Source organism: Callorhinchus milii, unplaced genomic scaffold, assembly GCF_018977255.1.
Source record: "Callorhinchus milii isolate IMCB2004 unplaced genomic scaffold, IMCB_Cmil_1.0 Scaffold7, whole genome shotgun sequence".
Classification (NCBI taxonomy): Eukaryota; Metazoa; Chordata; class Chondrichthyes; order Chimaeriformes; family Callorhinchidae; genus Callorhinchus; species Callorhinchus milii.
In genome coordinates, this window is record NW_024704748.1 from 4,772,195 (window position 1) to 4,840,662 (window position 68,468).

At 47.3% G+C, this 68,468-nt stretch overlaps 1 protein-coding gene and 1 non-coding gene across 2 annotated transcripts; both read right to left on the reverse strand.

The window, feature by feature from the left end:
- Positions 1–549: 549 nt before the first annotated feature.
- Positions 550–47,512, reverse strand: cfap58 (cilia and flagella associated protein 58). The gene is made up of 17 exons (XM_007903630.2): positions 47,225–47,512; positions 46,539–46,687; positions 45,062–45,218; positions 43,063–43,257; positions 42,108–42,245; positions 41,238–41,397; positions 40,493–40,575; positions 39,635–39,826; positions 38,969–39,130; positions 37,563–37,709; positions 34,778–34,918; positions 32,076–32,299; positions 28,482–28,593; positions 27,676–27,780; positions 25,981–26,100; positions 21,244–21,377; positions 550–946 (listed from the first exon to the last, which is right to left on the reverse strand). Exons 1-17 carry the CDS (start codon positions 47,510–47,512, stop codon positions 826–828), a joined length of 2,628 nt encoding a protein of 875 aa, XP_007901821.1. The 3' UTR covers positions 550–825.
- On the reverse strand, positions 38,833–38,906 carry trnar-ccu. The gene has a single exon. It is a non-coding gene; the product is annotated as a tRNA-Arg (tRNA).
- Positions 47,513–68,468: the final 20,956 nt, after the last annotated feature.

The following is a 68,468-nucleotide window of genomic DNA, read 5'->3' on the forward strand; positions in this document are numbered from 1 at the left end:
CTCAATGTGGAGCTCAGTGTTGTTGACAGCAGTCTCACACAATTACTGTTTGAGTCTCGCGTTTCTCAAGGGCTAATTTGGAACTAGCTAACATGGGTGTTGGGGGTGGGGGGGAAGAGTGGGAGAGGAAGGAGGGTTGGGAGAAAGACTTGGGGTGATGTGGATAGAGAGACGTTTCAATGCCAGTCTGTCTGCCAATCTAAGCCTTGGGTTGCTTGCTCATTGCTCAAATTTACTGCAAACAGCCGAGGTGAAGGGAAGGGAATGATAAGATAATTTCCCTCAAAGCGAACCCGCGCCTTATCATTTCGAAAACGTTTCAAAGCGTTTCGCCAACAATATACAAGTCAATTCATTTTACAGTATATCCTGCAAAATGCTTTGAGACATCTCGACGACATGATAAAGGGGCTGTATCAATTACAAGCATTGTTATTATTATTATTATTGCTGAGATCTCACATGGGACACAGTTTCGCCCAGAATCTTTTCTCCCAGGATTACTATTTTGACGCATGGTTAACAAGAAAGGTGAAGACCAAGAGAGTATTTCCCCACTGCAAATCAGCCTCTTTATTGCGAGTGGTTGCAAAGTGCCGCTAAAGTGCGAGAATCAATGTCTCTTAAAGTACAACTTCTCCATTAGAGTTAAGAGTCCGTTACTTTTTTGTGAGCAGGGCGTTTGAGCCGTCGATATAAAATTTTGAAATAGATTCTAGCAAAATCATCGCACACTGTCATTAAGCGACGGCTCTCAGCCCTTGCTAAAATGATAAGAGTTTCTTGCGTGATGTTGGAGAGTGTAGGGGTGTCACTGACATGGGCTTAAGCTGTGACCTGGGTCGGCTGCTTAAAGTTGAAGCCTCCTCCTGTGATCTGGGGATGGTTTGTCTTCTGTGGTTGGATGGATGTTGTCCCCCTGTCGATCGCCTGCTTTTCCTTCTCCCTGCAAAGGGGAAAACAGAACCGTATTAACCACTTCAATAATCATAATCCTTGCATTCGATAGAGCGCCTTATCACGCCGTTGAGATGTCTCAAAGCGCTATACCGAAATATATTTTCGAATGCTTTGACTGTGTATTTTGTGGGCGAAATGTAGCAATCCACTTCGCTTTTTGAAAGTGCTGCAGGATTCCTAATGCCCGCCTGAACAGGCACAGATAGGACCTCGGCTTAACCTGATCTGGGGGAATGCTCCCGCCATCAATGTGTTGGGAGTTTCAGCTCAGACTCCAAGGCTCAAAGTCCCCACGTGGGGCATCTGCTGACCATCATCTGCTTACCCAGTGGATGAGAGTGCTACCAACTAAGCCAATCACTTGCCTTATGAATATTAATGTAGTGTCATCACCATCCCGCTGTCCCTAAGCTGATTAACCACAAACAGCTATATCCATCACTATAGCCAAGTGAATTGTACTTGCTATGTAACAGTACATGTCTGCTGTACCATAGCTAGTTTGACCTGTGAAGGTCACCTCCAAGGGTGCCCCAGAGATGTGTGTGTACTACGTACGAAGGAGGCTTTATTAGCATTGCGTGATCTACTTTTGCCTTTCCCTCTGTTCCCAATTAAATTCCAAATACCGACCAGCTTTACATTTCACCTCCTTCCAGCCCACAGTGAAATCTGTCAACACACACCGCCTTTGGGACACAGTTCAGGAAGTCTTCACAAATAGATAGTCTGTCAGTACGGATGTCAGTGTGAATTCCAATTCAATTGTTGGGCCTGGCGTTAAGGGCCAGTGCAAAATCCCGTCGCAATTGTCAAACTTGAGTTTATGCACTAACGATGCTCCTTGTTTGGTGCACAACAGTGTTGTGTTACTGCGAAGTAAATTCACCATGTTACTATTTATCCTAAACTGTAGTCCTAACCAGGCTCCACTGGCTCCCCGTCTCTGAATCGATCGACTTCAAGGTCCTCACTCTCACCCACAATTACTTCACTTCCTAGCACCTCCCTATCTCTCTCATACCCTTCTATCCAACTCCTCTGCTTGTCCCCTCCCCTTGAGCTTTCTGTGACGTGCCAACCGCCTCCAAACACTACTCCCCTAACCTTTAAAACTCCCTGCCTCTGCTACTCCACCTCCCTCCCCCTCTGTCTCTGTACCTCCATCCCTCCATCTATCTTTAAATTCCACCTTAAAACATACAAGTTACTGTAAAGTTTAGTGACTGTGCATTTTGTAGCTGAACGCAGCAGCCAATTTGCCTGCAGCAATGTTTTAGAAACAGCCTTGAAGTGAGTGACTGATCTTTATCTGAGGGATTGTTGGCCACAACAGTAAAACAGTGCATCAGACACGTGCGCTCTTCACTGCACAGCCCAGAAAGTGCTTTGCTTCTCTTTTCAAGCAATTGTCATGCACCACTGGACAGCCCAGTAAGGGGGGTGGGGGGGGTGTTGGAAATGGGCAAAGCTTGTTCAGATTGATTGGAGCAGAACTTCAGAAGCTGTGTGAATGGCATACAGGCTTTGTGGAGCTTTATGATTCCTCCTGCCCAGTTAATGAGAGCTTCCCTAAAGAACAAACCATCATTGCACCCAATGCCTGCCTCCCTGCCCGGAGTAATACACTGAGCTCAGTGAGAAATTAAATAAAACGAAGCGCTGCTCGCTTCTCAGGGGCTTGGTTTGGTTCCCTGCTGCTGGCCTGGCTCTTTATTTCAGGTGTTTTCATTATCTCCGTCCATTCCTGAGACCAGGAAAGTCGCACTTACAACACTGCTTGTCTATGTAATGGCAAGGCTGCAGGTAGCTGAAGATCAAATGGATCTCTTCATCTGAGCCTCGCTGCTGTCGTCAGCTCTCTAGCGAGCCTGCAACAGCACTAAACACATCGCTCGCTGATCCAGAGTTTCCCGTCTGCGTCTGGAGCTTTGGCTGCACGCAAGCTGGTTGCTGCTTTCGCCTACATAACACACTTTCCAGTAAATCTTGTGAAATCCTTGGAGATGCTTCGCTGACATGACAAACGGCTGCATCAAATGCAAGAATTCTTATTACATTATAAGTGTCTTTTCATCAAGTAAGTTTTTTTTTGCTCAGCCGTGTGTCCGACACATGCAGAAACCCATCACCATGCTCGAGAGTATCCAAACCAAGCTGAGATTTCCATACATCCCACCTTACCAAGGAAATCCCAGAGATATTTGTTGGGATGGAATGCGCACTCTCTCACTGGAAGTATTAGCTGCAGGTTGGCAAGAGCCAAGGCTTGGGCACCCAGAATGTGCGTTGGGGGAACTGCTGGAGACTAACCAGCTAAAACCACATAGCTTACAAAGTTTGTTGGGATATCAGTTGATGAAATGGCACAGCCCTGTCAAAAAATCCTCTGCAAGCTTTAACTACTCACGCATATCCCCCTTTAACTAACATACCACAAACTAGTCCTGCGCCTGGTAGAGCAAGGGCATGGGATATGCAGCAAAGATGACCTGAAGTAGCTGTTAGAAGCCTTCTGCTCGGTCTCTCAAACTGAAATGCTTTCAAGCGATCAAGGAACAGTGTGAACTTTCATTTCTCCATCTCCGATGATCAGAAGGCAGTGGACACGCATCATGTCACAAGATCACGCACAATAGAGTGTCGGTTGAAGCAGACATTGATCTCATATTTCCAGAACAATCTTCAGTGACTCACACGCACCTCCACCCACCCACTCCCTCTCCCCTTCCTCATCTGAATCCCGGGGGCTCGCAGGAAGCATTTGATCAATGTTACTCCTCATCTTTGAAAAAATACAGTCTCACGACCACCAGTGTTTTGCAAGCAGAGTATTAACAACCCTCTTTAAAGAACTTCAGTGAAGGAGAAACATGCTGTGAAGCTCACCTGGGGTTCCAGAAGTCTTAAAAACTTCAAAAATATATTTTTTAAATTAAGTAAATTTTTTAAATTAAGTAAATTTAAAAAAAACACACACGCATTAACACAATTCAGCAAAGTCTAATCGATGTCTGGCTGGCTGGCTGTCAGTACCGGCAAGTGAAAGAGGTGATGTTTTGATTTATAACGAACATCTACTTTCTAATTAATTTACCGTGCAAGACTCAATTATCATAATTAACATGTTATTCCTAATAGCGCACGGTGTTGCTGGGCGAGAACTTGCAGTTACACTGCATGCAGTTATCTGCTCTGGAAGCTGTTTAATTTACATATTACTCTGTCATTTACATAAATCATTAATATTATCCATAATGGCATCCTATCAGATTTGCTAAAAATAGCAGGGTGCAAGTTTTTTGGGGGGATTTATATTTTCTAATTAATGTAATCTGCATTCATCAATTAGTTCTAATTAGAGGCGTTCATTAAAGGATTAGCAATAATCAGATTGGAAAAACTGAGGTGGGACAGGCTGGCATCAACTGGGAAGTGAAGGATTGTCATGTTTTTTATTATTATTACTAATAATAAACTCCAATTCGATGTAATGCTGCAATAAAGTGTTAAAACGGGGGAGTGACTATGTATTTTCATAGAATCGTACAGCACACAAGGAGGCCCATCGTGCCTGTGCTGGTTCTTGAAAGAGCTACCAACTAGTCCCACTCCCCCGCTCTTACCCCAAAACCCTACATATTTTTCCTTTTCAAGTACCTATCCAATTCCCTTTTAAAAGCCACTATTGCGTCTGCTTCCACCACCGTTTCAGGCAGTGCGTTCCAGATCGTAACAACTCTGTGGGTATTCTGTCGGTAAACATTTCACAGGTACCACCTCAGCACACCACCTGCCTGTTCCCTCTGTGTTGTGTTTGGCAGATGTCTGATACCTGGCTGTGAACAACAGGATGGCTGATCGGGGACCTTTGCCATGCACAAATCAAACAAATGGTGTATGTTGGGCATTGGCTGCTGATGCTTCCTCTCTCCCCTTCCCTTGAATCTCCTCACGCAAAGAGTTCACTTTAGGAGTTATTTTATGACAATAATAATCCTTTGCAATTGACAGAGCAAGCTGCTGATCGCGTCATTGAGATGTTTCAAAGCACTTCACAAAATATATTGTAAAGTGGATTGACTATGTATTTTGTGGACAAAACACGGCAGCCAATTGTGCACAGCAGTGTCACACAAACAGGCATGGAGTGGGATTTTTTTAATGGAGGGATTATTACGCCCGGAAAGTGATCCACTAATCAATTAACAATCGGGTTCCAACTTACTGCTAGGTAAACAGAGGAATGTGGAGTAAGGAAACTTGCCCAAGGTTTTGCTCTGCCTAGGAATCAAACCCAGGTCCGCTCGCTCACGAGGCAAGCAGGCTAACCACTACCCTAAGGGACTCCACGTCTCCTTCTTCATCCACCCACCCATTTCAATTGGCATCTGTTTTTCTGGGCACTTTCTTACGCAAAGTGATGTTCATTCATGAGCGAACCTGGACAGTGTTAGCTGTAACTTTAATGTGATGGATAAGAGGAAGAGCATGGAGAAGATGAAGGTCATCAGAGCCCAGTGATAATGATGCCTCTCTGTCCCAGAGCCCCTTCGACTCACTCCTTGCACGCTCCCCACTGCATGCCTTCCTATCTCTCCCTTCAACTGTACTTTCAGACATCTTCCCACCTCCCCTCAATCCCTCCTCAGCTTCTTTTGACATTGTGCCCATTACCACTGGTGATAATCAACACAGCGCACCATGTGGTCTTCACCCCGGAGGTTTAATCACCCGTCTTTCTGTGGGGCCTCATAGGAACTTATATGCGCAAATATTGGCTGCTACGTTCACCTACAAAACACACAGTCACTCCATTATACCGTGTATCCTGTGAATCGCTTTGAGACATCCTCCCATTGCAAAAGGTGCTGTATCAAATTCAAAAATTATTATTATTACTTCCATTTACCACCTCCCCACAATGTCCATTTTGTCACTTTTACACTATCTAAGAGGCTCTATACCAAATGCAAGGATTGAATAACAATGGGAGGGAGAGTCTTCTGTGCTGTCGAACACAATCTGTACATGTTCATTGCTGCCTCCAACTGAAACAGCAGCAAAGCTGAGACCCTAATGGTGAATTTGCAGAATCCTATTTCCAAATCTCCCCTGAGACTGCTCAAGATGTTAAAAGATAAAGGGAATGAGGAAGGGAGCAGAAAGTGGGGTCAGAGCCTATCAACCACACTGAAGTCCTGAGCCAAGCAGTACTTGAGATTGTTTACAGTGAATTTCCTCGTTTTGACACATAGACCTACAAAGACTATATTTCAATAGCAACCCTCCGAGTCCAAATAGTTCCCCACCACTGAATCGTTTCCAATACTATGGCCCTTATTCTCTGCCCTCTGACTTACTTCCTCTCTTCCTCCCCTCGTTCAAGATCCATCTCAAGACCTATCTCTTTGACTACACTTTTGGCCATCCTTCCCCTCCTCATAATCCCCTTACCCCCAGCTCCCCACCTCGCCTACTCATTGGCGAAACCAGGATTGTTAAGTGTCTTGGGATGTCCTCCTGATGGAAAAGGCACTGTATAAATGTAAATTTAATAAAAATAATAATCCTTGCTTTTGATATAGTATTACGTAGTTGAGATGTCTCAAAGTGCTTCACAGGATATACTGTAAAGTGAAGTGACTGTGCATTTTCTGGGTGAAACTTTGTATCGTATCGTCATAAAGCAACAACTTGAGAAGTACTGACAAAAAACAAAATTGGAAAAAGGATGCAACGGTTATAAGAACATAACAATTTGTTAGACAAAAGAAGACCAAGGTCCATCCAGTTCGCCTTCCATCATCCTGGCAGTCGCATGCACATGTCATGTGCCAGACTATATACTGTTTGCCAAGATATTATTTCCTAACAGAAAGAATCGACATTTTCTGCTTCCATCATCTCCCTAGAAAGCCTGTTCTATTCGTTTACTACTCGCTTGCTGAAATAGTGTTTCCGCAATGTAAAAGTGCACAGTCACTGTGAAGTAGTTGTCACTGGGTCACTTATCAGAAATAGATTGTCCATAGTTACTTGTGGTAGGGAAGAGGTACCCAATTAATACAGAATGCTGTAATGCTGTACACATCAGACATGCTCACACGATGAAGCCTGCCTAATCTATCACTAGTAAACCTTGGCCTGACTTCAAATGTTTCCTGCTGCGGGCATACATACATTCTGTATTACTTACCCAATTTACGTTAGACAGGCAAGACTCAAAGCCACGTGGTTTCTACAGGTAAACCACACTGATAAATCAGTGATTTCACTAGCAAAGATCAGACTCCTCCGACCTCACTGTAGTCAAACAAAGGAACTTCATGGCCGACTTCCAGGTTGTCGGGCCACTGCTGATATCACTTGCTGTACGCAGGGAGACTGTCTCAAAGCTCTTCACAGGGTTACACTGTAAAGTGGAGTGACTGGATAGTTTGAAGGCAAATGCGGCAGTCACTTTGGACACAGCAATGTCCCACAAATGGCTATGAAGTGAGGGAACATTTTTATCTGGGAGATTAATAATAATAATAATCCTTGCATTTGATATAGCGCTTTTCACGTCGGGAGGACGTCCCAAAGCACTTCACAGAATATACTGTAAAGTGAATTGACTGTATATTTGTGGGCGAACGCGGCAGCCAATTGCGCACAGTTGTAGATTGAAAATGATCAAGTTATTATTGGTTTTCGTTTTGGAGGGATTATTATTAGGCTCTGTGTGGAGTAAGGAAACTTGCCCAAAGTTTCGCCCTCTGCCTGGAATTGAACTCAGGTCTCTCACTTGCAAAGCGAGTGCTCTAACCACTGAGCTACAGGACTCCACAAGATTGTTGGCCAGGACACCGGGAGAGAGAAAAACTCACTTCCTTTTGAAAACAGCGTTGTGGGATTTTTAACATCCACCTGAACAGGCAGAGGGGAAGTCAGTTTAACATCTCACCAATGCAGCACTCCCTCAGCCCTGCATTGGAGTGTCAGCCTAGGCTGCGAGCTCAAACCTTTCTGACTTGGGCGTGAGCGACGCTGACATCTGTGTAAATGCAAACCAAACAGAAGAGCTCGCTGAGGTTGGACAATCTATCAAAGCTAGAATGAACAAACCATGGCTCATAGCACAGTGAAGCTGGAACCACAGTCATTAGTACTACATGTTTGCTGCTCAGCCTAACTATTACACATCCCGAGAGGCTGACACGTACTTATTTTACAGAGAATGGGGTCTATTATGCATGTTGTATAATGCAGGCGTACAAAGAGAATTATAGGTGCCTTAATTAAACACACAATCAAGGGGAGAGTTGGCAATTAAATTAATGAATTAAACCATTCCTTTTCATCTCACTTGACTTAGGTGTCAGCCTGGCTCAGTTGGTAGCACTCTCGCCTCCGAATTGGAAGATTATGGGTTCAAGCCCCTTCGGATAAGATGTTAAAACGAGGACCTACCTGCCTGTTCAGGTGGATGTTAAAGATTCCGTGGTGCTATTTGAAAGGAGAAGGCAGTTTCTCTCCGGTACCTTAGCCAACAATCCCCCAGATACATTGGTCACTTCATGGCTGTTTGTGGGACATTGCTGGGAGTGGATTGGCACTACACTGTGTAGAAAAATGCCTTGAAGCGCTTTGCGACATTACAGTGCACTCAAGTGCTGCATCAAACACAACAAATATTATTACTTGCAAAAAGCAACCCAGTTCTCTTTACATTCATATTAAAAGCACAGATGTGTTTATATTAGCTTCACTGCTACTCCTGTAATGAGGTGTCACAGAACCAAAGGGAGCCTCCAATAAACACTCATGAGTGGGTTGCTGTGTTTTGGCTCAGATCTTTCCAGTAGTTTCATTAAGCCTATAATAGCCTATAACACTGGCTTGGGACATTTAGTGACAATAACAAGCTACTTAATGAAAGTTGTCTTCACTTCTACTAAACTGTGTGCAATTGGCTGCCATGTTTAGCCCACAAAATACCACACAACCTTCTGACTCACAGGCGAGAGTGCTACTGACTAACCCGGGCTGACACTGTGGTTTGAAACTCTGATGTTGTTCCTCTTCCCCTCTCCAGGCCAGGAAGTTCTGTAGAAACTTTGTGTGAGAGAGCCCAGGATCTCCACATGGCTCATAAACCTCCGTCTGTCAAATCTTACTTGAAACGTGTTTCAATGGGATCAGTTACAAAACAAACTGCAAATAGTAATCAGTTATACTCAGGACTTAAGACTCAGTAACTTGGTTCAGTATAACACATTTATATTATTCATAAAGAATTACTGCCAAGAACCACTTTATTTGCTCAAAAAAATGCCCAACTCACTGAGGAACATCCCAATGCAATTAGATTCTATACAGTATACAATACTGATGTATGCTAATCTCTGTTTTGTGCAATCTTTCCTCTATACTCCTGCCTATTGATTCCCTCTGAAGCATATCTCTGAGTGTTGTAGATGATTAATAGGCGGCAATAAGGCTGTAATCTAATCAAGGGAATTGGATCACCTCATAAAACAGGAGATTAAATTACTTATTGCTACCCATTTCCAAAATAATACACATAATAAAAATGAAAAGAAAAGTAATGACACTTAATTATTTCAAAGGCATTAGAGTGAGTGAAGAAGGCAAGAGATTCCTTTGGTGTCTTCACCACAGAATAACAGGGTCTGCCCACGCAAAGGAGGGTGTAGTAATGGAACCAAACGTCATATTCAAACAGCTTTAGGTCCCAGTTGATATCAGAGAAATGAAATGTAGTTGGCATCCGCTCAGCTAAGGGAGTCTATTGGGACTTTGAACTCACATCACCATTATTGTAGCATGCGACTGCGAAGATGGTAGAAGGTGGACTAGATGGACCTTTTTCATCCAGCAATTCCTATGTTACCATGTTCCAGGCTGATGCTCGAGCGCAGTGCTGGGGTGTGGGGAGCGCTGCAATATCTGAGATACATTCCAGCAATATTGTAGCAGCACGTAACCAAGTTCACAAGATCGGTTGGATGAAGAAGGCCCTTTGATCCATTTGATCTCAGTTTCGCCCACAAACTCCCACGTGGAGTCCTGTAGCTCAGTGGTTAGAGCACTCGCTTTGCAAGCGAGAGACCTGAGTTCAATTCCAGGCAGAGGGCGAAACCTTGGGCAAGTTTCCTTACTCCACACAGAGCCTAATAATAATCCTCCAAAACCAAAAACAATAATAAATTGGTCATTTTCAATCTACGACTGTTTGTGGGACATTGCTGTGCGCAATTGGCTGCCGCGTTCGCCCACAAATATACAGTCAATTCACTTTACAGTGTGTTCTGTGAAGCGCTTTGTGATGTCCTCCCGACGTGAAAAGCGCTATATCAAATGCAAGGATTATTATTATTATTATTATTAAATATACAATCAATTCACTTTACAGTCTATTCTGTGAAGCGCTTTGAGATGCCGAGAAGACGTGAAAAGCGCTATATTAAACGCAAGGATTATTATTATCCTTTTATCTCATCCCTACCCAGTAACTTGGTTCAGTATAAATCATCCTTCGATATTCACCCCACTGTTCCCCAGCCCCCATCGGAGCCTCAAGCTGTTTCCTGAAAGAGTCCCAGCATCCTGACCTCAACCAGCCATCCTGATAATCTCCATTCCAGTTTTTAATTCACCTGTATGTAAAGAAATACTTCCTGGCAATCTACTGAAAGTCTACTGACTGCCAGGAAGTATTTCTTTACACAGAAATATTCTGTTTTTTGGGTCAGAAGGTTATGCATTCAAGCCCCACATGAGGATTTGAAATTCACAGGTGAGATGATAATAATAATCCTTGCATTTGATAAGGCGCCTTATCACATCCTCAAGACATCTCAGAATATACTGCAAAGTGAACTGACTGTGTATTTTGTGAGCGAGATGTTAAACCGAGGTGCTATCTGCACCTGTTCAGGTGAAGATTAATGATCCCTTCGCTCTATTCGAAAAGAAAAATTAATTTCTCTTTCCCGGTGTCCTGGTCAACAGTCCAACAAATAAAATTTGTAGTTTACCTCATGGCTGTTTGTGGGACACGGCTGTGTGCAACTGGCTGCCGCATTTTGCCCACAAAATACTCAGTCAATCCACTTTATTACAGTATAGCATGTGAAGCACTTTGAGACGTCTTGGTACAGTCATAAGGCGTTGTATCAAATGCAGATATTATTAATACTATTATTAATAATGATTATTAATAAGATTAATAACTATTATCTCACATCACTGGAAACTATCACACTCTAGGGCCTGATAAGCGCTGAAGTCAGCGAGTATCAGCTAAAAACAGGCCCAGCACACTGGGAGATGTACTCACACTGTATCACAGCAGAAGAATGGGGAAGACTTTTTTTTCCCTATTTATTCAGAGAACAGCGTTACTAAAGGGTGAATTGTGTTCCCTCTTGATGCATAGGGTGGCATTCGTTTTACACTTAGTGTAGTAATAATGCTGAGAAATGGAATACGATTGAGAACGTGATAACCATTTTGTCACACACACACTCTGACCGTTACTACCTAATAGGTAACATTATCTTTAAAAAGGTCGGAATGACTTGCAGCACACTTGAATGCTATTTCTGCGGAGATAGCCAGCCAGCCAACGGCAATTTGCTTACAGATAATCATAAAAACAAACACATGCACAGGTGACTGCAGAGGAAATTGTTAGGGAAGAAAGAAATGAGAATAAATTGGGTTTGTGCTGCGGGAAGTTCATTTCCACGGTGCTTCAGACTCTAGCAATGCACGTCAAACAATTGTGAAGAAAGATAACAACGCAACAGGTGATCAGAGCACTTAGGACCATTTGCAATGCAATTTCTGCCACCGTGCTGTGACTGTGGAAGTGAGCGGGGAGAGGGGATGGGCGTGCAGTAAAGAGAGAGAGAGAGAGAGAGGGGGGGGAGAGGGAGAAAGTGAACATAAAGGGCTCGGCCCTGGAAGCTACATGCTAATGCAAAATTTCAGAGCCCAGCCTCTTCATTATCCTTCTCATTTCGCTTTGGAATCAAACCACGGCGAAGTGCATATCTAATCCCAGCCCCTCTCTCTGGTGGGACATTCATCCTTGGTTTAGTCCTGGATGTACAATCAGCAATAAGAACAACCACTTACATTTGTACAGCACCTTTCACACAGGACAGCACTGTACAGTGACGGGAAGCGTGCTAGTATTCACAAGTATATCTATATATCTACGTATAAGAAGCTACATATCCACAATGAATTTAGTCCTTTTGTGGCCAAGCGTCCACTAAAGTAATTCAAACCTTTGTATGTTTCTGTCACGGAATTTTCCGGAACAACTACCGCCCTCCCCCGATAAAACTGGTGGTTTGCCATACGCCTGTTTGCGAGACGCTGCTGTGCACAAACTGGCTGTGGCGTTCATCAACAAAATACACAGTCACTACACATAACAATATATCTTGTGAAGTGCTTTGAAACATCCTCCCGCTGTGACAAGGATTATTATTGTCGGATTCAGGCACACTCAGATGATCTGCTTCTATTCCTATTGCAGTATTTATGACCTCCTGTGTGTGAGTGGATTGAGGCTGAAAAGCAACACAGCAGCAAAATGGATTTAGTGGCAAAGAACACAACGGACTAAGTGAATTCATTCAGAGAGACAATCGTGCGTTCCTTAGGTTTTTATACGAGAACAATTAAGTCCTTGTGAAATTCCCCAGCAACTGATCCAATGGACAACTTCCTCATGTCTGAAAAGGCATCAACTCACTAGTTTGGGGTCCTACTCCCTCCTGACCAACAGCCACCATTTTGTTTTCTCAAACGGTTTCTCCTCTCGCAGTGTCCTGTGGCGTGATCCAAGGTCTATTCTCTCATGTATGTGCTCCTTCTTGGTGATGGTCATCCACAAACATGTAGTCAACTTCCGTGTGTAATTAGGTAACAACAACAACTTGCATTTATATAGTGCCCTTCCCACAGAGTAGATTCCAGAGTGCTCGACAGTGGCGGAGACTGAACGCGAACCAGGGGGTGGGAGAGGGGGGAGGTGACCATGAGATTGATCAAAAAGGATGGTCTTTAGGTGGGATTTGAAAGTGGGGAGGGAGGGGGCAAGGTGGAGGGATTAAGGGAGAGAGTTCCTGATAACACCCAAATCTATCTGGTCTCCTCCAGTCGCAATCTCAGACCTACTGATGCTCTGATTGCCTGCTTGTCTGACATCAAGGCCAGGATGAGCGCCAACTTTCTGCAGCTGAAGATGGACAAGACGCAAGCCATCCTCCTTGGTTTCCGTCAACATCTTCTCACTGTGGTTCTTAACCTTCCCTGCCTCTGAATCACCGTATTAGTACACAACCTTGGTGTCAGTTCGATCCTACACTACATCCGTGCACAAAATATACAGTCAATTTGCTTTACAGTATATTCTGTGAAGCGCTTTGAGATGTCAAGAAGATGTGAAAAGGTGCTATATCAAATGCAAGGATTATTGTTATTATTACATCCAGACCCTGATCAGGACTGCCTTTCTTCACCTCTGCCACATCACCAGCACCTAACTCACTTCAAACGGTGCTAAAGCCCTCCATATTAGGTTCCATATCCCCATCACCCTAGTTCTTGCCAGACTCCACTGGCTCCCTGTTGCAAAATGGATCAATTTCAAGATCCTCACTCTCACTTTCAAATCACTTCAGACCCAGTCATCCCCTAATCTCTGTGATCTGCTCACACCCCATTTCATTACACGTCACCTTCGCTCAGCTAGCTCAGGTCTTCTGTACATCCTTCATCGTCTCTGCTCCACCATTGGCAGCTATGCTTTGAGCTACGATACACCAAATCTCCAGAACTCCCTGCCTAAATCCCTCCATCTTGTTCCTTCTTTGCCAGTTTTCAAATCACACCTGAGGACCTCCCTCCTCAGTGCTTTTGGTCACCTCCCCTCTCTTTCCAGCTTGGTGACAGATCACACAGCTGTGAAGCATTCTGAGACACCATCCACATGAAGAGTGCTACATAAATGTGAGTTGTTGTTCCTCCACATTGGCCACACTACTTTGTGTGTGTGTGTGTGTAGGGGGGGGGGGGGGGGGGGGGGAGTGGGGCAGGGCATCAGAGGAAGGCATGAGTCAAGGTGCTTCAACTGGATAAGGTCAGCTTATCTGGTCACTAAGAGATGATTCATTTCTGCGAAGAACTGGATCTCTGGTGGTGCTGACCATGATAAGCACCTATACTCATTGATATTGGCAGGTTGGAGTGACAGGTAGCCTAGCAATGCAACCCATTGACCTCTGGAAACAAAGAAAATACTCTACTGCTGGTGCAAGCAGTCTGGACGCCCATCCCATGGTTCTAATTCAGCGCAATCCATTTATAGTGAACTGATTTGTTGGACAAAATTTCATTTTATCCAGGGAGCCATCTGACTCCCGTCCGCTAACGTTTGAAATTGCTGTGTCCTTGGCATTGATCTGCAGACTTGCCTCACAGCAAAAATATAATAAAATAATAATCCTTGCATTTGATGTAGCGCCTTATCACGTCTTCGAGACATCTCAAAAGCGCTTCACAGAATATACTGTAAAGCGAATTGACTCAATATTTTTGTGGCGGAATGCGGCAGCCAATTGCACGCTGAAGCTTCTCATAAACAGTCGTAGATTGAGTGACAAAATGATAGGTAAACAGAGGCGTGAGGGGTAAGCAAACCTGCCCAATGTTTTGCTTTGCCCAGGAATCGAACCCAGGTCCTCTCGCTTGCAGAGCGAGTGCTCTAACCACTGAGCTACAATACTCCGTATTGGATGCTTCAGCCTTGCCTGAAACTGACCCCAAATCACATCTACACCCCAGACATTGACCAGCTGCCCGCAGGCAAACTAGAACAAAGGCTGGTAAAGTAAAGCAAGGAGCCCTGAGGCACTCACAGAAATGTACATACAGCACTAAGCGGGCTGTTCGGTCCATCACGTCAAGTGTCACTGAGCTCTTACATAATAGATACAATCGCTATCATCCTTGCATTTCACGACATCGAGGTGTCCCAAAGCACTTCATATACAGTATGATATACCGTAACCTGATGTGATTGTGATTATTTTGTGGGCAAAAACGACAGCCAATTTGTGCATAGTAATGTCCCACAAGCAGACTTGGAGTGAGTGACCAATTTTATCAAGAGAATTGTCAGCCAGGGCACCAGGAGAGAGAAACTCCCTTCTCTTTTCAAATATGACCATGAGATCTTTAACGTCCACCTGAACAGGCTGACAGGGACCTCAGTTTAATGCCTCATCTGACGGATGGCATCTCCGACAATACAACACCCCCCAGCGATTCATTGGTGCGTCCGCTTAGACCATGTGATTCCGAGTCCGGACGTGGGGCTTGAACTCACAACCTTCTGACTCAGGTGAGAGTGCTGCCGCTGAGCCAGACAGACACTTTGATCTATGAGGCACAACCCACTGCTATTTACAGGTCAAACGTCGAAAGAATAGCTCTCAGAAACGGCACAGCCGGCAGCATTGCCCTTTCGCTGTAGATATTCCGTGGAGTTACACAGTAGGTGAACTGGGCCAAGGCAATGTTTTTTTCCAACAGCATAAAATGCAATTTCGTTGCGCCGCAGTTCATTATTAAGTGAGTTTCACTGCACAAGAAAACCAAAGTGGTTCCATTCAATTAGACTAGCTTTGAAAGAGAGCAGAGCGAACATCACGAAGGAAACTGGGAATTTAAAAATAAAATCATGGTTGGTTGAGATTAGCTGCATTGCAGCCTCAATTCAGTCATTCAAGCGCTCCGTCTGTCTCAAACTCGGACCGATGCATGCCCCTCTTCCTGTCTTTTAAAAAGCATCAACGAACAGATGGGGTCTCGGTTTAACTTGTGATCCAAAGAACAGTGTCTCCAACAATGCAGCGCTTTCCCCTTTCATCCCGCCACCTCTCCCCCCACCCCACCCCCATCATCACAACACCTACACCGAACACTGTGCCATTATCACACACATGACAACACATCCGCAACGATCAGTCAGAAAATAAATCTCGCACCTTACAGTATATAATAATGTAGAATAATAATATTGAAAGGTAGGTTAATCCATGGTTCTCTTTCAATGTTGACCGGTTGTGCATTTGAAGCATCTCTTTTGCATCAGATTTTCGGCATTTTACTTTCCCTGTTTTTGCTATCGCTGCGATCTGTTAATTTGTGACTGATTGTTGTTGACATGCTGCCAGATGACTTCTCAATCCCTATTTGTGGGAAAGAGAAATGCAGCAAAAGAGCCTCCCAGCATGTGGCTGACAGGATCAATGAGACCTGCGAGACTCAGAGCCAAGATCAGGGAGACATCTCTTCACTCAGTGGCTCATGGAACAACAACAGCAACAGCTTGCATTTAGACAGCACCCCTTCACGAACACACTGCCCCCCAAAAAAGTTCCAGACATAGAATTGATCGCAGCGGTTAAACGGGCGATAGATCGTTGGGAAGTAATAATAATGATAATAATAATCCTTGCATTTGATATAGCACCTTATCACATGGTTGAACGTCTTAACGCATTTCACGGAATATACTGTAAAGTAGATTGACTGTGTATTTTGTGGGCAAAACGCAGCCAATTGCTCCATCGCAAAGAGGTTATTTATGCTTTTATTTATAACGACTGCTGGCCTGAGTCAAACAGCAATGCCTGGTCTGGTCATTTACTCCCAACACTGGCTTGACTCTCCACCCCTCCCCACCCCACCTAAACTCACAGGCAAACCACCAGCCACTCTATCAGGCTGCTTAGTGCCGCGGGAAATCAACAGCAAATTTAACTTCACAGAATTGACTGTAAAATGCAACGACTGTGTACTTGTTGCTGATCGAGGCAGCCAATTTGTGCACGTCAATGTCCGACAAAAACAGCCAGGGGTGACTGACTATTTTTATCTGGGGGATTGTTGGCTAGAACTCCTTTTCAATAGTGCCATCTGATCTTTAATGTCCACCCGAAGAGGCAGACGGGACCTTGGTTTTACGTCTGAACAACAACAACAAAATTACATTTGTATAGCGGTTATCAGTTGGGAGGACGTCCCAAGGCGCTGGACTGTCCGTGTTTTGGACCTGAGCTCGGGGTCGGGATTGGGGAGGGCGGGGGGAAAAGCAGGGTAATGGAAAGCACGGTCTTGAAGGAGGCAAGGGAGGGGGCGAGGTGGAGGGACTGCGGGATGGAGATCCAGAGGACGTCAATTCCAACAATGAAACGCACCCCCCAGCACTGCACTGGAGCGTCAGACTCAACTAGGTGAGTTCAAAGCCCAAACGTGAGGGTATGAACCCACAATCTTCTGACTCAGGGTGCTAGCGACCGAGCCAGGCAGACACCTAAACACTAATACAATGAAAGTCCGTCAGAATCCCTTTAACTCCAAGAAAGAAAGCCAATAGCTGTTGAACTTCTCCCCTTCCGTGTCGTCCCTACATGGTTGCCATAGCAACTCAGCAGCACAACAAGCTCCTTCACACTCGTTCCTGAAATGGCAAAGCTTCAAAGTTTCCTCCTGTCCAAAGTCAAACCTTGGACCTCCTCACGAGGGTTTCAACCAATAACAACAATCCTTGCATTTGATATAACGCCTTATCACGTCTTCGAGATGTCTCAAAGTGCTTCACAGAATATATTTTAAAGTGAATTAACTGTGTATTTTGTGAGACGAAACTCGGCAACCAATTGTGCCACAGCAGTGTCCCACGAATAGTCGTGGATTGTGTGAACAATTTTTTTTATTTTTGAAAAGGATTATTACCCTGGAAAGCGATCTGTCAATCAACCAGGTTCACAGCTATTACTAGGTAAACAGAAGCATGTGGAATAAGGAAACTTGCCTAAGGTTTCGCCCCTTAGAGGCATTTATCGAACCAGGGTCTTCTCGCTCGCGAGCCGAGTGTGCTAACCACTATGCTGCAGGACTCCAAATAGATGTTTTTGAGCAACATCTGTTACTTTTAATCTCCGGAAGATATTTTGTCCGGAAACTCACGCTTTAACTGGGGAAATTCCATAGATAGCGGGAAGGGGGACTGGCGGTGGTCTGATTTAGCTGTACAAACAACAAAGGAAACATAGGGAGCACACAGGCGTGATTTGCAGGCATCATAGATAAAAGAGTGGTTTTGCAATTATAAACGGGTAAGAAAAGGAATTGTACCTTCAAATTGAGCAATCCATCTGATATGCTTAACAAGCCCATAGTCAGCTTCTGTCTGACATGGAACGGAATAACTTAGCAACTAATTTTTAGAACAAATAAAATGTAAAAAAAGGCAGCAGCCAGCCAGTTACTCTCACCCCCAATCCGTCTGTCCAGATGCTCTGATTAATTCATCCAGTGCAAAGATCAGTGTTTTCTGGCGGTGTTTATTTAACATTATTGTGTTGTAGTATAATGGATATCATGGATCAAAGTGTTTTTCCAATGATCAGACAAAGCCTTTGGCTTTAAGCTGTAGTTTTCATTAAGGCTTAATAATAATAATACATAATAATAAAAAATAATCCATGGCTTGGTATAGCACCTATAATGTCCAGAATATATCAAAGCATTTCACACATCACAGCCAATTTGCACACATCAATGCCCAATAAACAACAGTGAAGTGGGCGACTGAGTTTACCTATGGGATAGCGGGCCAGCTTTCTTCATTAAAAATTACTGGTTTATGGTTTTATAGTTCTAGTCGGTAGCGCTCTCGCCTCTAAGTCAGCAGATTGTGTGTTCAAGCCCCACATCGGGATTTTGAGCTCACAGTCTAGGCTGACACTCCAGGGCAGCGCTGGGGGAGCGCTGTATTGTTGGAGGTCCCATCCTTCAGTGAGATACTCTATCGAGGTCTTCATCTGCCTGTTCAGCTGGACATTAAAGATCCTGTGACACTATTTGAAAAGAGAAAGGAGTTTCCCCCAGCGTCCTGGCAGACTATCTCCCCAGTAAAATTGACTGTTGACTTCACGGCTGTTTCGGGGACATTGCTCTGCCTCAAATTGGCTGCTACCACCTCCTGCAAAATACACATTCGTGACAAATGCAAGGCTTATTATTACCATTATTGGTGACTCAACAGGTTTCCGCCTCCAGATCAGCTGGAACAACAGACGTTGTGCATCGGTCGCTGTCCCACGTGCTGTCAGAAGGCACGCGTGTAGGAGCACACGCACACAAAGCACGTCTGAAATGCCAGGTCCCACTAGGGGTGGCAGGAAAGCTACGGGACAGGTTGGCATCTGTCTGTCTTGGAGCGCACCTCATCATCCTTTCAGCTCTGCGTTGGCTGAGAAGACTGCTGGCATCTGCCTTAGCAATGAGTTCCATGGGTACAATCGTGAGCCAGCATGATCACTACAGGCAATTTCAGTGAAGAACTACCAGCAAGAAGCCAAAATGTGCTCCCGTAGGTTGGTGGCAACAGCCGTTTGCAGTTGGAATGGAGAAGCAGTGATCTCAGGATTACACAGCAGAGGAAAACGATTGAATTAAAAAGAATTATAGCACAGAGGGTTCAAGAGCTTCCAAGACGCCAGTGCAATATTATAAGCTCCACAGCTGGTGGGCGGAGGCGTCAGACAGGGCAGCAATACGCCATGTAACCAGCGTGATGAGGACCTCACTGCACATACTCCATCCACTTAGCTCTAAAGACACAGGATTGGGATTAATTTAGTGACATTGCCCCTTGGCCTAAAACTGACAAGACTTGTGACCTCTCATACCTAGCTGTCTTTACGTTGTGTATTTTATAATAATACTAATGATCCTTGCATTTGATATAGCACCTTATCACGTTGAGACATCTCTAAGTGCTTCACAGGATATACTATCAAGTGGAGTGACTGTGTATTTTGTGGGCAAAACACGGCAGTCAATTGCACTAAGCGTAGTTGATCTTCATTTCCAGCTACAAAAGATGAAGTCACTACACTTAAAATTAACACACAGTGAAGCACTTTGAGACGTCTTCCTGACTTGAAAAGCACAGTACCAAATGTAAGGACGATCACTGTGCTTTTGATGTAAGACAGACACTGTAAGTGAATATACCACACTGCCCTATCCCTTTCACTCAGCGGACTCTGGCTTTCTCTGCGTCTCCCGCTCGGCCCAGCCCACCATAGGTGGTTAAGCCTTCAGCCTCTCTGCCCCCACCCTTTGGAGCTCCATCCCACAGTCCCTATGCCTCGCTACCTCTCTTGCCTCCTTCAAGGTACGTCTCAAGACCCTCCTCTTCGACCGGGCCTTCAGTCACCCTCCTACGCCTACTCTCCCTTACTCCACCCCTCCTGATCCCAACACCCAGCTCAGGTCCAAATCCTTGACTGTCCAGAGCCTTTGGACATCCTCCCCATGTGTGTAAATGTAATTTGTTGTTGGTGTTGTAAATATCCCCTAAAGTCAGTATGGAAGCCTTTAGTGTTGTGCAGCTAAACACAGTTGTTCCAGTCTGTTTCGGAGACTCTTAAGCACGGCTGACTGAAACAATACAGATAATGAGCATGTACTAGTCTTGGCTCTTAATTTCCCACGCGATAGAACATATACACATTAATAATACACATAGCGTGAGGTCAGACAGGAGGTTCCTGGTGCTCGCTGTCACATACAATGAAAAACGAGTCTGCGCGATGTAACTGCATGTTCACTCACTGTAAGCGAGAATCCAGCTCAGCAAGTTTGCAATAGTGAGAATTATGACAGGGATAAGAATACAGAGGAACCCACATAGAATCTATCATAGTCACCACATTCTTTAAAAAAAATTCCATGTTCGCCTACAAAACATGCAGTCACTACACTTAACAGTAAAACACGGTGAAATGCTTCGAGATTACATCCTTACTTGAAAGGCACAGTACCAGGTATAAGGGGATTGTCATTGTGCTTCTGATGCAAGACAGACACTGTAAATATATACACCATACTGACCTATCCGCTCCCTCCGCTCAGAATACTATTGGGCTGCTCCATGTCCCCCACCCCACCCGCCACACCATCGGCGATCAGGCCTTCAGCATTTCTGTCTCGACCCTCTGGAATTCCATCTCACAGTCCCTTTGCCTCCCCCCACTCCCCTCCATGGTAATCGTGTAAGACTTTGGCTGTGATGTAGATCATACCATAAATACTCTTGAGGAGCTACGATTTGAAAAGACTGTAACCCTGTAACCCTGGAGCTAGCCTGCCACGGCGCTAGTTGACACTGCATACTTAGTCTGCTGTTCCTTGCGTTTCTGCAGGTGGTATTTCTTCTGTATGTTCTGCAGCTCCAGGCTCAGGCGATCGATCTCGTACTTGTACTCCTGGCTCTGAGACTCAAACATGTTCAGCTCCGAAGTCAGGGCCTGAATAACACAAACCAGGGAAAAGGTCATCTACGTGTGTTGCCTAAAGAATTCAACTGCCTTCTACTTCTCAAACACACTACAACAATAACAATCTTTATATTTGGAATTCACGTCATGAGGATGTCCCAAAGCACTTCGCAGGATTCACTATCAAGTGAAGTGACTGTGTGTTTTATGGGCGAAACGCAGCAGCTAAGTTGCAGACAGTAACATCTCCACAAACATCCGTGAAGTGAATGACCAATTTAGTCTGGGGGATTGTTGGCCAGGACATTGGGAGAGAGAAACTCCTTTCTCTTTTCAAATAGTGCCATGGGATCTTGAACATCCACCTGAACAGGCAGACGGGACCTCGGTTTAACGTCTCAACTGAATGATAGCATCTCCAAGATCAAGACAGTGGAGGGTCAGCCTGGACTATATGAGTTCCAAGACCCGATGTGGAGCTTGAACCCACAACCTTCTGATTTAGAGGCGAGAGTTTTACCGACTGAGCTAGCAAGATTTCACAGAACCTCTATCACTTACTGCTCAAGGCTTCGTTGAGAACTCCCAGCAGATATGAAACATTGACAATAAGCTGCCTGAAATTAGTTAACTGGGAAGTGAAGTTTCATATGACACAGGGATTAACTTGTAGCAAAAGATCAGCAGTCAGAAAGCTGTACACATCCCCGATTGTGTTCAGTGCTGCAAAATGTATCAGAGCTCAGATGTGACCAAGTCATCATTGCAGAGTTCCTCTTAACTGAACAATATAAATGGGAGTAAGGAGGGCTGGGGGACAGGAACAGGGGAATTTCTTTTGGGGGTGGGGGAACAGCCCACGATGCTGTAACCAGATTGGTTGACGTGTTTGCCCACAAAAAATATATAGTCACTGCACTTCACAGTAAAATTCTGTGAAGCGCTTTGGGTCATCCCTCCCGATGTGAAAGGCGCTGTACCAAATGCAAGTATTATTATTATCTAGCCAATATTTGCTTGCGTAACAGTCACTACATTTCAACTCATCGTGTGAAGTGCTTTAAAGACGTTTGAACGTGACAAGGCAAGAATTATTTATCACCGATTAAGGTGTCCACTGACATAATATCGGTCTGTAGCACACACTGCATACGTAGACCCTTATGGATACACCGAGACAACAGGATAAGAAGACACAGGTTTAGAATTGCAAAGAACAATTTCAGGGCAGATATCAGGAAGTATTTATTTACCCACAGGGTAATAAATGGAATAAAGATATCAAGAAAGGTGGTTGGGGCCAAGACACTTGGATTCATTTTTTAAAAAAAGAACAGCTCAATACGAGAATGGCAGGGTAGGTGTTCTGGAAGAATGAGACATAATGAGCTGAAGGTTTTTTTTATCTGAACCTCTCAGAGTGCGCATTGCATTCCAACAATCTATGTCTGGGATTTCCATGTGTAGGTGGGATGCATGGAATTTTCAGTTTGGTTTGGAGACTCTTAAGCAGTGTCAGATACCCGGCTGACCCCCAAAAAAACTCTAGTTGTGATCTGGTGCAGCTGGAAGACAAAACGAGGACTTGTAACCTTTGGTGTTTTAGTTTGAGTTGTAGTCAGATTCCTGACATATGCAGAATCCCATCAACAAGCTAAACAATTATAATAATAATAATCCTTGCATTTGATATAGCGCTTTTCACGTCAGGAGGACGGCCCAAAGCGCTTCACAGAACACACTGTAAAGTGAATTGATTGTATATTTGTGGACGAACGCGGCAGCCAATTGCGCACAGCAATGTCCCACAAACAGTCGTAGATTGAAAATGACCAATTTATTATTGTTTTTTTTTCTGGAGGGATTATTATTAGGCTCTGTGTGGAGTAAGGAAACTTGCCCAAGGTTTCGCCCTGTCTGGGATTGAACTCAGGTCTCTCGCTTGCAAAGCGAGTGCTCTAACCACTGAGCTACAGGACTCCACAATTGAGTTCCACACTCAGTTTATGGTCAGTCGGGTAGCGATTGCAAGCTGCTGATCCTTTCTCCGATAATATTATGCTTTATGCTTGATAATACAAATTGAACTAAGTCAAACCAGCTTTGTGCTCCAAAATGCAAACTTTCCCCATCACTCTGCAGGGTTGCTAATGCTGCTGGTCAGCCTACGTTTGCTTAATTGCAACCTCTGGCATTGGAAAGACGGGTCAAATTGCACCTGCAACTAACATCCTGTTAGATTCCTTCTTCAATTGATTTTTCCATCATTGTGTTCAATGGTAGTGGTATCGAGGGAGGAAGGAGTAGGGAGGAGTTACCTACCTCGGCCATACAAAGGAGCTGCATTAACATGTGTGCACGGTTCAGCTGACAGAAATCACTGAAGCACCACGGGTTAATAACTATATCTATCCATGTTAAAGCAGCTCCTTCACTTGGTTGGATTCGGGCTCTGTTTGCCAGGCAATTGTGTCAGCGGTTAATCTAATCTACACCACACCATTGTTTCTTTTTGTTGCTAAATCGTGTAAAAAAAAAGAACGGAGATGAAAAGGAAACGATTGCAATTCTCTTCAATTGTCTGCATTTAAATAGAACTCCTGCCCGAAATGCTCCTTTTTTAGTGATCGCATTGTGAACCCCTTCACGCCCCAGCACCTCCCTCCCCCTGATCTGCTTGTACCCCACTCCTTTGCCCGTCCCCATCCGCTCAGCTAACACAAGCCTGATACACATCCCATCCACATCATTTCCTTCAGTCACTATGCATTCAAAGACCTCCACAGCCTTGCTTCTCCCGACCTCTATGACCCGCTAATTCCATATAGACCTGTCCACTCCCTCCGCTCAGCAGGCTCTGGTCAGCTCCATGTCCCCAGCCCTGCCCGCCTCATCATCGGCAGTCGGCCCTTCAGCCTCTCTGCCCCTACCCTTTGGATCACCATCCCACAGTCCTTTCACCTTGCTCCCTCGCTTGCCTCCTTCAAGGCATGACTCAAGACCCTCCTCTTCGATCGCGCCTTCAGTCACCCTTCTATCCCCACACTTCCTGCCCTCCACCGCACCTGATCCCAACTCCCAGCTTGGGTCCAAATCCTTGACTGTCAGGGCCTTGAAACGCTGCATAAATGTAATTTGCTGTTAAACTCAATCCTTCCGATTCACGCCTCCTCATCCATCTTTAAATCCCACTTTAAAACCCAGGTGCTTTCGACTGTACCTATGGTAACCTCGTCCTCTTCCCTTGCCAAACCCTACCACTGTGCAACGCTCCAAGACACTATCCTAGGGCACTGTATAAATAAATAAGTGCAAATTGCTGTTATTTCACATCCCACAGAAGATGCATAAGCCAAGTGCATGGTAAACTCACCAGCCTGCCACACCACATGTGCATTCAAGTCACAACAGCAACAAGTTACATTTGTACAGCGCCTTTCACATCGGGAGCAAGTCCCACAGAAGTCACATGTGGGTCAAGGATCGATCAATGGGTCTTTTTTTATGGTTCAGTAGTGTGTCTGGCACACATGGAAACTCATCACAGTGGGCAGCTGTTATCTGGCACACACAGACACTCGTCACGGTGACCTGACGTTATCTGGCACACGAGGAAACCCATCACCCTGATCAGCCAGCTTCTGCCGTGCTTCAGAAGCTCAGAATTAATTAAGGCCGGACGCTTTGCAATGGGAGGTTGATGGGTAGAATTCCTGTCCTCAACCCACAAGAGTTAACTGGAGCAGACCATGAAGTGACTCTGTCTCTCTCTTTCCCTCTCTCTATACACATAAACAAGCAACTTATTTTATATATATATATAAAATTAGTTGCTCTTTTTTTGATGACTGTGACCTCAGATCGCTATCGCACAGCAATCCTCTGTCACTGTCGCCCAACAAATGATGAGCAGCCACCGTGAGCCCTCACAGCGTATCTGTCCTGAGCATGGTGTTCCATCATGTTTGGAGAGACATCCTGTACAGCTCAAAGATCAAGCGCGAGCTACTTAGTCATCCCTGCAAACTTAACCCTCCTGCAGACAAAAAGGAAAACCTACTGAAAACGCGTTACATTTTACTGTGACCCAGGTTCTGTTCCGGTTTTTGGAAAGAAGACAATTATTTAACATCATTTAATTAGCATAGGAATGTTAATAACCTTGACCTCCCAATAATAATAGCACTATTCCCTGGCAATCCACGGGTTCTAGCCCATGTCATCAATGTGGACAAGGGGAAAGGAAAGGGGCTGCGGGGAGTGTCACAGCTGAATGGATTAGTGTAAATCGGGGGGGGGGTCCAACTGTTTGGCTGCTGAGGGCCGGATGTGGGATTTGAGAAACATCCATGGGCCGCATAAGCAATATTTTACCCTGATTGACCAGTCCCATTGTCAGGCAGGGCCTGAGCCCCCAGGGACGATCTCCTCATTGGCTCAGGGCCTGCATGTCATCTGAATTTGCTCATTGGGTAATGAACTTGGAAATGATTCACAAGGCCAGATTAAATCAACCCCCAGGCCGGATGCGGCCCATGGGCCGCCAGTTGGATCACTCTGATGTAAAGGACTAGATGACAGATTAAAGAGAGATTGTGTAGTGGGTTGGTTGTTCCAGTGGAGGTGCTCTCACCTTCAATTGCCTGGTCTTCTCTCGCAGGGCCTTCTGGTAGATCTGCAGCTGTTCAGCCGTCTCAGGCCCAGGCTGTCGAGCCAGGATGTGCTTCAGCTCCACATAAAGCTTCTCCTTCTCCTGAACAAGCAACATAAGAACTGGGTTACGCTTCCTGCCAAGTGAAACACTAGCTAAATCTAAGTCAAAATTGGGACCTTTACATCTCTAATCTCTGGAGCTCTGTGCCTCAATGCCTCTGCTTCTCCTTCCCCCACCACTACATTTAATCTATCTTTAAATCCCACCTGAAGCTCCCCCCCTCCCCCATCACATTCCCTCCTTTTCCCTTTGCTCAGGATCCAACCCTGCCAGTGAGCGGTGTTCTGAGATGCCACGCTGCATGAAGTGCTCAGTTTAAATAATAGTAATCCTTGCATTTAGTATCATGCCTTATCATGTCGTCGAGACGTTTCAAAGCGCTTCACAGGATATACTGCAAAGTGTAGTGACTGTGTATTTTTGTGGCCGAAACAGACCAATTTCAATGCAAGTAGTAGTAGTAGTAGTAGTAGTAGTTGTTGTTGTTACAGGAGCACAGAATGAGTATGATTCGACCACTCTCACCCTTCCCCACCCAACCATTCCCCTGTCCAGACATGACCAGGTTACCAAGATTACATTCATCTATGATTTCAAACTCACCAACCTTTAGCTAGTCGCAACCAAACAACCCATCGAGTGCCTAGTTTATTCAAACTAAATTTCCTGCTTTTATGCTGTCTTGAATAATTTGTCAGCGCGGACGTGCTCCCTGTTTGGAATTACAAGGCTCCGAGCCCTTTAGCTCCACTCAAGTGCTGTAATGATACACCCTGTGGGGATGTAACTAGCTTCGACACATTTGTTCTCACTCAAACGCTTCTCTCTCTCTCTCTCTTTGTTTTTCTCAGAGAATAAAAAAGGTTTATCGTCTCGTCACAGGTAAATTAATGTTTACAGCAATTTCCAGTGCGGAACGATCAAGAGGACAAAACAATTCCTAGTTTAATCGTCGCTCGTGTGAACTGAGTGGGCCTTAACGCTGGGTGTCTGCCACCCCCTGCTGGCACCACCAGTCATTTCACCCACACAAGGAGGTGCAGTTGGAGACAACAGGGTCTAAAATTCCATGTAGTCTTTGCAGAATTGTGGCAAATTCTCAAACTCAGTCTTAGTTTGGAAGCCATTTTTTTCTGCAGTTCTCAAAAAGAAGCAGCTTGTAAGTAACTGTCGCTCCTGGATTTTAGGCTAACAATCCCATTCAGAACCTTGGTGTTGGTTACAGGTAGGCTCGTCAGTTTGCCGATTTTATAACCAGTAAAATGTGGGGGGAGGGGGAATTGTATTTGTTGGGTTTTCCAATTTTCTCCAAATCAAGGTAGACGAATCCCATCATTAAACACCTTACGTATTTATTGCTTGGAACTAGCCCACCATGTCCTCGCAGGGGTGTGTGAATTAACTCTCCACTGTGCCAGGGTGAGCGAGTGGGTTGGTGGGTAGGTATTGTGATGGTTGGGAGAGGGGCAGGTTGAGTGTGGGTGGGGGAGTTAGGTTGGTGGTGAGGGGTTAGATTGGTGGTGGGGAGTGGTTGGTTAGGTTGGTGGTGGGAGAGGGGCAGGTTGATGATGTGGAGGGGTGGGGTGGGGGAGGTTAGGTTAGTAACTTTGGTACCTGTAAGAGAAGCTCTTTCTCCACCACTTCCTCGGTTTTTGCGATCAGTCTCTTCTGCAGCGTGTGAATCTTCATAATGAGTTCGTACGTGCTGGGATCGCTGGCCTGTAGCAGATACAACACAATCGACATTCACACACTGCCTTTGGTTCGAATCGGAAGGACATCCCAAAGCGCATTCAAGGTGCTGGCTGGCAACTTGAGCAGTGGGGTGGGGGGGGGAAAGGTGGCTGAAAGCACCGTCAAACAGGTAGGTTTTGAGTCCTCCAGTCAGTGAGGGAGCAGGGCAATGAGATGCTGGTGATTGTGGTGAAATAAATTGTTAACAGTTTGTTACTTTACACTGGGAGCAATGTGGCAGGCCGTTCGATGGCTGTAAGGAACCGAAGTTGTATATCGCAGTGAACTCCCCCACTACAACTCCCCGCCCCTCCATCCCAACGATGACAGTCGCCATTCTCAATGGCAACAAATGGGATTCATGGCTCAGGAGTTTGCCCTGTTGGATACCGGTTAGCGAGAGTTCAGTCAAATCGCCCAGTGCACCAGGCGAGAGTCATACCTGATGCTTCACACAGCAGAGTCCCCTTATAAGGACATCATTAGCGGTGGGTGTCTATAAAACCCCAAAGTGCCTTATAACAGGGTGTCATCACAGTTCAGCGCTCCTACAAACCTCTTGACCCCTAATGTCACTGCACATGTATCCCACAAAGGAATACACTTTATGTTTACACAGCATCTTTCATGGCGCACGGATGTGTCAAAGCACTAAGAGGGAACAAGGGGCGAGTTCTGCCCGTTACCTCCAGTTTGCGCCACCTGTGCACATTCATGGGGTTCTCCAGCTCCTCCTCCAGGGCCCTGCACCGTGTTCGCTCCTTCAGCAGCTCCCTCTGTACGTGATACAGCTCCCGCCTGTACAGCAAACACACAGCATCTCACACTATGTAACACACACACTGTCTCACTGTGTAACACACACAAACACACACACAGTGTCTCACACAGTGTAACACACACACATGCACACACACACACAGCATCTCACTGTACTTGCTGTGCAATTCACACATGCATACACAATTTCACTGCACTTATTGTGTAACTCATACACACAGCAGCTTCCTCTGTACGTGATGCAGCTCCCGTCTGTACAGCAAATGCACTGCTGCATAATACTCTCAGTGTGTAACACACAGCGTATCATACTGTATTGTTGTGTAGTGCACACACACAGCATATCACACACAGAGCGTTACACACAGTGTGTGTAACACAGAGTGTATCACGCTACTCACTGTGTAACACACACATACACAATATATATTACACTGTACTCGAGTGTAAGACAATAGTCCCCAATGAGGGGGCTTTAACCCACAACCTTCTGACTCAGAGGCGAGACTGCTACCAACCAAGCCATGCTGACACTTATACATATATAATCCTATTATTGACAAAACAGAGAATCACATACACTCCTTCAGATGATCTTGAATGAGCCAAGAGACAGTCTAGGAGCCTTCAAGGGACCATGTTTCAAAGTGTTCCTGTTAAGAACCAACACCCAGCTTCACTCTAAACATTGAAGAACAAGAAATCATGCAGGACCTGCCCAAACCAAACCCTTTCCCCCCTCAAACCCCAGCCAAAGCGAATCAGACCAGGAAATATAACTCAGCCTCCTCTCGCTCACTCCACATCACTATAAGTTTGAAGTGATACTGAATTGTTTCCAGCAGTGTAAACAACTGGAGTCTTATTGCAAGAGCCTCAATTCTTAATGTCTCCAGAACATGCAGTGCCATTGCTTTAGCCTTCGTTTCCCCTTCTCTGATGTACGTTCCCAAGCCTGACTGGCCGTGTAATCTCAGGCTATTACACACAATTGCCACGAGCTGTTATCTCTCCGCAGGGGGCAGGGTTTTTCCTGAATAGCCATATGGGGAGGTCAGTTAGTTCATGTGGTGGCTGGGCTCTTTGTCTATGTTTGGTTCAGTTTGCAGCAAGGCTACTGCGGAGCTAAGGTCTGGTGATTTTTTCAGCACAGATGGCTTCTTCGTGGAAGTGAGGCTTCAGTGTCACAGCAGCTACTGAGAGATGGCTCGCTTTCCAGACAGCTCCCAAGCTGAGCCATGTTTGGTCCGAAGGCTGAGGGCATCTGGAAGCGGTGGTCTCTTGAACTCCTTCCATTAGTGATTTGGATTTTGAATGGAATGGTGTGCGAGGCAACCCAATTGTTACCAAATACTTTTGGTAACGGACGAAGACTGTGGAGTCCCATAGTGCTGTGATTAGAGTGCTCGCATCGCAAGCGAGAGGACTCGGGTTCCGTTTCCTAGCGGGGCAAAACCTTAGGCCAGTTTCCTTACACCACATGCCTCAGTTTATCTAGCAGTAAGTAGGAACCCAGTTGTTAGTCGCTTGGCGGATCGCTTTCCGGGGGTAATAATCCCTCAGTTAATCCACTTTAGAGTATAACATGTGAAGTGTTTTGAGATGTCTCAAAGATATGATAAGGCGCTATACCAAAAATGCAAGGATTATTATTATTAGTAGTAGTAGTAATAGTAGTAGAAGTAGTTACATAGAGCCTTTCCCATCAGGAGTACATCCCAAGTAGCAGTGGTATTATTATTATGTTGCTCGGTTTGATTGATCCATTGGAACGCCTGGGGTTCGCTGGTTTGGAACACACAGAAGCCATATGGACGAGCAGACTCGTCACAGCAAGATCTTTAGCAGTAAAAGAACGAGAAAGGCACAATTTTTTTTAGCAATAAGCAGACAGTGCCAGGGCCAATTACTGGTGGCATACATGTGTGTGTTGCTGCATTTGTTGTGCCAGCAGCCTGCGGTTTGGGCTAATCTGATATGGGGGGGAATTCACAACAGATGCTGCAGGAATGAGCACCACAGCAGCTCCCCATTTGTTACTGTGGAGTGTTCACCGGGAAGCTTGGAATACGGGATCGCTGCCATAGGTTTGCCTGTGACGTGACCCCACTGCAGGTGTCAGCCTGGTACAGTAGCACTCTCGCCTCCGAGTCAGAGGATTCATAATCTTTGCATTTCATAATCTTTGCGTTTCGCCCACAAAATATACCATCAATTCACTTTACAGTATATCCCTTGAAGCGCTTTGAGATGTCTCGAAGATGCGATAAGGCGCTATATGAAATGCAAGGTTTATTATTGTTATTATTTGACATTGCGCCTTATCACATCTCCGAGATGTGTCAGACTGATGTATTGTAAATTACTGTGCATTCTGCAGGCAAACACGGCACCAATTTGCACACAGCAACAAGAAGAAATTACATTTATACAGGGTCTTTCACGTCGGGAGGACGTCCCAAGGCACCGGACAGTCAAGGATTTGGACCCGAGCTGGGGGTGAATGTTCTACAATATCCCACAAAACAGCCATGGAGTGAATGACCAGTTTTATCTGGGGTACTTGTTGGCCATATTTTTTTGATTCGTGCCAGGGTACCTGAGCAGGCAGACAGGACTTCGGTTTAACATCTCAGGAACAGGTGCTAATGGGGACATCTGTAAGGCACTGACATTTGTCTTTATCAGAGTTTTGTTTTGTGTTCAATGGAACATCGTTTCACTCTATCAAGGACACAGTCCGCAGGAAGCCTGGCAGATTCACCTTGTCGGTGTAGAGAAGAGTATTCCTATCTCCAACCATCCATTACCTTGCCGCCTTATGGCAGCTCACTACCCAGCAAGAAACGCAACCGCTTAGAAAGTTGCTACTCGGATCATTGCAAGCTACAGACAAGCCCTGCTTCCACACATCCAATCTCTGATGCAGTGACTCACAATCTCCTCTACTCTCTATTCATCTTACACAGCGACTGACAGAAGGACCATTTATGACATCTAACCCACGGTGTTCAGCCAGAACAACAATAACACCAAAGAATTACATTCACACAGCGACCTTCAGGTAGAATAATGTATTGGAGAGCTTTGAGTGGCGGAGACGGACGACGAGTGTGGGTGACTATCAGCCCGGTCGAAGAAGTAGGATTTGAGGTGGGATTTGAAGACAGAATTAGAGTGGAGGGAGTCGGCGAGCAGAGGGGAGGAGGGATGACATTCCAGAGGTTAGGAGTGTAGAATCAGAAAGCCAAGCCACGATGGTGGGCCAGGGGGCACTCCACAAGCCTTACATGTGTCTCAGTTGGCACCTATTCCTGAGATGTTAAACCGAGATCCCGTCTCCCTGCTCAGGTGGACGTTAAAGATCCCGTGCACTAATTAAAAAGAGAAGGGAGTTTCCCCCAAGCCTCCGAGCAGAGGTGGGGGGTGGGGAGTGGGGGAGTGGTGAGGAGAAGGAGAAGAAAAAGGAAACAATTGATGGGCAATTTCACCGGGTTTACCTGAGGTCATCCACGTTGGCCACTGTCTTGGTGAGGATGGCCTTCTCTCGTCGCAGCTTCTTGATCTCCAACTTGAGGAGCCGGATGTCCTCCACTCGCTGCCTATACTGCATCTCACCTTTGTTCAACATGGACTGCTGGATCTTGATCTTCTCGTACAGCAGGGCCAACTCGTCATTGCGTCTCACCAGCTGGGTGCCCAGAATGTCTCTCTCGGTGATAACCTGGGGGAGAATCCGCAACAAACAAGTTAATTAAAATACACGAGGCGAGGACAATGCAACTGGAGTTTCTTTCAGCAATGAATAATGCTTTTGGCAGTAATCACTTCCCCGAGGCCCGTAAGCGAACACAAGTCTTTTTTTTCAACTTAAGAAAACAAGAAAGGGTTCACTTGACATTGAAGGCACATAATATACTGCTTAGTGCGCTTGGTGATCCTGAGCTTTCGCTAATGGAATTTTTTTTCTCTCCCTCCCTTATTTGTGCCAATTTTCTCCCATCGTCTCCTGGCTCAGTCAGGGTTCTCTCTCATGGGCATTGGCTGTTCTCCAGTACTTTGCCCAATTAGCCACTCTTCATATTGGAGAGTTGGTGAGTGACAGCGGCCTCTGGAATGCATCACGACTGAGCACAGTCCCCTTTTCAGCGAAACAAGTAGCTACAAACCAGTCCTGTTTTCACACAACTGATCTCAGGTGCAATGGGTAGCGATCTTCCCCCACTGGGCACATACAGCTTACATGTTGAGTGCCACTGGGCAGCTACTTTTAAGAACAGTAACCCGTTCGGCTTGTTAACCCTGCAAGTCAACGCCCTAACGAGTAGGCTGGTGCTAGCTGGACAAGCAGCAGGAAAGTTCGCAAGACAGTGCTATCAATGGCAAGTTATGTGGTTTTAGTTGGTTAGCAGTTAACCCAACACACATTCTGGGGTTCCCAAGCCTTGGCTCTTGCCAACCTGCACCTAATATTTTCTGAAATTAAGTAAACAGGATAATAATAATAATACTTGCATTTGATATAGCGCTTTTCACGTCGGGAGGACGGCCCAAAGCGCTTCACAGAACACACTGTAAAGTGAATTGACTGTATATTTGTGGGCGAACACGGCAGCCAATTGCGCACAGCAATGTCCCACAAACAGTCGTAGATTGAAAATGACCAATTTATTATTGTTTTTGGTTTCGAAGGGATCTCTCCCTGGAGGATGTGTCCCTCCAGGGAGAGAGTGTGAATTCTGTTTGGTTTGGATAGTTTTAAGCGTGTTGATGGGTTTCTGCATGTGTCACATACTCGGCACAAGCTGGGCATCCAACCCAAGACGTCTGAAATTGGCTGGAGATGATAAATGTGTTAAGCACACAAACAGAACAGGAGGAGACACTGATATCTGCAACGTGGAGGTTGTTTGAAGTGAACCTTTGCAAAGTAAATGATTTTACTGTAAAGACTGTTGTTTGTGGGTGAACGTTGCAGCTGATTTCCCCACAGCATAGCCATGAAGTAAGTGCCAATGTTATCTTTGATGAGGGATGAGGAGGGCAATCATTGGGCAAGGACAAGCCGGGAAAGAGAAACTCCTTTATCTTTTTGAATAGTGCCAGGGGATCTTTTATGTCCACCTGAACAGGCACAGATGAGACCTCGGTTTAATGTCTCATCCGAAGGACATCCCAATTATCTTTGGTCTTAACAGTCATTAAGAAAGGGCTTAATTCTACTTGAGAGCTATGCGCAAACTCCATCATGTGGGGAGTATTCACTTGCAAGCTCAACAGTGCAATAGGATTGAATTAACAGGCGCGCAGTTGAAGCTGTAAGACTGCTGGGTTAAATGACTGGAACGCCACTGATGTTAATTCAGCTGCCTCGCACTGTCGGGCTCAGTAACTTCACCATCCCAGCTTCCACCCAGAGCACTTATTAGCATGATCAAAAATATACATAAAAAAACATACGCACATGCACATATGCGCACACACACATGCATACACACAGATGCACAGAAATATAAAAAGGGTGTAACAGAGTCACATATAGAATGTTTCATAAATCTCCATAAAAAAATTTATTTCTGGTGTTTTCTGTACGGAAATTGCCCAGATAGCAGCTTTTCCCAGGGATACTGACTCCCAGGCTCCCTAGAGAGACAGTGGAAGCAGAAAGTGTTTGTTTCAAGAACAAATTAGATAGATTTCTGCTAGAAAATAACATCTCGGGATGCAGTTTGGGACATGACAATGTCAAACGACTGTCAGAATGGTGGAAGGCGAACTAGATGGACCTTGGTCTTCTTTCATCTTGCAAATTCTTATGTTCTTATGTGGCTGGAAAGGAGCTGGTTTCTCAGAGTTCCTCATCCTCTAAACAATGAGGGCTCTGGGTTATCACGAACAGCCTTGCACAGGTAACAGATTAAGGGACTTACACTGGACTGTGCTAGACTGCAATGGATGGTAACAGACTCCACTGAACCGGGATGCACTGGGCAGCAGTGGGTGGCACTGGGCTGCTTTGTTTTTCCCCCAAGCAAAAATCAAGCGTGAGTGTCAAAGGAATCCCAGCAGATCACGGTTGCTGGTAGAGTGGTAGGAATAGCCTGGAAATGAACATTAGCACGCAGCGAGGCTGACTGGGGCAGTACACACGGTTACCGCACCCATATTGGCAGGTGCTGATGGTTCAGCTGATGGGACCCACCTGGTCCAACTCCTTCTTCTGCCGGAGTCTCTCTGTGTCCGCCTCGGAGATGATCCTGAGCAGCTTCTTCTCCTCCGTCTCCTGACTTTCAATGAACATCTTGGTCTCCTGAGCCTGTCGCTTCATCTTCTGCAGTTCAGCCTAGGTTTGTTAATAGTAATAATAATAATATAATAATCCACCTCTATGGAATGATCTAAACTGTAATAACATAATAATAATAATTTAAAAAGTAGCTATTTTAGGAAGCTCAAATATATTAAGAAAAGTGACAGCCGTGTTACTGCCGTGCAAGGCGGGGTTATTGTCTGGCTGACCATCACTGAAAACCATTTAGAAATTAACTCAACATAGTAATCTAAACTGCAATAACAATAATAATAATAATCCTTGCTTTTGGTCCAGCGCCTTTCGCATCAAGAGAATGTCCGTCCCATAACGCTCCACAGGATTTACTATGAAGTGTGATGACTGTATATTTTGCAAGTGAATTTGGCAGCCCATTCGCATAGCAACGTCCCACCAACAGCCATGAAACGAACGGAGAAACTTCCTACTCTTTTTGAACAGTGCCATGGGATCTTTATCGACCACCTGAACAGGCAGATGGGCCTCAGTTTTATGTCTCATCCGAAGGATGGCACATGCGATAATGCAGTGCTCCCCTAGAGTGTCAGCCTAGACTGTGAGCTCAAAGTCCCAACGTGGGGGGCTTGAACACACAACCCCTCTGACTTGGAGGCGAGAGCATCACCGACTGAGCCAGATTGCAAAGCAGGCAGGTGGGGGTGTCAGCAAGCAGCGAGTGAGCGAGCACAGCCGTCAATCTGGGCACAGGAACGGCAAAACTCTGGGAAAGCCAGAGGAAAACTGATGGTTGGGATATGGCCAAAAGAGGCAAATTGACACAGACCTCTCTTTCCTGGCCAGCTGCCAAGTGCAGAGAGTGAAACGGGGCCGGGATGCTAACGGTGGAGATGGTCAGTGGTGATGGACAGCGGGGTCATGCGGCTATGGTGGCCTGAATGCAGGATTATTGTCACACAAGCAGGTATTGACATTCTGTCACGCTTGTAGCAAAAAATCTGTAATGGTTTAAGACCCAAAGGAGGAGAGGGAATCAGAGAGAGTGCGCATTCCTTTCCAACAATCTATCTCTGGGATTTTCATGTGTAGATGGGATGCATGGAATTCTCAGTTTGGTTTGGATACTCTAAAGCATAGTGATGGGATGTACAATGTGATTATTTCTCCATATTCTAGTGTAGCCCCAGTATTGCAGTGCAGTAAACCCTTTGTGGAGTAGCATCTCTCTCTTTTTATTTGAAAGTATCACGCTTGCCCCTTCATGCCGACACCCTACTGGGACAGCAGCGCTGGAGCGTAAAGGATTATGCGTACGTTCCATCCACTCCCTGTCCAGCAACAGACAGTGTAAGAGATGATGAACAACTTCACAAGCAAGGCTCACATGGGAGCTTACAAGTGAGTTACGATCAGCCTCATTAAGCTCACAGTCCTGGCCAGATATAAAACTATTTATATCATTTACTTAAACAGGGGTTTTATGAAACAATATTATTTTTAAGGACATTGTGCCTGGATTCCTGTCTGCTCCCTCTCCACACCCTCCTCTCCCCTCCATCCTCTATGATAATAAAAATCCTTGCATTTGATATAGCGTCTTATCACATCACTGAGATGTATCAAAGTGCTTCATAGGATATACTGTAAAATGAATTGACTGTATATTTTGTGGGCTCCGATGTGAGCCTTGCAGCCAATTGTACACAGCAGTGTCCCACAAACAGTCGTGGATTGAGTGACCAAATTATTATTTTTTTATTAACTTATTTTGTTTTTGAATAGATTATTACCCCCGGAAAGTCGACTATATTATATATATATTACATAATAATGAACAGGAGAAAGATTGCACAGTTAATGCCCCCAGAACCTCACTAGGCATGTAATTCAGTTCATGGCGAAGTCATTTCTTTCAATTTAAAATGCATCCTGGTTGCTCTTTCTCTTTCTTGTCTAATTACCTTTCACATCAATCACTTCCTGTGCGGTGTGACAGAGACAGCATGAGGCAGGAATCAGACCAACTGAAGCACAGGAAAGAGAGGCACTCTTGCCAGTGCTATGACAGCCTATCCTGTCCTAGGCTGCCACTCCGCAGGTGGCCATCACATCATTGCCTGTGTGGCCGACAAAGCACTTGGTGGAAGTGATTCGAACGCTGACGCTACATTAACCGCATCAGGCGCAGAGACTGTGCCACGTGTTGACCCAACTGCTAAAATGAGAAAAAACCCACGCAAACAACAACCGTAAGCATAAGAGAGGAGTGTTGTGCTTTCGGTGATGTCTTGCTTGTTTGTGTATACGAGAGAAAGCGAGAGGGAGAAAGGGAAGGAGAGATTCGTCTCCATTAGGCACATAGCAACCAAACCGTTGAGGCTTTGCTGGTCCCTACTGACACCACAGAATAGCCAGGAGGGTGAGAGGATAAGACATGGTGACAATATAGCAGCAAGAGGTTGCGTTTGCAGTTGTTCATCATAATTCACTCCTCTTATACTGGCAATCATCTCTCCTCTGCCCTGCCTCACCATCTGAACTCAACCGATTTGGCACACCACCCAGCCAGCATTCTGTATGGCTTCCTTTATTGCTGCCTCCTGCCAGTTAGTGCAGAATGGGCCTCAGCTGAGACTTTTGTTACACATTGGCCATGTTTGATTAGTTAGGAATATCTGATCAGTTGCTAATATGGTACCTTAAGCGCTTCCTTCTCCTTATCCATGCGCTGGTGCTCCAGCTGTTGCCTCACCAACGCCGCCTCCTTCGAGGAGATCTCCTCCTTCAGCTGATCGATGTGGTGGTTAGTGACTTTCAGCTTCCGTTTCATTTCAGTGATTTCGTCCTTTCAAAAGAACAAGTTGGGAAACAATCAGTGGCCCTTCCTCTTGCGAATACCTACCCGACCATTCTTCCATCACTACTTCGTCTCGGGTCACACCCTGCACCGTCCGGTGCCTTGGGACGTCCTCTCAATTTGAAAAATGCTGTATAAATGCATTTTTTTCAATAAATGAATCCACCATCCTGACCTAAACCACCCTTCCTGACAACCTTTTCCAATCGTTAATTACAGTAATAATAATTCTTCCATTTTATACAGCGTCCTATAATGCTGCCACATCACAGGATTTTACTATGACGTGGGTATTTTGTTGTTGGATGCAGTAGCCAGTTTGTGCACAGCAGTGTCCCACAAACAGCCATGGAGTGAGTGATAAATTTTAATTAGGAGATTATTGGCTACGACACTGGGAGATTATTATTATTATTGGGTTTTTTCTTGAGGGACTATTATCAGGCGTGTGGAGTAAGGAAACTTGCCCAAAGTTTCGCCCTGCCAGGAATTGAACCCAGGTCTCTCGTTTGTGAGGCGAGTGCTCCAACCACTGAGCTACAGGACTCCACTATCAAGAACAAAAGAACTTGAACCCACATCAAGAACAAAAGATCAGGGGCCCAAAAATTCCACCTAGTCTTTGCCTGTAAGACTATTTTGCCTTAAGATTTTAAGGGAATTCTACAGAATGAGAAAGAATTCTTCTATTCAGCTTTAATTTGGAAGCTTTTTTTGAACACACCCCCACGCCCTCACGCACACATACACACGCACACACATTGGTTCTTTAAAGAAAAAGGACAAGCTTACAATACAGATGCAGAATTTCAGAATCTTTCACAATTATAATAATACTTTTATTTGATACTGTGCTTTATAACGTCATTGAGAGGTCTCGAAGTGCTTCACAGAATATACTGTAAAGTGAATTGCCTATATTTTGTGAGCAAAACACAGTGGTTAATTGCACATAGTAGTGTCCCACAAACAGTCGTGGATTGAGTGACCAAATATATATTTTTTTGAGCGATTGTTTACCCTGGAAAGTGATTTGCCAATCAACTAATAACCGGGTTCCTATTTACTGCTCAGTAAACAGAGGCGTGTGGAGTAAGACGTGCCTAAGATTTTGCCCTGCCCAGGAATTGAATCCAGGTCCTCTCGCTTAGGAGGCGAGTGCTCTAACCACTGAGCTACAGGACCGGTTTCTTTCACTCGCTGGAGTCTGGGGTCTAGATGTCGAACTGCGCAGGCAGGTTTCATACCTTGGCTTCGATCAGGTTCTTGCTTTGAAGGTTCCTGTCGTTCCTCACTGTCTCGAACATGGTTTGCTGATGTCTCAGCTTGCTCATGGCATCTGCGATCTTCTTCTTGTATTCAAAGTTCTGCAAGTCGCGGGCATTGATGTCCTCCATGTTCTGATAGACCTGCAGGAGGAACATTTCCAAACCATTAGCATTCACTCCGCGCCTCAGTCACAGTGCTCAATGAGAGACACGCCTTTCCTTTCTCCTGTTCTTTATCCAAATCCGTCTTTCACCCATCTTTACGTTCAATGTGATTTCAGATAATCAATTTCACTAATAACCAGAACAATTAATTGCATTGATATCATGCCTTTCACGTCGGGAGAGTGTCCCAAGGCGCTAGACAGTCAAACACCCAAGCTGCGGGCTGGAGTCGACAGGGGTGTTGGGCAAGGGGCGTGGGGGTGAAAGGATGATCGAAAGCGCAGTCAAAGAGGAAGGTCTTGAGATGGGTCTTAAAGAAGGCAAGGGAGGGAGTGCGGCAGAAGGGCTGCGGGACGGAGTTCAATAGGGCGGGGGCACAAAGGCTGAAGGCAACTGAGTTGTGGGAGCATTGTTAATGTGGATGGGAATATTTGATGGGCCTGGCCTGGGCTGCCTGGACAGCTATCCTGTGGCACTGACCCTGTGTGAGAGGGCACTGGTCTCGTTGATATATCGGTCCCGCTCCTTCTCCAGGTGCAGGATGATCTTCCGCTGTTTGTGAGCCTCATTCTTATAGTTTTGGATCTCGTTCTCCAGGACCTTCTTTGACTGTTCGTGGAGCTTGACCAGGTTGAGCTGCTTGTCGGTGGCACTGATCGCCTTCAATACGTTCTGAGGAAAGACCAGCAAAACCGGGTTCAACCTTAGCAACTGTGTTTCACCCTCCTGACCCCAAGCTTGGCTCAGGCACTGGCCAGCACTCCAAGGTCACTATAGCCCTGTGTAGATCACACCAGAGCCCGGGATAGACACATGGCAGGCTCAAGGGCAGGGTTTATGCCAAGACTGAGGTGGATAGATATTTGTTAGGTCAGAGTATCAAGGAATATGGGACAAAGGCAGGTAATTGGAGCTGAGATACATATCAGCCATAATCTAATAGAATGTCGGAACAGGCTCGAGGGGCTGAATGTTCCTATGTTCCTAAGTGAGTTGAAGACCCTCAACCTAAGGAAAAGTGTTCAAAACAAAGCTGCAAAACCACTAACTGGTACTGTGTGTGTATCTGTGTGTGTGTCTGTGTTTGTGTGTGAGATGTGTGTATGTGAGGTGTGTGTGTGTGTGAGAGAGGGGGGGGAACACTGTGTCCAGCCTCATTCTGTTTGTTGAACAACAATTTATAATTATCGTCATGGGGGGTGTTGAGTTACTATAAAGTGTATGACTGTGTATTTTGTGGGCTAGCCGGGCAGCCAATTTGAACACAGCGACGTCCTACAAACCGCCACTGAACAAGGGATTTAAGCAGTTTGTAACACCTGGGCCCCAGGCACTCACCTTATTCAGAATGTCTCGCTCTCGCACTAGCTCATCAATGGCCTTCTTGTCAATGTCAGCCTGCTTCTTCACAGCCTCCAGCTCTGACAAAGAAGAGAACAGGCACTTTAGTGAATATGGTTCATTCCCACTCCCTCCATCCCTCCTTCCCTCCCTCCCTCCATCCCTCCCTCATCACTCCCTCATCACTCAGGTGTAAAGGTTGTGAACGGATATTGCGTCCCCCACACCAATCCTGGCAGCTGGCTGATGTGTATTGTCTTACTGGGCTAAACTCCAGGTGTTTGGAAACGTTCATTTAATGTGAAAGGATCTGTGTATGTCCACATTATTGTTGTTTTGTTGTTGTCCATGTGATCAATGAGGCATGTTTCACTGTGAAATAGGTACAAGGGGAAGGCAGGGGAGGAGGCAAGGGTTAAACAGCACAGAAGAGGGGATGGATTTATATTCTGGAGATTTCTTTTCCCTTAATTACATGCAGGCATCTAGCAGTCAACTACACAAGAAGAGAAAACCAAAAACTGTTAACAATTTTAGATATAGGCAGACGGACCTCGATTTAACATTTTATTTGAAGGACAGCAACTCTGTCAATGCGGCACTCCGGACAAGGAGTGCAACTCTGTTCGTGGGACGGCTGAAATCATCCCTGGAGCCGGTTGTGGCCCATGAGCCACCAGTAGGACTGCCCTGCCCGAGGGTATCGGAAGAGCACAGCTTGCCTTATACCCCGAGTCCTCACCTCTATCCAGCCCGCTGGTGAGGTTCTTGAGTGTCTCTCGCTGATTTTCCAAGTCCGTCTTGTGATCCTCCAGGACGTGCATCTTCCTGTGCATGACCTCCTTCACCTTGTTCAGTTTGGTGATCTCCTGGCGCATGTGGCTTACCTCGTCCTCTCGGGTCTGTGTGCAACAACACATCAGAGGCCAAGTCGCTCCCGAGCAGCACGCACAACAGGGCAGCCCCCATTATAAAGCGGAGGGTCAGGGCAGCCAAATTCCGGCAGGAGCTGCTGCCGGTCAGGAACAGTGGTACATCAGCGCTGGCACGGAACAACTTATCGATCAGCCAGATCATCTCGTCACCGGTCATGCCACCGCAAACGTGGGCAGAAAGCCAGCCCCGGCTGGCTCCATCAGCCCCCAACGCGCTTCCAAGCCCTTTGTTGTTGGCGTCGTCGTTGGGCTGATGTGATTGGGAGCCCGACACCGCGTTCAGACAACGTAATACCATTACATTAAATAATATTTTATTAAATTAAATAATATTTGGGATTGTCGGAGAGGAGTTAACGACGACTTGCATTTATATAGCGCCCTTCGCATGGGGCTGCTCTGCAGCATGATAAGCGAACCGGATGCGTCGGATTGAACCTGACTTCTCACACTTCACAATATCAGTAACAAAGCTCATTATATCAGGCTGCACTGCAGACAGCAGACATCTGTTCCCCTGTATTATTTACAGCCTGGTATTTACACACCATCTATGGAGTAACAGAGAGCTGGACAGCGGTACGGGGTGGGGGGGTGGGGAGAGGAGGAGATGGGGTCTTGAAGAAGACAAGGGAGTCATAGCCAGTCATGTGACGTGAAACACAGAGGATACCCACCTTCAGCTCAATCATCTTCTGAGTGTTATCGTGCATCAGCTGGTCAGTGATCATGACCTGCTGCTCGTTCTCCACCTGTAACTTGGTGAATCGATGGTGAAGCACCTCCAGGTCCTTGGACAGCCTCTCATTCAAGATCTGATCGAGGGAGAAAAGGCATAACCATAAAATAAGCCGTGCATTTGACACAGCGCCTAGTCACATCAAAACATCTCAACGAGTTTTGTGTAAAGAGCAGTCCCCAGTATTTTGCAGGCAAAGGCAGTAGCCAATTTGTACAAAGCAACTTCCCACAAAAGAACCATAAGGACAGTGACAGTAGGACACAAGGAGAAACTCCCTTCTCTTTTTCCAATGGGATCTTTAACACTCACTTAGACAGAGATGGGAATCTCAGTTTAATATTTCATCCAAAGTAGGCGCCTCTGAAAATGCAATGCTACCCACCACCACTGCCTAGTGTCTGCCTAGATTCATGTGAGCTCAAATTCCCTGACGTGGGGGCTTGGATGCACAATTTTCTGATGCAGAGATGAGCATGCATAGGCTGAGTCAGGCTGATGATGGAGGGGTGTGAGTAGGAAGCCTCTTGCTCTCAGGCCATCAGCTAATAATAATAATCCTTCCATTTGATATAGCACCTTACCACATCTTCGAGACATTTCAAAGCGCTTCACAGAATATACGTTAAGTGAATTGATTGTATATTTTGTGAACAAAACGCAGTAGCCAATTGTGCACACAGTGTCCCACAAACAGTCGTGGATTTTTTTTATTACCTCCGGAAAGCGATCCAAAATCGACTAACAAGCAGGTTCCTACCTCCTGCGAGGTAAACAGAGGCATGTGGAGTAAGGAAAATTGTCTCAGGTTTCGCCCTGCCCAGGAATTGAACCCAGGTTCTTTCACTTGCGGGGCTAGTGCACTAACCACTACGCTATGGGACTCCACTTACCTTCTGTTCCTTGAGCTGATGCTCCACCTTGTGGTGCTCCTCCTTGTTCTTGAACTGCTGGACCTGTAGCTGTTTGATCTCGGCTTGCTTGGCCTCCAGCTCTCCCTGGAGACGCTTCACCTCCTTCTCCAGCCTCTCCTTGCGTCGCATCTCCCTGGCCACCTCGTTTTCCCTCATCTGGATGTCTCGCTGAAGCTACTCAACAACAACAAATTATACTTTCACAGCGCCTTTCATGTCGGGAGGATGTCCCAAGGTGCTGAACTGTCAAGGATTTGCACCCGAGCTGGGGGTTGGGATCAGGGTGGATGGAGGGCAGGGATGGTAGGGGTTAGGAGGATGACCAAAGACGCAGTTGAAGAGGGTCTTGAGACAGGCCTTGAAGGAAGTAAGGGAGGGGGCAAGGCAAAGGGGCAGTGGGATGGAATTCCGAAGGGTGGAGGCAGAGAGGCTCAAGGCTCGATGGTAGAGCAGGCATGGTGGGGGACATGGAGCAGTCTGGAGCCCACTGAGCGAAGGGAACAGATAGGTTGGTATAGGGTTAGCAGGTCACAGAGGAAGGAGGGCAAGAGGAAGGGTGAGAGAGAAGAAATAAGGTTGTTGGAAATTGCACAGGTAAGGTGTGGCGAGGCCGTGGAGTGATTTGACCGTACCTTTGGCCGACATCTGCCTACTCACGTCTCCCCCACCCCACCCACTTTCATACCCAGCTCTCATCCCAACTCCACCTCAGTTTCAGCCACTCTCTGACATGAAGTGTACTGAATAAGTGCAAATTTTAGTTATCGTACTTTATCAATTGACAGTGGTGTCAATGGCAAGCTATGTGGTTTTAGCTGGTTAGACTCCAGCAGTTACCCCAACGCACACCCTGGGGTCCCCAAGCCCTGGCTCTTGCCAACCTGAGCCTAATACTTCCCAGAATTAGGTAAGCGGGATACTTCCCTCCAGGGAGAGAGGGAGTGTGTATTCCATTCCAACAAATATCTCTGGGATTTCCATGTGTAGGTGGGATGCTTGGAATTATCAAGTTTGGTTTGGAGACTCTTAAGCACATTGGGAGGTTTCCCCATGTGTCAGACACTTGGCTGACCCCAAAAAAATCCCGCGAGTGAGTCGGGCTATAAATCCCATATCTCAGAATTATTAAACCATGTGAGTCAGCACATACCCCATTGCCAGCGGCAACATGGATTTATCCAGAGCCTTTCACATGGAAAGATACCTCAAAGCGTTGGCTAAACGGGATTAATGGGAAATGAAGCAAGTGCTGCTGTTGCCAACAAAGCAACACGGAGCATAATTCCCACTGAAATTTATGGACATCTCCCACGCAAGCTAATTTCGACAGTGTCAGAGCTTGCGATGTTCCCCGGGGCAAGGCTGGAGTTAATTAAAGCATTAGGCAGTCTGAGCGCCCATTCTGCTGCCTGTCCAACAGTGAAGCCTCATTAAGTGACTGAATCATCTCACTTGCCAGTGTGTCTGAAGCCAGAGGAAAATGCAGCAAAGCGACAACACAAGGATTTACATTTACACAGTACCATCCTGGACAGCTTCACACAATGGAGTCGGACTCTGAGCAACGGGAGAAGGGGGGAAGGTGGGGGCTTGGCACAATCACAAAGGTTGTTTTTTTTGGTGGGATATAAAGATGGACAGGGGAGGTGGTGGGCGTGAGATGCAGAAGGCTGGGGGTGTAGAAGCTACAGATGTGTGTGTCGGAGTTTGCTCCTCCAACAGACCATCCATCCCAATCCCCTGCTCTTTCCCACATATTCTCTAGAACACTGTACTCCCTGCTACATACACACACCTTCCCGGAATGGGGAAAATAACACTGTGTCCTGGGATCTTACCGCAATCCCAAATGCCCAGCCCTGTCCTCATCCCAAACACAAACCCATTTCTAATGTTCTTAGTTTCACCCGAAACTCGATCCCGAACCTGATCCCAAATCCAAACCCACTCTCGACCCCACTCCCAGGCGCCCCTTTACCTGGGATATGCTCTGGTCAGCCTCCTCCTTGGCGTGCTCAGCTTCATGCTGTTGTGTGGTCAGGTCTGCCAGCTGGTTACGCAGGACCGTGATCTCCAAGTATAGCTCATCCCTCTCCTTCACCAGTTCGTCTTTGGCTTGTAGCATTCCGTCCACTCTGTCACCGGACACAGGCCCAGCGCATTGCAGGGGGAAACAATTCACCATTTTAAATCAACTTCCCACATTCTCCTTGCTTCCCAGCCACAGCTCTCTACACCAGAGACAGGCCAGCTCCTGACACCTTCTCCCAATTCAGAACCCCCCCCACCTGCCTGCCTATCTGTCTGTCTGTCCTCTTGCCCATCAATCAGGCAGAGGGTAGCTCTAATCAGAAGTGATTAATGTGAGAGGCTGTCCGTCAGAGTGATATTGATTGCTGCTGAACGAGTGAGGAGAGGGGAGGAACCTGACCTAATCGCAGCCATTAAACCACAAGGCTCTCTCCAGCCCCTCCCTCATTCACACTGTAATTGCAAGTTAATACTACAGCTTTCAGAGAGCAAAGGTTCCCGCAACCTTCTCACTCAATGTCGCTCTTATTCCTTGAGTTCTACCTGATTTCATTTCTTCTTTCTCCCTCTTTGCCTCCTAACACTCTTCCTATCTCCCTCCTCACACTCTCTCCTCCCTCCTCACACAATCTCTCGCTCTCTCCGCTTATTATCTCTCTCCTCTCTTCTTCCCTCCATCACTTACTCTCTTTCTCCTCTCATCACTTATTCCACCCTCTCCTCTCTCCCTCTCCTCCTTCCCTCTCTCTTCATTCACTCTCTCTCTCCTGATTCACTTTCTCTATTTCTCCTCACACTCACTCTCTCTCTCTCCTCACTCACTCCCTCTCTCCTCACTCACTCCTCCCTCCCTTCCTATCTCCTCACTCACTCTCTCCTCGTTTACTCTCTCTTCTCATTTGCTCTGCACTCACTCCCTCTCTCCCTCCCTCTCTCTCTTCACTCCCTCCCTCTCCTCACTCACTCCCTCCGTCACATACTTTCTGTTTCTCTCCCACTTTTCTTCTTAACTCTGGGAAGCCAGAGCACAATTAAGCCTCCCCAAACACAGCCCAGCTTGAGACCAACAAACTCAGCACAGACCAGAATTTGAACCAACAATGTCCTTATTCTGCATCTCTGTCCACTGCTTGAGGGCAGAAGGAGAGGAGGCTGTGGGCAGGTCACAGAGGATAGGGGGTTTTCAGGAAACGTTTACGGACAGACTGGAGAAGGAAGGTTGCAAATTGGAGGGACAGAGAGTGCCAGAGGGTAAGGGCAGTGTGGCTGTAAGGGGTGTTTGTCGATAGTGGGGTGAGGGGGGAAGAGGAGCCATTAGCAGGCCAGCCTGGGCGGGGGGTGGGGGCTGGGTGGGGAGGAACAAGCCGGAGATTGAGGCTGGAGATGATTACAGGTAGGAAGAAACTGATGAGGCATGAACCAACCCGCTTTCCTGACCCAAGGACAGGCCAGCTCCTTGCTCCACCAGCCTGGTGAGCTTGGCGATCTCCTCCTTCAGACTGTGAATGGTCTCCTTCCCTCGCTTCTCCTGGTCATGAGCCGCGTCCACCATCTTCCAAGCCTTCTCAATCTCCTGGTTGTGAAAGAAATACTTCCCATCAGGGGAGCAGCCCCACGCATGTTCATTCCTACTCGTTTCGCTCATTTTTATTCTCTCCCTTCACATCCTGGCACCTCCCTGCCTCTCCATCCTGCTTTTTCCCCCCCCCCACTCCATTACCCGTTGCCTCAGCTCGGCTGGCTCTGGCCTCCCTCGTCCCCTCCGCTCCACCATCAGCGGATGTGCTTTCAGCCACTACACCCCAAAGCTTTGGAACCCTCTCCCTCAATCCCTTTGCTTTGCCCCCTCACTTCCCCTCTTTTAAATCATGACTGAAGATCTTTCTCTTCGATTGTGCTTACAGTCACCTCCTCCCTCCACCCACAGCTCGGCGTCAGGCTCCACCACTGTTAAGTGCTCTGAGACACGTGAAGGATGCTGTATAAATGCAAGTTGTTGTTGTTATGCCCCCACCATTCTTCCTCTCCTAGTCTCTCTCTCCCTCCGTCACTCACTTTCTCAGCCTCTCTTCTCCTTAACCCTCCCCTGTAGCCCAGGCCCCAGGCTGACCTGCTTTAAGGTGGTGATCGTTGACTGGTCATCTTGAGAGAGCTTCAAAGCGGTGGACACTTTGACTGAATTGGTGACAATCTCAGCATTTAGCTCTCGGCACCTCGTCATCAAGCGCTTCTCATTATCATGCGATTTCTTAAGGGCGCGGTGCAGCTTTTCATACTCAATACGGAATCTCTCCAGACTCTTGTCGCCCATGAGCTCATTGAGAACCTCCTGGAAGTCCTTCTCCAAGGCCTCAAAGGCATTTTCTTCCACATTTCCTTTCTCCTTTTCCTGTAACATAACTTGTCAGTGGCTTAAAACATAAATATAATCCTTGCAATTTATATAGCGCTTATCATGTTGTTGAGACGACCCAAAGCACTTCACAGAATATATTGTAAAGTAGATTTACTGTATTTTGTGGGAGAAATGTGGCATCCAATTGCACGCAGCAGTGACCATAAACATCTTGGATTGAGTGACCAATTTTTTTTAAAAAAATTCGAGGGGTTATTAATCCCCGGAAAGCGATCCACCAACCGGGTTCCTACTTACCGCTAGGTAAACAGAGGTGTGTGGAATAAGGAAACATGCCTACGGGAAACAAACCTGGGTCCTCTCGCTTGTGAGGTGAACGCGCGAACATGAGTGGGTACTTTGGAAACGTAGCCCCCGGTTGGGCTCGTTTGTAGAAGCAGCGTGAAGAATAATCTTTGCATTTGATGTTGGTCTTTATCTCATTGTCGAGACATCCTTAAGGGCTTCACAGGATTTACTATAATAGAGCAGCGACTGTGTATTTTGTAGGCAAACGTGGCAGCCAATTTGTGCACAGCCACGTCCCCAATGGTGGCAACGGAAAGTCGGAACCGAGCCAGCCGTCTGTGACAGTTTCTCGTCTGGGTGGGTGGGGAGAGTACGTGGGGGGTTGGGGGGAGGGCGTGAGAGGGTGAGGTGTGAGTATTAGGTGATGTGTATGAGTGGGGTGAGTGTGTGAGAGTGCGCGAGTGTGTGTGAGGGGAGTGGGGAGAGTGTGTGTGTGTGAGGGGGGTAGGGAGGGTATGTGGGGAGGTGGGGTGGAGAGAGTGAGTGAGTGAGTGTGTGAGGGTGAGTGTGAGGGGGGTGGGGAGGGTATGTGGGGAGGGGGTGAGTGAGGGGAGTGGGGAGAGTGTGTGAGGGTGAGTGTGAGGGGGGTGGGGAGGGTATGTGGGGAGGGGGTAGGTGGAGAGAGAGAGTGAGTGAGTGAGGGAGGGAGGGGAGTGGGGAGAGTGTGTGAGGGTGTGTGTGAGGGGGTGTGGGGAGGGTATGTGGGGAGGGGGGTGGGGTGGAGAGAGTGAGTGAGTGAGGGGAGTGGGGAGAGTGTGTGAGGGTGTGTGTGAGGGGTGTGGGGAGGGTATGTGGGGAGGGTGGGGGTGGAGAGAGTGAGTGAGTGAGTGTGTGAGGGGAGTGGGGAGAGTGTGTGAGGGTGGGTGTGAGGGTGGGGGTGGGAGGGTGTGAGTGAGGGGGTGTGGGGGGGGTGGGGGAGGGTGTGAGTGAGGGGATGTGTGGGGGGTGGAGAGGGTGTGAGTGAGGGGGTGTGGGGGGGTGGAGAGGGTGTGAGTGAGGGGGTGTGGGGGGGGTGGAGAGGGTGTGAGTGAGGGTGGTGTGAGGGTGGGGAGGGTGTGAGTGAGGGGGTGTGGGGGGGGGTGGAGAGGGTGTGAGTGAGGGGGTGTGGGGGGGGTGGAGAGGGTGTGAGTGAGGGGGTGTGGGGGGGGTGGAGAGGGTGTGAGTGAGGGGGTGTGGGGGGGGTGGAGAGGGTGTGAGTGAGGGGGTGTGGGGGGGGGGTGTGAGTGAGGGGGTGTGGGGGGGGGGTGGGAGGGTGTGAGTGAGGGGGTGTGGGGGGGGTGGAGAGGGTGTGAGTGAGGGGTGTGGGGGGGGTGGAGAGGGTGTGAGTGAGGGGTGTGGGGGGGGGTGGAGAGGGTGTGAGTGAGGGGGTGTGGGGGGGGGTGTGAGTGAGGGGTGTGGGGGGGGTGTGAGTAGGGGGTGTGGGGGGGGGTGGGGAGGGTGTGGGGGGGGGTGTGAGGGATGGGGGGGGGGTGTGAGTGAGGGGGTGTGGGGGGGGTGGGAGGGTGTGGGGGGGGGTGTGAGGGATGGGGGGAGGGGTGTGAGTGAGGGGTGTGGGGGGGGGGAGGGGGGGAGGGTGTGAGTGAGGGGGTGTGGGGGGGAGGGGGGGAGGGGGGGTGTGGGGGGGGTGTGAGTGAGGGGGTGTGGGGGGGGGGGTGGGAGGGTGTGGGGGGGTGTGAGGGATGGGGGAGGGTGTGAGTGAGGGGGTGTGGGGGGGGTGTGAGTGAGGGGGTGTGGGGGGGGTGTGAGTTAGGGGGTGTGGGGGGGGGGGGGGGGGGGTGGGGAGGGTGTGGGGGGGGTGTGAGGGATGGGGGGGGTGTGAGTGAGGGGGTGTGGGGGGGGGGGTGGGGAGGGGTGTGGGGGGGGTGTGAGGGATGGGGGGGGGTGTGAGTGAGGGGGTGTGGGGGGAGGGGGGGGGTGTGAGTGAGGGGGTGTGGGGGGGAGGGGGGGAGGGGGTGTGGGGGGGGGTGTGAGTGAGGGGTGTGGGGGGGGGTGGGGGGGGGGTGGGGAGGGTGTGGGGTGTGGGAGGGTGTGGGGAGGTGTGGGGGTGTGGGGGGGGGTGGGTGAGGTGTAAACATTACCCAGTTTTGTTTTGTTTTTTTTTTTGGGGGGGGGAGGCCTGAGGGGGCGCTTCCCCTCCTCTGCAGGAGCCTCTCTTACCTCAGCCATGTCTGTGCGGATGTCAGGGCCGCCCTGGGGGGCGCTCGGTCTCTGCGGAGGGCTTCACCGCAAGAGCAGCGCGTCCCCTCCGTCTCCTAGCAACGCCGCTCCCTGCGTGCGTTCCGCCGCCACGGCGTGCGTCGTGCGTCAACCAAGGCCCCGCCCCCAGGCCCCGCAGCCCCGCCCCCTCGCCGCAGCCCCGCCCCCCCCCCCCCCCCCCCACACACCTCACTCCCACCAATTCCAAGTCTATTTATTTATGCTTCGTAGTTTATTCAGAGTGGATTATTTCCGTGTGTAAAAAAACCACCACAGCCCTACGTTTGACACAGCGCCTGTCGACGTATCAAAGCGCTTCACGGGATTCGCCGTGAAGTGTGGTGACTGTGTGTTCTGCGAGCGAACAACAACAACAACAACGGGTTTCATTTACGCGGCGCCTTTCACGCAGGGAGGACGCCCCAATGCACTGGACAGTCAAGGATTTGGTCCTGGCAACCAGCCAACTTGTGCACATTGACGTGCCCACAGACACGAGTGAAGCGAATGACGCAAGTTTATTTCGGTTAAAGTGTTGAATTCGGTTATAGCTCTGGACGGGAAATAGAGAGGTTTGCTTTCTTTTCTCAGAATCGCCTGCCTTGGCTTCCTGCTCTCTCCCTCCTCGGAGGAAACGTCTGGAAACACTCCACTGCAAGGCAGCCTGACAATGGCATTGAGCAATTCAATGTTAAAATAATAACAATCCTTGCATTTGATATAGCGCCTCATCACGTCGTTGAGACGTCTCAAAGTGCTTCACAGGATATACTGTAAACTGGAGTGACTGTTTATTTTGTGGGCCAAATGCGGCAGCCAATTGTGGATAGCAGTGTCCCACAAATAATTTGGATTGAGTGACCAAATTGTTATTATTAGTTTTTGAGAATCAGAGGCTCACAGCGCTGCTGTCATAGTTTAAAACCCATTGAACGATCAGAAAAAGTTAGTCATAGCCGGGAATACTCAGCAAAGCTTACCCATTCATCTTGTGGCAAATAGACCAAAACGTATTGATATGTCCCTAATGGTTCTCCTTAGTTAGTGATGGTTGCTATCAATAAATAGTGCAACGGGGAAATGTTTGATTTTCTCATGATTCCCTTCATTGTGCAGCTTATAGTTGCAGTCATTAAGTAAGAGAGGTACTTCAATTCAACATAAAATTATGTAAATTGTTCTTAAGTTTCCTGCTCGTTGGCTGCTTCACCCTCTTCCATTTCTGTTTCCTGAGTCAGGCAGGTCTGCAGGACTCCAGAGCACTGCTGATGACAGATTTGCTTTGGCTCTTAAGCATGGTGATGGATTTCCACATGTGTCAGACACCCGGCTGTCCAAATAAAAATGAGAGCACAAGGACCTGGAAGAGCAGAGCATTCACTAGGGACAGGGATTCTTACCACTCAGCTTCTGTGAACCGTGCAAGCAAAAGCCCTAATGGGTTGGGTGGTCCAAGCTGGACAAACAGCAAGAAGCTTGTCAGGCAGATCTCTGAGTGACAAACAGTACAGGTTTACAATACAATACAGAATTACATTTACACATTTACTTTCACGTCTGGAGTACGTCCAAAGGCACTGGACTGTCAGGGATTTGGACCCGAGCATGGGGCTTGGGATCTGGGAGGGTGGAGGGCAGGGAGGGTGACCGAAGGTACGGTCAAAAAAGAGGGTCTGGAGATGTATCTGGAAGGAGACAAGTGAGGTAGGGAGGTGAAGGGACTGTGGGACGGAGCTCCAAAGGGTGAGGACAGAGAGGTTGAAGGCCCAACCCTCGATAGCGGGGCCGGGCCGGGTGGGAGATGTGGAGTAGGCCACAGCCTGCTGAGCGGAGGAAGCGGACAGGTTGATATGGGGTAAAGACACAGTTACTACACTTTGGATAAAATCCTGCGAGACATCTCGATAACACGATAAGGTGCTATGACATATCAAAATACAGCGCCTGCATTTGATACAGCGCCTTATCCTACCCCCTCCTCGCTCCCTCCCTTCCCTCCCCTCACCCTGACCATTCCCCCCCTGCTCGGGTCCTGACCCAACTGTACAGCGCCTTGGGACGTCCTCCCGACGTGAAAGGCGCTCTATAAATCAAATCTTGTTGTTGTTGAAAGTGTTTCATGGGATTTACTGCAAGGTGTGGTGACTGTGTATTTGGTGGGTGAGCCAATGCATTCACAAGGCGAGCAGAAGCACCAGAGTCAAATCAACAACAACAACTTGCATTTGTATAGCAGCCTTCACGCGGGGCAGGTTCTCAGAGCGCTTGAATCACATCAGCGCTGAGCAAATGTGAACATAAAAGGAGAGAAAGGGTTACAGAAAGCAAGGAGTAATGGATGGGACCCTTCAGTCAATGGGTAGAACCTCTAGAGAGCATCTGTTTCCTGTAGCGGCTGATTTCTCCCCCCCCCACCCCCTCCTCCCCACAGACAATACTGTCTCCCCCCAACCCCAACACCCACTCGCTCCAATACTTTGACATTAACTAAAGAGACCGTGTCAGTCGTGAGCGCCTAAGTTGGTAAATCAATTTCACTTGGCTTGCAAGGGAAAATAAACATTAAGGAACAAGACTTAAACCATCACTTTGACAGCCGTCCCCGGATCATTAAGTAAACATAACAGAAGAAATGGGCCTTTTGATTTTCTCATTATTCCTGCTCCTCGCAAGACTGGGTGAGTTGAGACAAGCTGTTATTCCGGGAGGAGCCCTGCCCCACCGACCCACTCGCTACCCGCTACCGTCCTGCGCCCGAGCCCCAGAGCCCGCTCGTGAGATGCTCACAGCCCTGTAGCCGCCGCCTGCCCCCCACCCCCCACACACCTTGCCACACAACTACCGCGGTTTTGCCGTCGTTCACCATGTTGCAAATTTGGCAAATCTACCAGAGTTTACCATCATTCCACCCACAAAATACAAAGTCACTCTACTTCACAGTATATTCTGTAAAGCGCTTCGAGACATCTCAACCATGTGATATGGGTCTCTATCAAATATAAGGATTATTATTATTATTATTATAATAGTAGGATCGTAAATGGTATTCACTGGGAACGAATGGGTAGGAGATTAGTCAATTGGAATTCTATCCAATGCTAATCCCAATGGCAAAATCACTTCACACCTCCCTGCTTCTCTGACCCGCTTACACCCCACTCCACTACTCGCCTACTCCGCTCAGCTAGCAGCCGTGTTTTCAACCACTACCCTCCAAAACCATGGAACTCTCCCCTTCAATCCCTCTGCTTTGCCCCTTCCTCCCCATTTCTGATCACGTCTGAAGACCTTCTTCTTTGACCGTGCTTACGGTCACCTCTCCCCCAGCTCGGAGTCAGACTCCCACGACTGTCGAGCGCTCCGAGGCTCTACCCCAGGTGAAGGAGCACTATATAAATGCAAATTGTTGTTATCGTAATATGTAAAGCAGTGTTGCCCTTTGAAAGAGTTAAGAGGGAAGATCAGATGTCTTTTTGTTTATGAGGACAGATATTAGAACTTGGACTAATAGTAATAATGACAGTATTTTTATAATACTTCTAATATATCACCTTTCATATTGGAAGGACGTCTGCAATGGTTTTACAACAACAACTTGCATTTATATAGCGTTGTTCATCCAGGATAGCGACTCAGAGCTGGTTAGACTCCAGCAGTTACCCCTAACGCAACACTCTTGCCGACCTGCGCGCCTAATACTCTCCGGAATTAGACAGCTAGGGTGATAGCGTGACAATAATTGATAGCAGTGAATATCAGTGTCATTGTGATCAGTGGGCCGTGTCCCCCCTCCCCCATTCCCTAGATAACGTAATTATGATTTCAAATGAGAACGAAATAAGCAATGCATATTTTCAAACACATTTCAGGCTTGGTCTCTGTACCCAGTCAAGCAAGTCCTGATCTGGATGAAATCACTGAAGGCAATGCAATTTCCTCCAAAAATTATCCTCCTAAAAATGCCCGTTTTGAAGCTCAGCTCAAGCTATTACATTGAGGAGAGAAAGGAGAATGTTTGACAATACTGATTCTTCTTTATGCAGATTTACGGACTCAATGTCCTAAGTATCTAACGTTAAAAAAAGTAATAATAATAATTTGGTCACTCAATCCACGACTGTGGGACACTGCTGTGCTTAATTGGCTGCCGTGTTTTGCCCACAAAATACACAGTCGATTCACTTCACAGTACATCCTGTGAAGTGCTTTGAGACATCTCAACGATGCGTTAAGACGTTATACTATAATAACGTTAGACGTTATTATTTGCATTCGTTTTGCTTTCCTTTCAGGCAGCTGCGTATTGAAGCTGGACACCACGGTGGAGCTGAGTGGTGTGAGAGGCCATTCTGTCCTGCTGCCCTGTCAGCTGTCCGGATACAACGAGCACTTGGTGCAGATAAAAAACGTGACCTGGTACAAATACTTTCCGTGGGAGACTCTGGTCTATAGTGATGGCTACAACCTCAACGTGACAGCCGAGCAATTCAGCGATCGTTTGTGGATGAACCCGCGCTTTCAGGCCAACCTGTCCCTGCTGATCAGTGAGCTGGTGGGTAACGACAGTGCCTATTACCGCTGCGACGTCACCTGGAGTTACACAGGGATGCCCAAGAAGAGGAGCCTGCAGAAGGATATTTTCCTGGAGGTTGAAGCAGGTGAGTTCGCTCTCAAGCTCGCTCGGTCGCTCGCTCGTACGTGCTGCCATTATCGGCCGCTCGGCAACGATGCAAGTTGTTGTTAAAAGAAATTGAAACGTCCTTTTCTTATGAAATGTGATATCTCAAATGTAAGTAATAATACTGTTATTATTACCACTATTATTCCATGTGAAAGGTTTGAAACAAGGGTGATAGGGAGCAGAGCGAAGAGCATGTGCAGACCCTCTGCTCCGAAGCCGTGTTAACACACCCTTCCATTCCCTTCTCGGAAGTTATTTTCTGGAAAAACAACAACTTGCATTTATACAGTGTCCCTCATGCAGAATAGCGTCTCAGAGGGTTTGACAGTGGCAGAACTCGACTTCGAGCCGCGGGGAGGAGTGAGCTGACCATAAGCCCAGTCGACGAGGAAGGTTTTAAAGCATGATCTGAAAATAGGGGAAAGGGGGACGAGGGACATGGAGGAGGCCGGAGCCAGCGGAGTAGAGGTAGTGGATAGTGGGTTGGGGAGTAAGAAGGTCGGAGAGGTAAAGAGGTGCCAGGGCATGAAGTGATTTGTAGACCAGTGTGAGGATCTTGAATTTGATCCATTCTGTGATAGGGAGCCAGTGGAGTCTGGTGAGGACTAGGGAGATGGGGGTATGGAGTTGTGTGTGTGTGATAAAGTCTCAAACGACATCCTCTCTATCTGCCTCCTTGTCCTCCTGGACCTCTCGCCCGCTTCCAACACAGTCGATCACACCATCCTCCTCCACCGCCTTTCCTCCATCATCCACCTCAGTGGGACCGCACTCGCCTGGTTCAAGTCCTACCTCACGAACCGCCAGCAGTACATCTGCACAAATGGCTTCTCCTCCCGCTTTCACCCGGTTACCTGTGGGGTACCCCAAGGATCCAAGAATGGATCCTCTTCCTAATCGATATGATCCCTCTTGGGGATGTCATCCACAGACATGGGGTACACTTCCACATGTATGCGGACGACACTCAACTATTTTTCCACATCACTCTGCGAGACGTCCAGAAGACGGCACTCTTCCACCCCTGATGCATCACCCGTCTCCAACAATACCTCACTGCAAAAGCCGCCGAAACCTGGTCCATGTCTTTGTCACCTCTCGGTTGGACTATTCAAATGCCCTCCTCGCCAGTCTCCCCTCCACTACCATTCATAAAATCCAGGTCATCTAGAACTCTGCCGCCCACATTCTTACCCGCACCAAACTCCACTCCCCGATTACCCCAGTCCTTGCCAGATTGCACTGGCTGCCTGTCCCAGAGAGGATCGACTTCAAGATCCTCACCCTCCTATCGCTCTGACCTCCTCTCTCCTCACAGCAGTGCCCATTGCCTTCGCTCCACCGGGTCTGGTCTCCTCCCCCCGAATCCTCAGCTCCACTATTGGCAGCCGTGCCTTCAGCCCTACGCCCCGAGACTCTGGAACGCCCTTCCTCATTCCCTTCGTCTCATCCCTCTCTACCTATTTTCAGGTCTTGGCTGAAGACCTTTCTTTTCGACCGCGCCTTTGGTCACCTTCCTCTCCCTCCCCCTGGCTCGGTCCCGGGATCCTTTACTGTAAAGCGCTCTGAGACACCGTCCGGCGTGGAGGGTGCTATATAAATCCAAGTTGTTGTTGTTGATAGGGAACCAGTGGAGCCTGGTGAGGACTAGGGAGATGGGGGTACGGAATTGTGTGTGTGTGTGATAGGGAACCAGTGGAGCCTGGTGAGGACTAGGGAGATGGGGGTACAGAGGTTAGAGCAGGATAACATTTCATTCATGAAACACAGAGGGTCTGAGCTCCACCTGAGAGGTAGCTTAGCACAGCCATTGGAGACTGGGATGCCGCCTGTCTTAAACTCCCTATTAGATCCACTCTCTGGTTGCCTTATATCTACACCCTTTCACTTTGGATTCACCAACAAGTGGAACCAGACGATCAAAATCCACCTTATCTAATGACCTGCCTCTCTCGGGAGCCACAGAGGTGGTCTAACTGAGCGGCGACGGACTTTATATCAAATAAGTCGCTGCTAAACACAGATAAACTGCTGTCTGCCTGCATCAAGCCTGGGTTCCCGAGAATGTACTCACTGTTTAAGGCTGTGATTGGAGTTGGCAGTGAATAAAACAAAGTGACAGGCCTTTAAAACAGCGATCACAATCTCCGGCAGGTTATTAGAAACAGTCGGGGAGGTTTCACTGGGCTCACTATTTAATTTGAAGTTGTTGTTCTTTATTACTACCAATACACTATAACTCTCCTTGCATTGGATCCAGCACCTTTCAACTCAGGAGGGCGTCTCAAAGCGCTTCACAGGATTTCAATGTGTAGTTTTGTGACTGTATTTTTGGGAAGCAATGTTCCACGTACCAGCCCGTGATCAGTGTTATCAGGGGGCCAGGACACCGGGGAAAAAATAAACTCTCTTCCCTTTTCAAACAGCTCCCCGCGAGCTTTAACATCCACCTGGACAGGCAGCTGGGATCTCGGTTTAAAATAATGATCCTTGCTTTTGATTATTATTATTACTTACGTGTGCCTCTCTCTCTCTCTCTCTCTCTCTCATCCTTCAAGTACCTGTTTCCAAGCCAGAGGTGGCTCCTGTGTCTGGGAATCCAGTAGTTCAGCTGGGAGATCCCCTTGACTTGAGTTGTCGTTGTGTGCGGGGCTCACTCCCGATCGAGTACGCCTGGTTCAAACACAAGCCCACTGACGCACGAGTGTTCAGGAAGATCGGAGACGGGATGAACTACTCAGTGAACAGAAGCAAAACCAAGGACACAGGCCTGTACCACTGCTCGGTTACCAACACAATCAACGGCCGCAAGGTGAAGGAACGCAGTGATTTAATTGAAGTGATTATAACAGGTAAAGTGTCCTTTGTCACCTCACCCTGGTCGCTTGACTCCCCTTCCCCTGTATCGAAGGCATTTGCCTCCTTTTTCGTGTTAAGGGCTCTGAGACGCTGCCCCGTGCAAGTTGCTGCTGTTGTTGTGCTCTCCGCTCGGTTCTATGGGCGCTCGAAGGCGATTGTTCTTGGATAGGCCTTTACAGTGTGCTAGCGGGCATTCTGGCCCTAATCCTGGGTAGTGCAGTCCAGGCCCTGGTCTACCTTCACCCAACATCCATACACACACACACGTAACATTCTGGAGACCCCGAGTACTGCCTCCAGTAAGGGGAAAGAGCAGGAAAATACGGTTTAGGTAGAGAGCTCGAGTGGGGGAGTGAGCACCAGCACAGACACGATGGGTTTAAGAGTTTCTTTCTGTGCACTCACACAGCACCTTTCAAGTGGGTTGCGAATCGCTTATGAATCTTAGTAAGAAAGGATCTAGGAATAATTTCCTACACTATTCCCTGAAGCCCGTTGGAGCCAGCTTTGCAAAGAAGGTTTAAACGTGGGTGTAATTAACAATGATGGGGGCAGAGCAGGACGGCTCTCACGGAGGCAACTGAAATTGCTGGCTTGGGACCTCAGAAAGGAAGCGATTACAACAGGAAGGAATCGGTGTCTCTGTCTGTAACGCTGGGCAGCAGGAAAGGGATTTTACACGCTTCTCGTCTGCCCAGCGCCGCGATTCATTTCAATCCCCGCTTTCTGAGAAATCAGTGAGTCTCTTCACCCTCAACCGCGACACCAGCTCTGCGCTCGGGAGCACGACACCATCCCAGTACAGTATTTGTGGAGTCCCGTAGAGTAGTGGTTAGCGTACTCGCTTCACAAGCAAGAGGACCTGGGTTCGATTCCTGGGCAGGGCGAAACGTTCGGCAAGTTTTCTTACTCCACACGTCCCAGCGGTAAATAGGAACCCGGTTGTTAGTCGATTGGTGGATCGCTTTCTGGGGGTAATAATCCTTCTAAGAGAATTGTTATTCAGATGGAAACTCTTCCCTCCTCCCAATGCTCCCATTCCCTTCACTCAGCCGACTCGGGCCTCCTGCACATCCCTCGTTCCCTCTGGTCCTCTATCGGTGGCTGTGCTTTCAGCCGCTTCTCCTTCAATAGCAACAAATTACATGTTAACATTTACGACACCCTGAATCTCTGGAACTCCCTGACTCTACCCCTCTGCCTCGCCCCTTTCTTTGCCCGTCTTCAGATCACACTCGAAGACCCTCCTCTTCGACCGTACCTACGGTCGCCTCTCCTTTCTTCCCGGCTCGGCGTCGGGCTCTGCCACTGTTAAGCGCTCCAAGACGTGAAGAGCGCTATATAAACACAAGTTGTTGTTGGTGTGTTTGTGTGACCCAGAGCGGCTTCCCAAGCCCAGTGTGGTGGTGGAGCCGGAGCGGGCTGGCCTGGGGAACGTGGGCTTGTTCTGCAGGGCTCAGGCCTCCCCTGGAGACATCCAATACCAGTGGAGGAGAGACAAGGTGCTGCTGCGGACCGAGGGGGCGACCCTCAACCTCACGCTTTACAGCGGCCCGGGGAGTGCGAGCGCTGCGTACGAGTGCGGAATCAGCCGCAGTGTGAAAGGCCAGGCCTTCGAGATGTGGAGCGATGCTGTTCAGCTAACGGCACCAGGTGAGTTTTATATAATTATCTGTGTATATATATATATACACTCCAAAGATTTTTTTTTTTTTCCATCCACCCCCACCGAGTTCAGAAGGTTGTGGGTTCAAGCCCTCACATTGAAACGCAAACAGTCTAACCTGACGCTCCAGTGCAGTGCTGGGGGAGGGGAGGGGGGCGGGGGGGAACTGCGATATCAGAGGTGCCGTCCTCCAGGTGAGATGTTAAACAAAGCTTTGATGTGATGAGCGTCAAATACAGACACAAGGGTTATTAGCTATTAGCACAGAGCAGCACAGACAGTGTGATGGGAGATGATACCCAGACACCATCCCAGTTGTTACTCTTGGTGACGGCTCTACCATCTTTGCTATAACAGTAAATTGAGGTTTTTCCACAGTCTCATCCTCATTTTCTACCTCTGCGACCTCCTCAAACCCTACTAAGCCGACAACACCCTTCGCTCGGTGGGCACCGACCTGCCCACCCCACCATCAGCGGGCGGGTGGGTGGTCATTCAGCCTGTTCTGCCCCCACCCTCTGGAACTCCATCCTGGAATCCCTCCGCCTCGCTCCCTCCCTCATCTCATTCAAGGTCCGTCTCAAGACCTTCTGCTTTGACCGGTCATCTTTGTTTGGTTTCAGCGTCTCCACAACAACAACAAAATGACATTTGTATAGCGCCTTTCACATCGGGAGGACGTCCCAAGGCGCTGGACAATCAGTGTTTCTGACCGAGCTGGGAGTCGGGATCAGGGAGGGTGGAGGGTAGGGGGGGAAAGGAGGGCGACCGAAAACAGATGGAAGAGAAAGGTCTTGAGATAGGTCTTGAAGGAGGCAAGGGAGGGGGCGAGGCGGAGGGACTGCAGGACGGAGTTCCAGAGGTGGGGGCAGAGTGGCAGAAGGCCCGCATGCCAATGTTGGGGCGGGCAAGGCAGGGGGACGTGAAGCAGGCCAGCGCCCGCTGAGCGGAGGGAGCGAGCAGAATGCTAGGGGGTTATGAGGTCGCAGCGATAGGAGGGGGAGCAAGACCATGGTGGGCTTTGAAGGTGAGGACCAGGATTTTGAACTGTATCCTCTGTGTGATGGGAAGCCAGCAGGGAAGCTGTGCGATGGGAAGCCAGTCTCTATTGGCAAACGCTCACTGTGTTTGCCCTTCTTCTCAGCAGGTGACGCACGGGTGGCCTCGCGCACACTGCCCTACAGTGCGGGGGTGGCTGGAGTCTGCCTGGCCGGGCTTGTGTTGGCCGGGGCATTGGCTGTGGGCTGGAAAGGTATTGCAACGTCGCCATCTGGTGGTAATAAAACATAGGAACATAAGAATTTGCTGGACAAAAGAAAACCAAGGTCCATCCAGTTCATCTTCATCATCGTGGCAGTCGTATGCACATGTCCTGTCCCCACAACTACTGTATATACTGTATCCCAGGATATTATTTCCTAACAGAAATCTATCTGATTTGCTTTTGAAAGAATCGACACCGTCTCGCTAGGGAGCCTGGTTCCATGCATTTACCAATGTATTGTTTTCTGGTCTTCACACTCAGGGAAACCCATCACTGGAGATTTATTTTCAGTGGGGGGAGTTCCCGGGGAGGTGAACACTCAGTGTGTTTCTGCTGGTGTAAAGTGTTTCTCGTTTCTCCCCACAGTGCAGCGAAGCAAGAAGAGAAACCCAAGATGTGGAATGAGAAATTCAGCCACAAGCAAGCCGAGAGGGTCAAAGTACGTCCTGTTTAACAGGCTCATGCTGCTCAGTTATCTCACTGGATTTTACTGCAAAGTGTAGTAACTGTGTGTTTTTGTGGATGAAAAACACACGGCAGCCAGTTTGCACGCTGGAATATCCCACAAACAGTCACGAAGTGAACGACAGATTTTATTTGGGTGGATTGCCACTCAGTACACCCGGAGAATGGCAATCCACCCAAATAAAATCTTTTCTAATAGTGACATGAGATCTTAAAGGCCTTGAACAGGGCCAGATGGGAAGTACGGTTTACCTTCTCATCCAAAGGACAGCACTTCCGATAAGGCAGCGCTCCCCCCAGCTCTGCATTGGTGCGTCGGTCCAGTCTACATGAGCTCCACGTGCTGATGTGGGACTTGAACTCACAACCTTCTGATGACTGTTTTTCACATAGGATGACCATCTTGCGAGTAAAACCCTTGCTGGTGACCTTACCTCAGTAATAAAGTAATCTGTTCACCCTTTAGGAAACAGGGCAGAGTGCCGAAAAACAAAAAGGGCCAAACATCCCTGAAGGCTGGAAGTAAACACGTGCAGGAAGCGTGTACTAAAACCTCACAGGACCTTCGTAACGGAGCAGGTAAGAGAATGGTCGGGATTGTTCAGAATGCCGACGACAGGATAACCCAGCGCAGGGCGGACAGTAATAATAATAATACTTACATTCATTATAGCGACTTCCATGTCAGCAGTGCTAGCTGTTGAAAAATTCTGGTTGCCAGAAGCAAACACAGAGCTGTTATCATAGAATCATAGAATTATATCGCACAGAAGGAGGCCATTCAGCTCATAGTGTCTGTGCCGGATCTTAGAAAAGAGCTATCTAATTCAATCACACTCCCCCGTTCTCTCCCCATAGCCCTGCAAACTTGTCTTCCCCAAATAATTATCTATTGCGTGTGTGTATATAATAAAACATTTGAAGAGCAGTCAAACAGTGCCACAGCAAGAGAATTAACCTCAGGAGTGCTTCAAAGACTTCACTGTAAAGTGGAGTGATTGTGTGTTTGAGATCAAACAGATCGGCGCTGAAACAGAACCTGGAGAAAGCTCTCTCCGCTTCCTACCCAATATCCGTGACCTCCGGCTTGTCACAAGCCCTGAAACAGTAAAGGTTCTTGGCTACTGAAACACGAGTTGCGGTAAAGTGGTGGCCAATATCACATGGTTATTGGGGAAGCAAAGGGCATCAGCTGTGAGGTGTAGTGAGCTTGTTGTAGCAAGGTTAACAGAAACAGTGCATGACTGATCTGCTTTATTATTTTCAGTGCTCAGAGAGAAAACGGAGGTCATCTCTTGGTAAGTGCCTATTGTTTTCCTCAGCTTCAAAGAGGGACATTTCCCATTGGGCTTGAGTTATGGTCACAGGCAAGCGATGTCCTCTCATCTGTGGCTCTGACCTCCTTAATCTCCCCGGCCTGACCCTCAAACTCACTGAACCTGTGCGTATCCCTGGTGTCAGGTTCTATCCCCACCTGCCCTTCCTACCCCACATCTGGTCCCTGACTAAGATTGCTTCCTGCCACCTCTGCCTCATCGCCTGCCTCCAACTGTACTTCACACCCAACCCAGATGAAACCCTCGTTCTCGAATTCATCACCTCCCACCTTGTTTTTCTTCAATGCCCTCCTCGCTGGTTTCCGAGGCTCCACCACTCATAAAATCCAACTGATTCAAAATTCCGCCTCCCGTATTCTCACCCATATCAAACTCCGCACCCACATCACCCCAGTCCTTGCCAGGCTCCACTGGCTGCGTATCGCAGAACGGATTGATTTCAAGATCTTCACACTCATTTACAACCATTTCAGGCACCTCCCTACTTCTCCGACCTGCTTACACTCCAGATGTTCCTCTATCCGCCATCTTCACTCAGCTGGCTTCAGCCTCCTATATGCCTTTCGTCCACTCCACACTGTACACAGTCACTACACGTAACAGCAATTCCCTGTAAAGTACTGTTCAACATTAAAGGAGCGATGGAGTAAGGAGTATTATCAACATTTATGCTGTCCAGTATTCTCTATATTCCAATGTTAACACGGAACCACATGGCATGCACTGTTATACCGCCTGTTCACTTCTACATTGCTCTGTTTTCTGCACTTGTTTCATAAAGGAATCGTTACAATGTGTTCCGGATGACTGAAAGCCCCATGTATACAAATAATATTGTGCAACCGTACGTCGTGCCAAAGTCCAGGCCAAAAGAAACGGGTGAGGAGAACCATGTTAAGTAAAACGTACCAGGCAAACAATTTGGGGACAGTCAGCGGGTGGGCTTTCATTCCTATCTGCCCCCGCTCTCTGGGTTTCCATCCCATACTCTCTCCGATTCGTTCCCTCCCTCACCTTGTTCAAGGCCCGACTACCTCTTTGACCATGCATTCGGTCGTTTTTCCCCCACCAACCCCTCTAGCCCACACCCCGGGTGCCAAGCCAGGACTGTTAATAGACTTGCGATGTCCTGGATTCCCTCCTCCTCGACCCCTACCTTGACTCCTTCAAGGCCCGGCTCAAGGCTTTCCTTTTTGATTGTGCTTTCAATCACCCTCCCACCCCCTTGCCCTGCACTCGATCCCAACCCAAGCTTGGGTGCAAACCCTGAACTATCGAAAGTGGCTCGGGACATCCTTCCTGACGTGAAAGGCACTGTGTAAATGCAATCTTGTTGAAATTGTTGCCTACGACAGGAAAAGGCAACGTGTAAATTACGTATTGTAATTTGGGACATGACACACAGTAATTGCAGTATGCTTGGAAGACCCAGGGATCTTTGGATCTAATTGCTATCAACCTCTCCATTATTTTAGCAATGTGACTACCAGGATGGTAGAAGGTGAACCAGATCAATCTTGGTATTTTTTTCCTCTAGCAATTCCTATGTCCCTCTTGTAAATTGTGCTGTATTGTGTTGTTAACAAACACCAAAGGAATTTGGTGACCCTCCCTCTCTAACATCAGGGCCACCTTGTGTGATGAGAAACATTTCACTCACGTTTTTTCCTCTTCAGTTTGTGCAGATGATTTGGATTCAACGTACGCGGTTCCTGCCTCTCTCCGTCGGGAAGTGTCCAGCGCTCCCCCCGACGAGGACTCAGAGGAAATCTACGATGTATGTACGGTGCACTTCGTGCTGAACCTCCCTAGCTTTGTCTCAAAAAATCAAATAATCCTTGCAATTGATACAGCGCCTCTTACATTAAAACAATAGCTTGCGTTTCCATAGCTTCCTTCACGCAGGATGACGTCTCGGAGCCTGCACAGTGCAGGGGTTTGGACGGCGAGTAAGGGAGCAGGGGGAGGTGACCATAGGCGCAGTTAATAATAATAATAATAATAATAATAATCCTTGCATTTGATATAGCGCTTTTCACGTCGGGAGGACGTCCCAAAGCGCTTCACAGAATATACTGTAAAGTGAATTGACTGAATATTTGTGGGCGAACGCGGCAGCCAATTGCGCACAGCAATGTCCCACAAACAGTCGTAGATTGAAAATGACCAATTTATTATTGTTTTTGGTTTTGGAGGAGTTATTATTAGGCTCTGTGTGGAGTAAGGAAACTTGCCCAAGGTTTCGCCCTCTGCCTGGAATTGAACTCAGGTCTCTCACTTGCAAAGCGAGTGCTCTAACCACTGAGCTACAGGACTCCAAAGCGGTAGGTCTTAAGGTGGGATTTAAAGAGCGAGTTGAGATGCAACAACAACTTGCATTCAAATAGCATCCCTCAAGCAGGGTAGCGTCCCAGAGTCCAAGAGTGCAAGGACTGAGGCAGGGAATAACAGAGGCTGGAGGCTACAGTCAGATAGTCAGTACTCCTATGCGTGGAATAATGTCTTGGACGCTTCACAATGACCTCTACTGGCAAATGTGGGGTTGAGGATATCTTAGTGACACACCAGCTTGTCTCAGTAACCATTAGGCAGAGGTTTGCCTTGCCTTGTTTTCATATTATTATTATTATTATCCAAGAGAGACGTTAAACCGAGGTCCCGTCTATGCCTGGTGGGGGGGATGATAGAGAATCCATGCTGCTATTTGAAAAGCGAAGGCGGTTTCTGCCCCGTGTCCTGACCGACAATCCTCCAGATAAAATCGGACATTCACTTCATGGCTGGGAACTTTGTTGGGACATTGCGTGCTCAAATTGCATAATTGCATTCGCCTACAAAATACAGTCACTGCACTTTACTGTACATCCCCAGAAGCGACAGGAGCTGTACCACATTGCAAGTATTATTTTACGTTCTTGGTTTAGGCTTCTTTGAATCACATGAGTAATGAGGTCGGCGATGATTGTAAAGTAACGCCTTTGATTGATCATTGGCAGGTCCCACCACGAAGGCTGTGATCAGAGACCTCCGCAGATATCCGTCTCACGCGGCACTTCAAAATCAACACTATCGTTGCCGTGCTCAACATGTCCTAGCCGCTTGCTGTAGTGAGGACAGGCTGATGTATAGCATTACAAGGCAGAACATTGATTGTAAACCGAGCAATGCACAGAATCTCATTGGGTTTATGCTAGTTAATCATCTGTTTTTTTTGATGGTTGCTGGAACCACATGAGGGATGTGGAATGAAGTGCATTTGTACACTGACCTCCTTTTTCAGCCCTGTGTGAATCCAATTCTCTTTTTTCAACAGGTATTTGTAGGTTCCCAGTGGTAATCTCTCTCCTACTCCTAACAGCTATGAGCCTGCAACACACAACTGTTTTGATGGTTATTGATCTAGCTCAGAAACCCATCTGGATCTAGATTCACTCCAATTACATAATGTTCTGGGGAGTCCAGAGTTGCAAATCGTCAAATTCAGTGTTATAAAAATAATAATCGTTGCATTTGATACAGCGTCTTATAACATCTTCAAGATATCTCAAAGCGCTTCACAGAATATATTATAAAATGGATTGACTGTGTACTTTTGGCACGAAACGCAACCAATTGTGCACAGCAGTGTCCGACATTTTTTGGAAGGGATTATTACCCCCAGAAAGTGATCCGCCGATCAACTAACAACCGGGTTAATATTTTCAGGTAAACATAGGCATGTGGAAATTAAACCTGGGTCCTTGCGCTTGCGAGGAAAGAACGCTAACCACATTACTGGACTCCAAGTCTTGTCTTTGAGGTTGGTTTTCTGCTGGTTCTTAAAAATAATAATTTTAATAATCCTTGCATTTGGTATTGCACCTTTCACATCGGGAGGACCTCCCAAAGCACTTCACAGTGTAAAGTGTAAAGTGGAGTGACTGTGTGTTTTGTGGGTGAAAGAAACTGACAGAAAAACGCTTCAGAATTAACACAACATTTGAGAATTTGCAAATTTCTGGACGCTCTAATAATCCTTACCTTCGATGAAACGTCTCAAAGCGCTTCACAGACTATATTAAAAAATGGATTGAGTGTATTTTGTGGGCGGAACACAGCAGCCAATGGCACACAGCAATGTCCCACAAACAGTCGTTGATTGAGTGACCAAATTTTTTTTTTGAGGCATTATTATCCCCTGAAAGCCAACTCCATCCCTTGCCTCCTGCAAGACCCGTCTCAAGTCCCTCCTCTTCGACCGTGCCTTCTGTCACCCTCCTTCCCTCCCCTGCCCTCCAGCCTCCCGACCCCCAGCTCGGGTCCGAAACACTGATTGTCCAGCACCTCGGGACGTCCTCCCGACGTGAAAGGTGCTATACAAATGTAATTTTGTTGTTGTTGCCAATCCACCAAAATGTTATATAAACGGAGTAAATCTAGCCCCAGTGGAATCTCTCACCACACAATGCCAGAGAGTGATAAGATTAAAGTGAATTTGGTGTGAGCTAGGTGCTTTGTTCATACAATGTCAGCTGTCAATCCTTACTAAGATCCAGCTGGCCTATAGTTGCTAGAAATTGTTGGAGGTCACTCGTTAACCAAGATAAGAGTGTGCAGGTTGTAGAAACACTTTAGAAACAAACCGTGAACATGTTGACATTTATTCTATTCTAACCCAATTCTCATCCTTGCATTAAACCTTTCAGGGGCTTATAGATTATTATTGTATTGCATTTTGGAGTAACTTACAAACCCTTTCTCGATAATAAAGTATATTGTTAATTCTTGCTTTTATCATACCACTTGTATCTCGCCTCTGGTTCTGAAATGTAATAATAATTATAATAATTCTCGCATTTGATACACCTTTCACATCAGGAGGATGTTTCAAATCCTTTCACAAGATAAACTGTAAAATGGATTGACTGTATATTTATAATAGTAATAATAATCTTAGCATTTGATACAGCTCTTTTCATATCTTCTAGTCGTCTCAAAGCGCTTCACAGAATATACTATAAAGTGAATTGACTGCATATTTGTGGGCAAAATGCAGCAGCCAATTGCATAAATTTTATGGATGAATTCTGACAGTCAATTTGTGCATAATGTCCCCATAAATGGCGCCACAGAATCTTTAGCGTTCACCTAAACAGGCAGACTAGACTTTGTTTAATATGGCTTCACTATGCTATACAGTGACAGAAGGAACACACACACTTATCATCTTAAATGGCTTTATGTTTACTGACATTTTGTCGTCAAACTTGGTAGCAAGTACCCACAAACAGCCATGGGGTGAGTCACCTATTAATCTGGAGGTCATTGTCCAGGATGTCCATTATGAGAAACTTGCTTCTCTTTTCTACTGCTGTCACAGGATCTTAACGCCCACCTCAACAGGCAGAAGGGACCTTACGATTAATGTTTCGACTGCAGGATAGGACCTCCAACAATCCAGCACTCCGAATTCTTGAACCCACAATTTTCTGAAAAATTTGGACTAATTAGACATCAAACATTAACCGGATCAAGGTTACCAGGAAGAGTGGGAGAGGTCAGGAAACTGGACTCGTTTAAGATACAGCTTGATGCTGGAATGGGTAGATGACAGGGCAGGAAGAGATTTCAGTAGCGTTCAAGCAAAGTATAGGAAGCATGCCCAGACCATCACACCATGGAAGAATCCATGTGGAGGACAATCGAACTGAAATGTAGGTGATTGTTACCAAGTTTTGAAGTCAGATATAGAGATATACAGAATGATACTCCACTGACACAGGTCGTTCAGCCCAACAAGTCCGTGCCAGTGTTTATACTCATCAAACCCTCCATAGCTCCCCTATTCCTTTGTTCCTCATTTGCACATCAGGCTTCTTTGTAGACTGATGATTTATTGCTTCAACCACACTTTCCGGCAGTGAGCTCCGCTTGCTCATCACCCCTCTGTGTGAAGACATATGGACCACAGTTGGCTCAAAGCCACGAAGCCCGGTTGTGTGAGGCGTTACTCTCAAGTTTAGATAATGGTGCCGAACAGAGCAGTTCAAAAGAAAGTTGGTGTTTAAAAACCATGGTGTTTATTTAGGTAATGTTTCACTAATGTCAAACAACGTTCTCAGTAATCCCACCATTAATATTTCCTGTCCTTTGCAGCTCTGTGCAAAACTGCATTTGTTAAATATTCTCAACATTGTCCAGCT

Coding starts and splice junctions, on each gene's coding strand:
- cfap58 (XM_007903630.2), bottom strand. CDS start 47,512: ATGTTACAGGAAAAGGAGAAAGGAAATGTGGAAGAAAATGCCTTTGAG. Junction 28,594..32,075: donor GCCAACGTGGATGACCTCAG/GTAAACCCGGTG, acceptor TTTGCTGTACAG/GCGGGAGCTGTATCACGTAC. Junction 947..21,243: donor CGCAAGGAACAGCAGACTAA/GTATGCAGTGTC, acceptor TCCCCTTTGCAG/GGAGAAGGAAAAGCAGGCGA.